Raw genomic sequence first — 72,089 nt, forward strand, 5'->3', positions numbered from 1 at the left:
TCTAATCTCATCAGCCACAAGTGCTTAGCAAAGCTAAAGTACAAACCTGGCAGCATGCACAAGGTACCTCACCCCTTAGCTGGTTTTGGGGGTGGAGTTGTGCATCCGGTAGGCCGGATTGACCTACCCATTTGGCTAAGGGAGAAGGGAGAAGGACGCCACATGGTAGTCTGGTTCTTGGTCGTTGAAGAGCTGATCGCCTATAATTTGATATTGGGTTGTCCCACTCTGAACGAATCCAAGGCTGTTATTATTCCATCCCTTATGCTTCTTAAATTTGAGAAGGATGATGGGTATGTCGGCTCCCTAAGCGGAGATCAAAAGACGGCTAGAGAGTGCTACTCCACAAACGTTAAGCCCACGGTGGCCGCATCCGGCTAGGGTGACGAACCAATAGACCTTGACGAAGTCAAGGATGCTGCGCCCGATCCATTAGCAGCCGGCAAGAAAAGAAAGGTCGACCAGTTGGTGGCCATCAAAAAAGAAAAACAATAGCAATCACTGACTGGGGACGGTCAGATGCACTTCGTCCCTAGCTGGCTGGTGAACACATTGATATTGCTCTGGACGACACACGTCCAGAGCGAACTGTTAAGGTTGGGACGGCTGCTTTTGCAAACTTGGGTGCAGACTTTGCACAATTTGTTGAAAGAATTCAAAGACATCTTTGCCTTTGAAGTGGAAGAGATGTCAGGCATAAATTTGGATCTTGCTGTTCACAAACTTGCTGTGGATCCTAAAAAGAAGCCAGTTAGGCAAAAGAAAAGAAACCATGGCGAGGAGAGAAGTCAGGCGGCAGCCGCCGAAGTAAAAAAGTTGTTAGACGCTGGGTTCATTTGGCAATGTTACTTCCCATATTGGGTTGCCAATGTTGTGCTTGTCAAGAAGCCAAATGGTACCTGGCGAATGTGTGTTGATTACACAGATTTGAACAAGGCATGTCCGAAGGATAGTTATCCTCTTCCAAAGACTGACAGTTTGGTCGACTCTACAGCCGTTCATGCCTTGATGAGCTTCATGGATGCCTATTCAGGCTTCCATCAAATACCCTTGTGGAAGAAAGATCAAGAGAAGACGACATTCGACACTGATCAGGGGTTATTTTGTTATACCGTGATGCCGTTTGGTTTTAAAAATGCGCCTGCTACTTTCCAACGAATGATTAATACAATCTTCATTAGTCAAATTGGAAGGAATGTAGAGGCGTACATTGATGATATGATAGTCAAATCCAATCTAAAGACGGATCACCTTGCTGACCTCCGAGAAACATTTGCCACACTCAGGCGGCACAAGGTCATGCTCAATCCTAAGAAGTGTGTCTTTGGTCTTGAGTCTGGGAAGTTTCTCGGATTTCTGATTAATCGAAGGGGGATAGAGGCCAACCCAGAAAAAATACAGGCGGTCATAGACATGAAGTCACCCCGCACAGTCAATGAAGTTCAAAATTGTCTGGCGGCATTGGGGAGATTCCTCAGCCGGTCAGGAGACAAGTGCCTTTATTTCTTCCAAGCTATAATAAAGGTAGAAGACTATGTTTGAATGAGGGGCGAATGCTGAGGCGACCTTTCAGAAATTGAAAGAACACTTGCACTCTTTGTCAAGGCTTGCTAGCCCTTTGCCAAAGGAAGAGTTGTACATGTACTTAGCCATCTCAGACCATGCTCTCAGTGCTGTTCTCCTTGTTAAAAGAGACAGCACCCAGCTCCAGGTCTATTTCATCAGCCATGTTCTGCGAAATGCTGAACTACGGTACTCCATGGTTGAAAAGTTTGGCTTTGCTCTTTTCATGGCAGTCAAGAAATTAAAACCTTACTTCTTGACACATCCGGTTGTGGTCTACACAGACCAACCTATCAAGCGGCCAATGACAACCATGGAATCATCCGGCCGAATAATCAAATGGGCTATTGAAATTCAAAGCCTTGAAATCTCTTTCGAACCAAGGAAGGCAGTGAAGGGACAGGCGTTTGCCGACTTCATTGTCGAAATGACAAGGTCGGCTGAGCCGGAGAACCTTGATCAGGTTTAGAAAGTATATGTGGACGGGAGCTTTGCTATGAATGGCGGTGGTGTAGGAGTCATATGTTAGTCCCCTGAAGGGGACAAGTATGAATATGCACTACGGTTTAAGTTCCAAGCCTCAAATAACGAGGCAGAGTATGAAGCCCTACTAGCCGGCATCCGCATGTGTAAGGCGGCTGGGGCAAGAAAAATTGACGCCTGCTCTGATTCACAATTGATCGTTAGCCAATACCATGGTAACTATGAGGCTACCCATCCGGCCATGATAAAATACTTGCAGGCGATCAAGGAAGCGACTGGGACACTTGAATAATTTCATCTAAGTCAGGTGCCCAGATCAGAGAACAATCAGGCGGATGCTCTCTCTAAGCTGACATCCTCTGCCTCATGTGATACACCTAGGTCAGTCTTTTGGGAAGTTATGGAAAAAAGAAGTATTGAACAAGATCTCATTGGAATTCTAGACCGAAGCTCAACCTAGATGGATGACATCCGAGCTTATCTAGCAGACGACACTCTGCCGGATGCATACCTAGAAGCGGCTGCAATGAAAAAACGCGCTGCAAACTTTGAGATCCATAATGGAGAACTTTTCAATAAGGGTTATTTGCAACCTTTATTGAAATGCATCACCCCCAGAAAGGGGGGAAGAGGTTCTAGAAGACCTGCACTCCGGCTTTAGTGCCTCTCACATAGGCGGCAGGTCCCTAGCAAAGAGGGCCAGACGGCAAGGCTACTTTTGGCCCACCCTTGAAGCAGACGCCATGGAAATGGTGAAGAAATGTGATAAGTGTCAGAGACTTGGCAAACTCATACACTGTCCGACTACTGATCTGACGGATATCATAGCCCAGTACCATTTACCAAATGGGGCATGGACATTCTGGGTCCGTATACACCTGCTACAAGCGGACGGAGGTATATCTTGGTTGCTGTTGACTACTTCACCAAATGGGTAGAAGCAGAGGCGGTCAAAGGCATCAAGACAAAAGATGTTATCTCCTTCATCCGGAGAAATGTTATCACCCGGTTTGGGGTACCTATGTCTATAGTCTTTGAGAATGGTCCTCAGTTTGAGACGCCTGCTCTCAAGAATTGGTTGGGAGACCAAGAGATCTCTCATTGCTTTGCATCAGTCGATCATCCCCAAGTAAACGGCCAGGTTGAAGCCTTCAACAAGTTAATCTCTGATGGCATTAAAAAGAAAGTTTTAAGAGTTGGCGGTCTATGGGCGGATGAGTTGTCGCATGTCCTATGGGCCATCAAAACAACTGAAAAAGGGCGTCTGGTGAAACCCCATTTCTCACGGTTTATGGTGCTGAAGCTGTCTTACCCATTGAGCACTATGAGCCGACTCTTCGAGTCATGCTTTATGACGAAGAGGCTAACTGGGAAGCAATGCGGCTAGCATTGGACTCACTCCCGGAACGCAAGGGCAATGCTGCCTTGCGTCATGAGATTTACCGTCTGAGAATGACGAGGGCCTACAACAAAAGAGTACACAAACAACCCTTGAAAGTGGGGGACTTTGTGTTATGGAAAATGGAGGCAACCGGTAGGGCCAATGAGCAGGGAAAGATGACTCCCAATTGGGAAGGCCTCTACCGAATCTATGAAGAAGTAAGAGGCGGCACCTACCGCCTGGAAACCCCAGACGGCAGAACGGGTAGACAACTTGAATAAGTACTACTTCTGAGACTTGTAAAAATTTTGTAAATAAAGGCACATCAATAAAAAGTTATTGTTTGTTTTCAATACTATTTATTTACTTGTATACATCCTCCCAATGGGAGTGCCGTCTGTGCAATGTGCAGATGGCCTTATTACACTCTATCGTCTACTCCAACATGAGTAGATATAAGCTTATTTCACCACTTAGCAGCTATAAATGAGGCCAATGGCCGGATGATCTAAATGAGGCCAATGGTCGGATAACATATAAAAAAATAAAAAAATCCGTCTGCTCCAACATGAGTAGGCGTCCAGCGACGCCCATCTGGGTGAATTCGTCGCAGAGAGCATCTCCCATCTAGGTGGCACATTGCTCTATAAACTTAATAACAAACGGCCCTGCCGACTGTCTGGATTAAGATAAGCTCGCAGCCGTTTGACTCGAGCAAATGAGACTAGGATAACTGCCGACTGTTTTAATACAAACGGTAACCAGTTTCTATCTTGGTAAAATACCGCCTACTATTTCTTAGGGGCAATACATATGGCTAAATTTGAAGATATAAGCTAAGCCCAATACTTAGCAACTAATTGAAAAAATAAGCTAAGTCCAAAACTTAGTAGCTAAACTTTTAAAAGCAACTAGATACGGCCATTGGCCGTCTGCTTCTTGAATAAAACTCAAATCCGTCTGCTCCAACATATGTAGGCGTCCGACAACACCCATTCGGGTGAATTCTTCGTAGAGATCGAGCATCTCCCATTTGGGTGGCACAATACTCTATAAACCCAAAAACAAGCGAAAAAGACTGATTAACCTAATAAGGGCTAACTCACAGTCGTTTGACCTGAACAACTTAAAATGGAACCTAAACGGTACGAACAAAACCGCATATCTCATTGACACCAGCCGGTATTCGACCATTATTCCCACTTAGGTTAACGAAACCAAGATGACTAAAAACCACCGCCTGTAATATAACAAGCGGCCGCTATCTTGGTTGTATATCCCGTTTGACGCCTGTTATTGCCCAAGTACAATACAAACGACCAATTTACAAATAACAAAATAATCTAAGTCAAAAAACTTAGCAACTAAGCATGGTTCGTCTTAGAACTATAATGAGGCCAATGGCCGGATAATATTGAACGCTTACTCGCATGTGCAATGGCAATCAATTTACCTTTGAAAACCAGGCGCACAGCCGGCCAAGGGCAAGAACAGCCGGTATAGTGAAAAAATTGAAAAATTTCATAAAAAAAAGCAAGTTATACTTAGCTAAAATCTATGCAAATTAAAAATTCAAAACAAGTGTAAAATGGCAGAGTCGACCTAATGGCCGAATGATTCATAAATAAACTTAGTCGGCCTTATGGCTGACTAAAATGAGTTAATCGGTACTACCGGCAAGAAGTGTCAAATAACCCGACCCCTTAGTCGGTAAAGATACAAAGAAAACACATGGCACGCAAGCCGGAGAAAGTAATACATGGCCATCAGGCCGCAGAAAAACACAAGGCTTAAGCTTCGGGAGGGGGCTTCTCAGTATCGGCAGCCGCATCCTTATCCTCCCCAGTCGGCTCCCGGTCTTTTTCGCCATCCTGCTCCTCCTCCTGATCGGACCCCCCGGATGATCCCTCGGCCGAATCAGACGACTCCTCCTCCTCTTCTTCCTCTTGAGCTTGATTCAAGAGTTTATCATTGTATTCTTTGGAGGAGGCGGCAAACTGATTCTTCCAGCCGTCATAGCTGGCATCCAGGAAAAGAGCCCCTAAGTCATCTCCATGATGAGATCACAGTCCTCCACCATCTGCTTAACCAGGGCCTCCTTCTCCTCTTCATCTTTTGAAGTATACTTCTTGGCAAGTTGGACTTCCTGGTTTTGCAGCCTTGCCTTGAGTTTCTCCACCCGGGTGCGGAGTCTGGCTACTTCGGTGTCCGCCTCTTTGAAGGGCTCGAGCTTAGCCTTGAGGTCCTTAACCTCTTTCTCTAGCTCGGAGATTCGCCTCTTCTCTGCGTCCAGATTGGCCTTGACCTGCATATTGGCGGCCGCTTGAGAATATAGGATGTGGTCAATAATTCATTTTGAGCAATCTGAAACATGGTCGTGTCTAGAGAAGAGGCGGAGCAAGCATTCGCAACTTTACCTCTTTGGTCTTCTCACTGAGCGGTTTTCTAAGACCATGCACTCGCAGCATAGACTGCTTCCGGCAAAGAAAGGAAAACATCAGTACCAAGCAGCTTAAAGAGTTGCGCAAAAAATTAAAAATAACAAATTAAAGTACCTTAGCGAGGAGAGTAAGAATGGCATCAAGATTGAGGGTTCCGACTCCTCTAACAGACTTCCTGTCCTCAAGGGAGATGACCCTCAGCATGGTCTTTGCCAGATGTTGAAGATCCGGCCTTTAAGGGACATCTGCACATTCAACACTTTGTAAATAGTTGGTGTAAATTTGGCCTATAGACCGGCTGCTTTCAGAAGTACAGGTCGACTATTGATTGAACTTGACCTTACAAGGGTATGGCAAGGGATTAAGGGTTATAATACCTTCGGCCGCCTCCTTCTCCCTTGGGGGCCGGCTACTCTCAAGGCCGGCTGGGGACTTTCCCCCAATTGGAGGATGCGTCCTTCCTGGCCTATTGGCCACATGTTTCCTGGACCTGCCAGGAGTTGCCACATCACCGGTCATCCGCTTCTGAAGCTTCGGGTCCAGCTGTGAAGAAAAAGAAGGTTTAGAGGAACCACCCTGCACATAAACCAAAATGAGTAAGAAGCAGGCGAGAAAAATAAATTAAACTTAGCTAAATTAAAGAGTATGGCTCACCTTGGACGCCTTCGCGGCATCCAGCTCCTCGCCTTTCCGCTTGCCCAAAAGCGAGCGGTAGTAGGCAGCAGGCTTCTTTGTGGACGAGAGCTTTTCCATTGCTTTGTCTACATAAGAAGATTTAAATGGTTAAGTTAGCTGATTAAAACAATCAAGTCTTACTAAAAATCTACACATTCAATCGTCTACCTCTCGAACTCTCTACACTCAGACCGCAGGCGGCCAGATAATCCCCATCAAATAGCCAATCATATAGAGGAATATAACTTTGGGGAATGACCTCTTTCACCCCAGTCTCCTCATTTGACCAAATGGTCACTTTGAAAAGGCCCTTGTCCATGATCTGCTCTTTGGCTTTTTTGGGAACAGGCGGCAATTCAGTTCTGCCTGAGAGTAGAGGGGGGTTCTGGTTCCACCGATTGTATTTTTAGTTCTTTATCTTGTCATGGGAAGAAACAATGTAGAACTTGCTTCTCCAGTCCTTCCATTTGTTTTCCTTCCCAATTGTCATCATGTAGCCTTTATGGCTAGATAAAGTGTACCATTCGGACCCACTCGCTTTTAGGGTTTGGCTGAGATAGTGCATATGGGCGAACACCTCAAAGCTTGGCTCCACCTCTAACATTTCGCAGGCGGTAACAAAGCCCAGAATATTTACCCAAGAGTTTGGGGCAAGTTGCTAGATACCCGGCTGGTATCCATCAAGAATTCTCTCCACGACCGGATGGAAGGGGAATTTTAGACCAGCCTGAATGGTCGCCTCATAGAAGCTAAAGCATTCGTCCACGTAGCTTGACCCTTCTGGCCAGACTACGGTGTCTTCAGCATCCGGAACGCACAAAATGAAGCCATGTCCCATGACATGGCCAGCTTTGAAACTCCCCACCTTGTCAGCCATTGTTTTTCGCCTGCCCGCGTGAACGTGATGATAATAAGCAGCAAACTTCTCTCGGCAGGAAGCAGACGGCTAAGCCCAGCTCTCGCCCTTTTTTTACAAAAAGGGACTCTCTCGCTGTCTCCAGCCGAGAGCGCTTTTCGTTAGAGTCATCAGAGACTCTACTAAAAGTACTTGGCTCGGACTCGCTATCTGAGCCGTCGGACCTGGTGTCCGCCTCGGGGGGGCCTGTTGAATAGAGTCAGAGGCATCACTCTCAAACTCCTCCCCTAATTCTTGCAAAATAGAATCATTGGGGGTACTTGGGGTGCTAGGCGGCAGATCAGAGAGATCACTAACAGGCGCCCTAAAGGAGCCGTCCGGGTTCTGCTGCCTGGATGTTTGTTTAATTCTGGCCATGGTGTCCTGCACAGACACAGAGACAGTCAGACTCGGGGATGTTCGCAAATGATGGTCCAACAAGGGGCATTCGGCACTCCTAGTTCAAGATTTAGCCGTCCTCGGTGAAAGGCTGATCACTAACCTAGACCATGACGTGTGCTTTTGGGAAACAATTTTCAAAAAGAAAAGAAACAAAGTTAAAGTACGAGAGAAAAGCAGGCGATCACCTTTGGTTTGAAGGTACTGTTAGCGCTTGGAAAAAGTATTAGACGGCTGTAGAAACAGGCGGTCAGGTGCAGGCGGCACTTGCTTTTCTCAGAAAAAAGACAAGTTCTATCCTAAAGTTAAAAAGTCCTTTGTCCGAAAATTCTTGAGAATGTGCGAGAATGGTGGAGGGTGGGACCCTTATATAGTTGGGTAAGAATTTCAGGGGGCACCCCTGAAAGATGTTCCAGAAGGTAAAACGGTAAAAAACCGTTCACCTATCCGCATGTGACACATGTCACAGGCGCCACGTGGCAAGCCACGTCACCCCTGTGAGGGGCAAATGATTAGGGTATTTTTTACCCCGCCGCGTGGACCAATCAGAATCCGCCACGTGTCACCCTAAGAAAATCCCAAAGTGGACCTACCGGGGCTCGACACGTGGCAGAAAGATATTCAGTGAGGGCTTGGTGGCCTTCAAGGCCCAAATCCCTAGGCAGCCCGTCAGTCCTAGGTTTTTTGTAAAAGGGAGATGTTTCCACTTAGGAAACACACACATTAATTATTCAACAAGAGAAATTAGATTAATTAATTAGATAAAGCATTAATTGCAGAATTAATTACACACGAGAATGAAACACTTAGATACTGAGGCTGTTTGTGATAGCCGGATGATCATTTCTCTCCGTAGAGAAACCTGATCACACTTTACATTCTGCGTCTTTTATCTTCCGGACACGTTCTAACTTGATCGTCGAAGGCGGAACTCCACCCAACAGGAGTCTCCGTTGTTTTGCAGGTACAGGCGCCCAGAATCTAGTCTTGGAATTGTAACTCTCTCAAGGGACACAGAAAACCCCGAAACAATTTCCATCATATTTTTCGTTTTAAAAATTTCTTTAAAATTAGATCCATTTATAATATATTTAATTTATTTAAAAAAAATAGGAAATCAGTAAAAATAAGATTTAATCAAAATATTTAATTTTAGTTTGTTAAAAATATCTCCAATTCAGTATAAATAATTTAAGTTCAATAAAAATAAATTCAATTTAATATTAACCTAGATTTCTATTTACAAACAAAACTACAACATTACACTATTATGTAAATAAGTAATGTGATATCGTATGTCTAAATATTCTACATTATCAAAAGAGATAATATGACCTTATTTAACATTCAACCCAAAAAGTTTATCAACAATCCGTGCATCGCCCGAACACAAAACTAGTAACTAATATATAAAGCTAAACTTTTAGCCAGGTCACGGGACAACGACGCTTGGCGCTCCAATTTTTCGCCAAGTGTTGCGCCACATTGGCAACAATTAAATTTTAATATGATTATATGACACGTAGGATTTATTTGGATATATTTTTTGTAGAAAAAAAAATTTAGATGTCATATTAGGATAAATTTTTTTGGATAGATTTGGTAGGATAAAAAAGTTAGTCTAGAGTTTTATTTTCAATACATTTGGATAATTTTTAAGGATAAATTGTTGGTTTAGTGTTTTATTTTCAATTAAATACCAATATTTCATATGTACTAATTAAATTATAACTCTATTTCAAAAAATATTAAATTATAACTTTCAATAATTATCTAATTAATTATATTATTTTTATATCATAATATTTGTGTTAAATAGTACTCAAAAATAAATACATTTATGATATATTATAATAAGCGACTTAAATATATTTTAGTCATTATTAAATATATAAAGTTGTACGATTAATCAAGTCACGATACAACAAAACTTAAGCCATGCGATTAGCCAGGATACGACACATTAATACATGGCATTCTAACATTTCGTCAAGTGTCATGCCACGTAGGTGGAAACTAATCAAAATATTCTAAATCAAAAAGAAATTCACCTCTTATATAACACTATTTGTATCAATAACATATTTTATAATTTGGCATATATATAGAAAGTTTATCTTGAACTTCAATGGCACAAACCTTGTATAATATATCATAGGAGAAGAGTTGTACGAGGACTTTTCATGTTGTCAGTTAAGTGATTATTATTATCATCTTTATTCCAATGTAATTGACTCTATCAAATTTGAAATACTTGTCAATGCACTAATTATTTGATCATTTCCATGTATACTTAAAAAATCAGTGAAGATCAAATTTGTCACACTTGCAAACATACTATTTTTTTCATTTTCTTTTAATTGGTCAATCAAATTCAATAATAAATACTCATATATATATATATATATAAACGACATTTGAAAAGAAATATGAATTTCACGAACACTACATAATAGTGTAATCATCAAATAATGACATCCCTCATCAAAATTACAATTGCTGAATAGATCTTGCACATTAATAAGACATCTTACACACATATCGCTAAAATTTAAAGTCTTTTCAGAGAGACGCTTTAACGACTTTTTGTAGTTGCGAGGATAATTTCCCACCAATTCATTAGCTTGTGTATTCGAAAAACTAAAAACTCTTACAATAATTACCAATTTACAGTACTACATAATAAATAATGTAAAAATTAAATTGTATCAATTACTTTATTTGTAAAATAGAGGGAATATCAAAACATCACTTATCCAGTTATCAAGTACTTCGTAAATTTTTAGTTGTATCATTTTTTTAAATTGAAAGTATTAAATTAGTTGTGCTCCATATCACTTTTTTTTTTAGTTAATAAACTCTCTCTTATCATATGGGTCCACTTTATATTCTCTCAATTTCTTTCATCTCCAAAAATTACCTAAGTCCACAATTTATAAAGTAATGTAATTGAAAAAACAAAATAAGTATTTACCAAGTTGATCAATTGGGCTAGCTAACTCTTAGGATTCCTTGGTTATATTTTCATTTAACTTTTTGGGAAGCCTTAAATTGTAGGGCTATCATCTTTCCCCGTCTTCGTCAGCATTCAGCAACAATCCACTGTTCCTCTTTCTCAAATAATCTTCCAATTTCACCTGAGTTCAATACAACTAGAGAAGACAAGTTTCCTTACATTTTTTTTTTTTTTTATTTATTATTGTTTCCTTTTCCCAAACAGAGCTCGATAACGACACCGTTCTGTCCCATGTGCCTTCCTTCCACAATCTTTAGCTCTTTCTTCTCTCCCTGCTTCAACTATTACAGTTAAAACCCGCTTCCAAACCACACCGACCCTAACCCAACTCGTCCAATAACCAAGTCTAATATGGTTTAACCGATAAAAGGCCGAAAATCGGCATCTATTTCATCAAAAGCTGCCACCTTCATTAGTTCATTCATTCAGCTACAAAAAATTATGAGTAACCATGCATGCAGAACTCATAAGTGCAGTTACTAATCTATTATGCACGGGATCAAACTCGGGAGTCTAGACTGGATGAGAGAGAAAATAGACAATAAAAAAAAGAAAGTGTGTGTAAATGTGTAATTGTATACTGTATGTACGAGTATTCTCTATTGTTGTTGCAGAAACAAAAGTCACGGGTTTGTCTTGAAAGTCCCTTTATTTTTGCACAGTCCCAGACGACAGACATACTACCAGACACTTATTCTCTCTCTCTTCTAACACCTCATTTACCTAAATTTTGCTCATTTCAAAAATTAAAAACCAAAAAAAAAAAAAAAAAATACAAAAAGGCCTTAATATAATAGGGTATCTCCTTTTTCTAGTCACAAAGTCTTGAACCTCCTTTTTTTTCATTCTTTTACCTTGTCTATCAAGCTAAAGGTTTCATTTTCTCTCTCCCTAAAACAAAAAAAAAAAATGGCAGTTATGGTGGACAATTGTGAAGCATTAATGTTGTCATTAGACAGCAGTAAATCAGTTCCAGCACCGTTCCTTACTAAAACATATCATTTGGTTGATGATCCTTCTACTAATCACATCGTTTCTTGGGGCGAAGACGACACCACCTTCGTCGTCTGGCGTCCTCCGGAGTTCGCCCGCGACCTCCTCCCTAACTACTTCAAGCACAACAACTTTTCCAGCTTCGTCCGCCAACTCAACACCTATGTAAGTCATCTTTTTATAAAAGGACAATGATGTAGACGAGATTTAATTTCATTCATATATATAGTGTTTTTATGTACTAATAATACTGTAAATTCATTTTATTGTTATGAAGGGTTTTAGGAAGATAGTACCGGACAGATGGGAGTTCGCGAACGAGTTCTTCAAGCGAGGCGAGAAGCATTTACTCTGCGAAATCCACCGGAGAAAAACAGGACAACCACACCAACCGACTCATTTGAATTTCGGTCATCCATCAGCCGCCTCGTACTTAGGCGGCTGTTTCCCATCCGTAAGCCTATCACCACCAAACTCGACCGATGATGACCACCGTGACTTCGACTCATCTTCCGGCTCTCCGCCTTCATCTTCACCTTCAGCCGCCTCCAAATCCTACACCGACGCCCTCACTTCCCTCTCCGAAGACAACGACCGTCTTCGGAGGTCCAACACTATGCTCATGTCCGAGCTCGCTCATATGAGGAAACTCTACAATGACGTCATATACTTTGTTCAAAATCATGTTAAACCTGCTGCTGATCCTGTCACTGCTAACTCTTGTTACCCGTCGGCCTCATCGTTGCTGCTGTCATCTTCTGCTGCTAATATCAGTAATACTACTACCACTACGACTACCAACAATTTCGTGGCGCATCAAAACTACCCGTCCAATAACAGCTTTAATCAGTTTATCAAGAAGGGTAATTGTAGCAGTAATTACAACAACAATGTGGGTGATTTTGGTCGATTTTCTTCATCTTCGACGGCTACAAAGAGGAGTAATTTGAGGGTATTGGAAGATAATGAGAGTAGTAGCACTAACTGTAAGACCAAGTTATTTGGTGTTCCGATTCAATCAAAAAAGCGATTACATCCAGATCAGATGATTGAGAACAATTACAAGGCTCGTTTGGTGTTAGATAAGCATGATCTCGGGTTAAATCTCATGCTTCCATCTCCTTCTTCTTAGTTTATTAAAATTAGTTAGTTTTATTATTATTAATCACTTTTTTAGAATATATTGTTAAGAAGAAAATGGAAGATTTTGTGAAAAGTACGTGCTACTATGTAATTTCATGTACATAAATTAGCTAGACCCCGACCTAATTAAGTAGCATTAATCGAACTTGTTTCGTAAATTCTTGTATTAGACGGTTTAAGGAGTTCAAGTATGTACCTCAGAATCCTATTTTCCCACCTCAGAATATTCATTGAAGCAAGTGGGTAAGTTTTGGTTTAAAAATTAATTACGGATAGTTCAATTAATTAAAGTTCCATTTATTATTATTATTACTGTATTATAATAATACTGTATATGTACTAGTTACTGTATAAAATTTCATAGCTTGTCTTTTCGTCTAATTCCTTATGAAATCTGAAATTTATGTCTGAAATGTTTTTCAGTTTCATAAATGCAGAGATGAAAATGACAAGAAATGTTTGTTTTGTTGTGTCTGAAAATTTCCATGTTATGCGTATAAAAAAGCAGAGAAATTAAAGGACTGCTGCTACATTGGCGTTTCCCTCTTTTGCTCTATTTTTCTTCATGGTTGAACACATTAATGGGCGATATTGACAGTAATGTTAGGTTGGACTATTAGGTAACTTGTCTCAAATTCTTTCAATCTTTACCAATGACCACTGTTTAATTGTGCATGTACCAGAGAAGCACTATCAGGATAACTTCATCTATTTTTTTTTCCTTAATTTTTTTTTTTTTTTTGGACAAGAGGATAGCTTCATTAATTAGCCATCTGAAATTAATATTTTGTTTTATAAAGTCATATTTGTATTTTATGAATAATTGTTGATAGAATATGTCTTAAATCAGTTAGCCTATGCTTCAAACCTTACAGCAATTGTTATGTAGGCAACGATTTTCTGTTTTTGAGCCTATTTTCATTTTATGTTTTAAGAGCTAGTACAATATAAACTCTGTTAGGATTAAACTTAGCGATTTACCCTAGGCAGCATTATGTAATCTGTACTATCATCAAAATCAATAAAACTCTCGATCTCGCCTACCCGTGAACATAGTCTAATCTGATCTGATTTGATCAAACTTTGACCTTAAGTGTACGATAATCTATAAGGAAAAAAATATATGAAGTGAGATCTTGTTAGATTCGTAATAATGTGTATTTTATTAATATGTAATTTTCATAATTTTTTTCATTACGAAATTAAAGATATTTAGCGATAAAAAATTGCACATAAAATGATGATCAGATTTGAACTTAATTTTTCTGATCTGAACTTATTTTTTCTGATCTGATCTGATTAGAAATTATTTTTTCTTATATAAGTAAAAATAAGTTGAACTAAATAAGGCCTTAGTATTCTTATTTGTTGATTTCTTTAATCTTTCTTACATCGGTTATAACAATTCTTTTTCGAAAAATATTACTCCATAATCAATATGTAGGTGATAATTATGGAGTACTTGAAAGAAATCACTTATTAAGGATGAACAATCATAAAATATTTGTAATCTGTATGTTAACCCTTGAAATGAAAAATGAGAACTTTTAACTAATATTCATACATCACATTATTGTTTAAGGTTTAAGATAAAAGATGATAATAAATATTAAAAATATATAGTTTTAAAATATTTAGGAAAAATTGTTGGGAATAATCCCACCTTTTGAGCGTCCGCGATAGATGATCCCACCTTTGGGATTCTTTTTAATAATCTCACCTTTACCACCAGATCTTTTTTAACGGTCCCTACAGGTTACCTCACTTGTTGTAGCCGGTTTTAGTCCTAAGTGGCTTCCAGCGGTTATATTCCTTTTAATTTAATTTTTTTTTTGTTTAAAATGCCACGTCCCTTAAATGTTGGGTCTTCTTCTTCTTTCTCTGTTTCCAAAAGAAATTGAACTCCATTGTTGCTCTCAATTTCCACTTTCAAATTCCTCTATTCTCTCTGGAATTAGGGTGCAATGGCTAGTAGGAGGCAAATTGGTTCAAGTGGTTCAACTTCGTCAAGGTCATTTGGTTGGGGTTCCCCAAAATTGAAGTGCACATGCAGGGTGGAAGCTATAATTCGAATGGTGAAGAATGGTGATAACGCAGGTATGAAGTTCTATGGATGCCCAGAATGGCCTATAAGTATCATGGATAGTGTCAATTTTTTGTTTATACTTAAGAATTGGTTGTAAGAAAATTTACTTGGGAAAATCAAATTAGGGTTTTCAAATTCAATTGATTTAGGGGTATTTTCTTTTGTTTACAATAGGGTGATTGTGGATTCTTTCAGTGGGTTAATGCTAACCCTAAGGACGTAGAAGATCTACAATTCCAGGTTTTTGAAAGAGATACTCAAGTCGTTGCTGAAAAAGAGATTGAAATTGATTTCATGAAGGAGCAGTTGAAGAAAGTGGAGAAGAATTTGGGAATTAAGGAGGATGAGTTGAATGATACAAAAATGGAGCTTTGCCACACTAGAATTGAATTGATGAAGGCTTCAAGGAATGAAAAAAATTTCTCTATTGCTCTGTTTGTGTCATGGATTTTCTTTGCTTTTCTTTTAGTGTATTTGAAGGCATGATAGTGATGTTGTGCAGATGATAGTTGGTTAGAGTGAATAAGTTAGTTTAGGTTGGGAAATGATTGTATTTTGGGAATTTGTGACACGTATGGTCAAAAAACCTGGTGGTTATGCAAGATATGTATGCTGCAATGATTTGATGAATAAAAGGAAGTTATTTTGACAAATATTTGCTTAAAACTTCAATTATCATATAGAAATGAACCCATTAAAGGAAGTTGTTATATTGAACATAATAAGTTGACAATGTTTAGTCCAAAAGACACAAAATGAACCCTGCCATGGTTCATGCCATTACATTGTAATATGCAAATTGACTTTTATAAGCCAACATGCCTAAAAGGTTGTTCCCAAAAGCTTACATAAACAAAGTTTTGTCTAAACACTAAAGTAATTAGTTACACCAAAAGTGAGGCACAATTCATGGCACTACTTAGTTGAATATTGAGTTGGTTAATGTCAGGTGGAGCTTTGACTATCTTGACTGCACTGGAAGCAATCCATTGCTGATCTTGCTCTTCTTTGGTTGCCTTGGTTCTGCACAAAAAAAAAACCAGAGATTAACATGTATGACATTGGTTGCAAGCAAATTAACACAGTAACAGTGACAACATAAAGCCACTTACTCTAGTCAATGCAGATCCATCTGGTGCAATGAACACACCTACACGTTCTGGAACCTGAGCAGTTGTAACACATCACCAAATAAGCAATAAAATAAAAGGGATCAACATTAAACTAAGATGTGTTCATGTAGAAAAATATACCTGGTGCCTTCCTTTGCCCCTGCCCCTGGTCCTACCCCTTCCCCTTCCTACAGCATCTGAACCCCTTCCCCTTCCTGCAACATCTGAACCCTTTCCCCTTCCCGCAGAAGCATCTAAACCCCTTCCCCTTCCTGCAGCAACCTCTATCCCTCTTCCTCTCCCAACATTGGCAGCAGCAGGTCCAGTACCCCTTCCACCCCTTGATCCCCTCCCTATTAATATTGTTCTTCCTCCTCTACCAAGTATGGTAGGTTGTGTAGTTAGGGAGTGCTGTGATGTAGCTTGAGTAGCTTGGTCTGATGCTGCTGTAGGTTGAGCTGCAAATGCAGTTGCAGTTTGAGATGATACAGTATGTTCAACATCCTTCCTTGGCCTCCCTCTAGACCTTTTTGCAGCTGGTTCAGATGCTTGTACATTGTCTTTGTTAGGGCACTTCCTTTTATTATGCCCCTTGGTATGGCAGAGGGAACATGTCATTTTGAATCCCTATTCTTGTCAAGGAACTAGATTTTTTGGGGTTCTCAAATGGGTCTTTGATTTGATTCTTCCTTGGCCTCCCTGGACCAATTTAAGGTGGAGGATCAATAGGCATAGACACATCTGGCCAGTGTCTTTCACCTTGAATTGGTGGAATGGATGCCACTGCATGGTAGTATGGGATGCCAAGCATGCCCATTTCCTACAAGTACATGTTCTACTTTCCAAATTCACCACCACCTGATCTAAGTGGTAATAAACATTGAAAAGGGTTTCAATTGAAGGGGATACTTCACATTCTGCAGCCTTTGCCTTCTCAGCCTCCAATTTGGCTTGGATTCTTGGACAAAGCATTGAGGTGCCTTTCATCATAGCTTGCCTTTTAACCACCAATCTCTGCATCAATGTTGTTCTTATGTCTTCTAGCATGTACAACAAGTGTTTGGTCCTTACTTGAATGATATACCCATTGAATGTTTCTGCTATGTTTGAAGTAATTGCATCAATCTTCACTCCAGGACTCAAATAGGCTCTGTAAAATAATTTAGGCTTTTGCAATTTGAAATCACTTGCAGTATCCACATTCAACTCTAAAAGCTACTTAATTCCTTTAATCAGCCGTATTGTTTGACTTAGCAATCCTCCAAAACAATAACTTCATCTCATCCCCCCTGTACTTCTTGTGCCGGTAAGCAAATATGTGTCTAGCACAGTGTCTGTGCTCTGCCTTAAGCAGAACAGTTGAGACCACTATGCACTATACTTTATCAAATTACAAATGAAGCAACAACCAATTGAGCATAAAACACTATTACAAATAGCTGAAGTAAAAGCATTAAGCCAGGACTCATATTTGATGCTCATCAGAAATGATTGTGATCCCTTCTCTTTCTTCCAAATTTAGACAAGCAGCAAGATTACTGTCCCTGCCAACAACAACCAACAGTTGACCCCCCCAAAAAGGTCTTTAGAAAACATGCATCCACTGCCAAGACCTTCCTACAACCTTGCATCCACCCAGTTTTCAAACCTTCAAAACATATGAACAGTCTCTGGAAAATTGGTGGGAAAGCTTGCTTTTCAGTGTCAGTTACAAGCTATAATTCTGTTCCAAGACTGCATTCCTCTATTGCCTTCAAATACCCTCCCAGCTTGTTGCAGTGGTCATGCATTGACCCATGTAACAGTCTATGGGCATTGTATTTAACTTTGTAAGCAAAGTCTCTGGTGACAAGCATCCTGTATGCCTTCCTTACACACTCAATAATCTCTTTGGTTGGCCAATGTGGCCTTGTCTTAAACACATCAAGAAATTGGTTTGAAACCCAAGTTGACTTGAGCTGCCTGTTCCTCTTCATATTTCTCTGACAAGTGTGAGCACCTTTCACTGTCTTCACAACTATTGTAGCTCTCCTAGTGTCCCATGAAGCATACACATAGAATGGACAGCTTTCTATGCATTTGAAACCCAACCTTTTGTGATCTCTGTTTATTACTCACAACAATACTCACATCTCTCTCCCGCAACACTCCATAATTAGCTATAACATTCTTGAAGTCATCTCTATTTGCAAATTTCTGCCCAACTTTCCATTCAAAGCTTTCAAAGTCTGTATACTTAGACACCAACAGACCCAATCTTTGTCTCCGTCCAGCAATCAAATCTTCCTCACCACTATCAGGTGGTGTATGTATTTCCTCATCACTCCCTTCATAATCACTCTAGGGCCTAGAAGCTTCACCACATGCAGTTTTCCCAACCTCTGTCCTATTCACAACCTCCTGTTGTATGCTCACACCCTTAGCTACTTCAATTTGGATTTTCCTTGCAATATCAATAAGCTGGGCAGTTGTATCCCTTACCCTTTTCCTGGCTATGTTGTACTCTTCATCCCCACTATCAGACTAATACTGCACCTCCTCATTCAAAATCTCTTCAGTCTCCTTCTCAAGCTCTTCCTCTACCTCCTCTAAAGCATAAGCCTCGTCATCTAAATCAGCACCACCATCCAACTCTGCATCTGACACATCCTCCTCTTCACTATCATCTGTATAAACATGTCCAAAGAAAGGCTTACTACTCACTCCTTTGCCTTTGTCAACTAGTGGGTTGTAACTAGGGTCTTCATTGTCACTGTCATAACTGTAATCTGGTATCAAGTCATTAATGGGGATAGGGTTGTTAGGCCTTGAATCTTCCTACTCATAGGTTTTAATAGGGTCTGTGTTTGTGTTTGAGGAAGAGAGAGTGGGCTGCCCTATTTCAGATGTGATACTAGGGTTTATAACATATTTTACTTTATATGTACTTTGGTTGGATAAGGAAATGGTTGGTGGAGTGGGAATAACTTTAGTGGGAGCATCTTTTTTTGGCTTTAGTGAGCTGTTAGGGACTTTTTGGGAAGGTTCAACAATAGTAAATGTCTGACTTTTCTTTCTTGGACTAGATCTAACTGGTGGTCCCCTCTTTACTTGAAGTTTTTTAGGTCTCATAGTTTTGGATCTCACAGTTTTGGGTTGGGTCTATTTTGAGGAAGCAGGTTGTAATTCTAAGGGAAAGGGTACTAGGTCATTCTCACCATGCAAAGCATATACCTCCACCCCCTTGTGCTTCTTTGCCACCTATATCATTTCCCTCATACTATCATCATCAGTTACCCTCCTCAAACCATCCACCATACTCAGACCAAGAACTAAGTAAAAAAAAAACCCTGAATTCGACCATTAGGCACACTTCATAACCAACTCCACAAGATAAAAGGAGCACAATTCATTAGGGTCCACATAAAAAGTTTTACTTTGCCCATTTATATAACACAAGGCACCATTGTCAAGGTTCCTAAACACCCCTTCATGCCACATTTTCAAGCTTATTTTACTATTACCCTGTAACACCCCCAAATCTCCCCTCTACTGATATACTAGTATAATACGTATAATTATACCATATAGATAGACTTAGGTGTATTACCGCCGTGTGATTATGCAAGGCTACTCAAACTACTAACCAAAACCAATACTTTGCATCAGAAATTCAAACTCTTTCTTTATTAATAATAACCATAAATAGAAACTAGCGTCATGAGTACTCATAATTAAACAAATACCAACATTCCTAATCTAGGTGAAGAACATTCCCGGAACTCTCATATGCTCAATTCTTGACTCCACCTGAAATTAGTCAACACAGCTTACCATTACGGTAAACAGGGTGAACCAAAACAAATAAGAAAATCGGGTTAGCAAAATATGCTAAGTACGATAAGTGCAAGATAAGTAAATTCAATTTATTTGCAAACATGCTTTTTAAACCAATTCCAATAATTAATCCAATAAACTCCAAAACTCATGATTTCAAACCAATTCTCAATAATTCAATAATTCGATGAAACGATTTATAAAACCAATTCCTCTTTTGAAAACCAATTCTCAAATATTCTCAAAATAATTCCAATAACTCAATAATAATGATTATTAAAATCAATTATTTTCGAAAACTTAATCTCCTCTCTCTAAGTGTGCACACCCCCCAAGCTAGTCTCCTACTATTTCAAGGCTATTCTTGGAGAAAGACTAGGTCATACAAAGTCCATAGCCTTCAATGAATCCGCATAGTGGGATTAATATAATAATTATGCTTGTAAAGCTTTTTAAAATAATTCAATAAACCTCTTTAACCCAATAATTCCGATAAATAACTCAAACTCCATTTTTAATTAAATTCAACCTAGTTTTAAAATCAACCTTTTAATAAATACTTGAGAATTAAATCTCATATTAATAACCTTTCAAAATCAATAATTTTTCCTTTAAAAAAAACCTTTTATTCAATTCATCAACTTTTCAAATTAATTTCTTTATTCAAGCATGATAAGTAATTCAAACCATTCAAACATGATATAACATCAATCCTCCAATTTATTTATCAAACTAATTATTTTATCATGCTTTTATTTCGTAAATCATAATTCAATTCAATTAATTCAATCATCATAAAAATCATATAAAACATGCTTATTCAACCCAATCAATTTCAAAGGTATCTAGCCACCTAAACGTACCTTTGGTCCTTGCTTAGCACACACAAAGAAACTTCAAGAACTTGGATCAAACACACCCTACAAATAAATATAACCTTAATTAATATAAGGTTAACAAATAATCACAACATATAAATTAAAAACCCACCAACTTTATATGTACATGAACCTTTTAAATTATTTTTCATAAACATGAATAGAAATCTGATTTTATTTAATTAAATTACTTATAGTAATTTTTATAAATCCCCCATAATAATAATAATTAATTAAATAAGAGAAGAAGAAGAAGAAGAAGAAGAAGAAGAAGAAGAAGAAGAAGAAGAAGAATAAGAAGAAGAAGAAGAAGAAGAAGAAGAAGAAGAAGAGGTAGAAAACCAAGGAAAAAAGAGAAAAAGGTGGTGGCACGGTGGGGTAGCTGGCGGCTGCCGGAGCTATGGTCGGTGGTGGTGGTCGGCGACAGGTGGCGGCCGGCGGTGGAGGGAGGTGGTCGTGGTGATTGGTGGTGGTGGCGTAAGAAAAGAAAAAAAAAAGCGAAGAGAAAATTAAAGAGAGAGATTAAGAGAGAATTAGAGAATTTGGTGTGATTGTTTAGCCATGAATCAATGGGTATTTATAGGCTAGCTCATGCATGAATTATGGTAAGAGAATGAAGGAAGAATTATGGTAAAAAGAATTAAGGAAATTACTTGGAGAAGAGTGTTAAAGAAATATGGAAAGTTTGAGATTAAAGCGATTAAGAATAATAAAATTAAGAAAAGTATGTTGTCATGAAAAATAATATGGAAAAAGAGGTTTACTTGGGGAATACTCAAGGATGAAATAAGTTAGGGAAATAAGATGATCAAATATTTCGGAGATGGGAAATAAAAATTAAGGAAAATAATAATGAGAAAGATAATTAAAAATACGATTTACCAAAATAATTCACCCAAAATCCAACCTTGGTGGCCGAAAGTTTTGAGCTTCCATACCTCAAAATTTCGGACACCCTATGTAGTATTTAGGAAAATATTTTGCTAGATTTAAGGGATTAAAAATAATTGTGTAAATAATATATATTGTATAAAATAATTAATTAAGAGAATACCAATTATTCACTAAATAAATTAACTAAGAAAATCAGATTTTCCACATTAGGAAAATCTGAAATTAATTGCCATTAAATAGGAATTTTCGAACCTCCTAATTTAAATAATAAAATATAATTTTTGCTTAATTAAAAAATCTGAAATATATATAAATAATCCGGTTTTTAAAATAAAATAAATGGATAATAAATCTTATTCAAAATCCAAAAATAATAATTTATTTTCAAAATACTTTTGACACCAAAATTCAAATATCATTCTGGCTCCAAAATTCAAATAATAGAATAAATTACTAAAATACCCTTTTTAGAAAATAATAATTAATTAATTAGAAAATACGTTTCAAAATACCGGGTATTACATACCCATACCTAATTTAACAGGAACTATAGCACAGTCAACAATCAACAAAACCAAACAAAAATTACATAACAAAAACCTAGCATTTAGGGTTCGAACTCAATTCACATAAACCAACATGAAAATCGCAACGTAATGCAAACAAACTACAATTCGCACTCATAAGTAACATACTAATTGAAATCCAACACGCAAAATCAACAATTTCGAGTTTAATTGTTTAGGGTTCGAGATTAACTTGCAAAATTTTTAAAATTTTAGGCGACATTTAGGGTTTGAATACTTACCTAAATTGGAGTTCTTTGCAGTCCAAATGTCGCCAAAAATGGAAGCTTTAGACTTTAAAGCACCGTACACAAGTGATTGAACCTTCAAGTATGGTTGACGAATTTTTTTTAAATGCTATAGCGAAAGATCAGTTGCAGTGAGTTATGAGGGAGGAGTTCTTTCAGACATTAAAGATGGTGGTTAGGAGGGAGAGATAGCTGACATCTTTTAGGAGGGAAATGAGAGTACCCAAGTCCACATAAGAATAGTTCACCTTGTTAGTCGGTTTCAAGTAAAATTGGACCGTTAAAAAAGATGGGGGGGGTAAAGATGGGATTATTAGAAAGAATCCCAAATGTGGGATGATTAATCGCGGACGCTCAAAAGGTGGGATTATTCCCAGCAATTTTTCCAAATATTTAAACATGTAGCTAGGCCCTATTTTTGGAGCAGGGCCTGTGACTTTTGTGTTATGTTGGTGTTGATATTCCCTCTGTGTTTTAATAAGTGTTGCACTTAGCAAATTCGGCAGTGTTTTAATAAGTTTTACACTTTCTTTTTTAGCAAAAAAACTTCATTTTAATATAATATATTTCTCTTTCATGGTCCCACCCAAACCCACTACTTATTTTTTTAATATTTTTTTCCTCTCACATTCATTACTTTACAATAAATTATTAACCCCACTATCTTTCTCTTACAATTTTTTTATACTCCAACTACCCCCACTAACCTCTTATTTTATTTAACTCAATTAAATTGCCTAAAACTATGTGCCGGTTAAAGTGTAACACTTATTAAAACATGGAGGGAGTATTATTTTAGAGAATCAAATCAACCAAAAAAGTAATCTAGTAGTTGAAGTCCAGGTCATGATTAATTCATATACAGTATCACTTCCATTTCTATTGAAGGCTTGTTTAGTTCACCTTATTTTTGCTTAACTGATCTGAATTGGTCTGATCTGAACTAATCTGATTGTTTAATTTGACCAAACTTTGACCTTATGTGTACGATAATCTATAAGGAAGAAATATATCAAGTGAGGTCTTATTAGATTCGTATTAATGTGTATTTTATTAATATGTAATTTTTATAATTTTTTTCATTGCGTAATTGAAGATATTTAGTAATAAAAACCGCACATAAAACGATGATTTGATCAGAACTTTTTTTTCTGAAATAAGTAAAAATAAGTTGAACTAAACAAGGCCTGAGTTCACTGTTTATGTAAATAAAGTTTTATTTTTTATTTTTTATTTTAACTTTATTGTACGTTTATTAATTAATGAAATGATCCTTTTACAGAATCCAATTACTAGAGTCATAATTAACTGCATTATGATCCCCATTATTGTCAAAAAGAAAAGTTACGCAATGATGTCAAAAAAGAAACTCATCATGTGTTTATTGATAGAAATTATTGTTTAAAGTTTCCATTACTTTGATTTTGTGCATTGGTTTGTCAATCACGTACGCTTAGTAAGGCGAAACACATTTTGGGTTTTCGATAATATTGCCTCTCACTTTTGGTTGTCAGCGATTGTTGTATCCAACTACTAAGATGCTTAATGTTTCTACTTCGTATGTTTTTTATTTAAAGAATGAGAATCCTCCTTCAATAGAGGTATGTCATTGAAGGAAGCAAGCTAAGTGTTAGAAATCATTTGCAAATTTTGTTTACATATAGTCTTACCAAAACAATTCCCTATAAAACTCACCCATACAAGCTACTCGTAAATGGCTCCTAGAACATAGTTAACCCTTTTGAGGCTTTTGTGGGATCGCACGTGATTGGCAAAAGTTGCACGTGTATGTATATTCAACTTCTAGTGTCATTGCTATAATGAATAATGCCCTGTTTTTTAGAGTTGTTCTGCTGAAATTGGTTTTATTTTGCTGATTCAATCTGCTCTGCTGACACCTGTTTTGCTGAATTCTGCTCTGCTATGCCATAAGCTCAAAAAACAAGGCTCAAATACATAACAATAATCTTACATGACTATTGCTGTAAAAAAAAATTTAAAAAAAAAAAAAAAAACTAAAATCCATCATGACTATCAATTAGCTAGTGTGATAAGTAAAACAGGTCAAGTAAGAAAGAGCAGAGAAAATATTAAATTGATACGATTTGGAAGAAGGTGTGCCAAGAAGATATGTTATATTTACCAAAAAAAAAAAAAAAAAGTTAGGAAATATATTTTATTGTTTATATACAAAAAGTAAATTTATGAAAAAATCTATTGTTTTGACTGATAAATCTATGAAGAAAAGTTGGGGGAGTCGTCTTAATTGAGCAATACCTTAGGGACTTGGGGTACTTGCATGGCTGCCAAACAAGAGATTTAGGCCCGGTTTGGTGATTGGTTGTTGGTTGTTGACCGTTTAACTTGACTTGTTTGACTAGCTGTTTGTATTGGCTGTTTATAGTGATTGTTGACCATTTGTTATATGTAAATATATTTGGTAAAATCAGTTGTTAGCTGTTGGATATAACTATGCAAATGACCTTAAAGGACATTATTATATGTTTATTATTAATTATTGATTATTTATATATCACTAATTACTGATTGTTAACTACTAACTATTAATTAATAAGTACTAATAAATTATTATTAAGTAATAATCACAAATTACCAATAATTATTAATTATTAATTATTAATTATTAATTATTAATTATTAATTATTAATTATTAATTATTAATTATTAATTATTAATTATTAATTATTAATTATTAATTATTAATTATTAATTATTAATTATTAATTATTAATTATTAATTATTAATTATTAATTATTAATTATTAATTATTAATTATTAATTATTAATTATTAATTATTAATTATTAATTATTAATTATTAATTATTAATTATTAATTATTAATTATTAATTATTGATTATTGATTATTGATTATTGATTATTGATTATTAATTATTAATTATTAATTATTAATTATTAATTATTAATTATTAATTATTGATTATTGATTATTGATTATTAATTATTAATTATTAATTATTAATTATTAATTATTAATTATTAATTATTGATTATTGATTATTGATTATTAATTATTAATTATTAATTATTAATTATTAATTATTAATTATTAATTATTGATTATTGATTATTGATTATTGATTATTAATTATTAATTATAAATTATTAATTATTAATTATTGATTATTGATTATTGATTATTAATTATTAATTATTAATTATTAATTATTAATTATTAATTATTAATTATTAATTATTAATTATTAATTATTAATTATTAATTATTAATTATTAATTATTAATTATTAATTATTAATTATTAATTATTAATTATTAATTATTAATTATTAATTATTAATTATTAATTATTAATTATTAATTATTAATTATTAATTATTAATTATTAATTATTAATTATTAATTATTAATTATTAATTATTAATTATTAATTATTAATTATTAATTATTAATTATTAATTATTAATTATTAATTATTAATTATTAATTATTAATTATTAATTAATTATTAATTATTAATTATTAATTATTAATTATTAATTATTAATTATTAATTATTAATTATTAATTATTAATTATTAATTATTAATTATTAATTATTAATTATTAATTATTAATTATTAATTATTAATTATTAATTATTAATTATTAATTATTAATTATTAATTATTAATTATTAATTATTAATTATTAATTATTAATTATTAATTATTAATTATTAATTATTAATTATTATTATTATTATTAAATATTAATTAATTAATAATTAATTATTATTTATTTATTATTAATTATTAAGTATTAACTAATTATTAATTATTAACTAATTATTAATTATTAAGTAAGGATAAAGAAGTAATTTGTTTAATGAAAAGCCAAAAGTCAAAACCAAAAAGCTAGTAAGGGCCTGTTCTGTCCAGCTTAATTTCAGTTCAGTTTAGTTCAATTCAATTCAATTCAGCTCAACTCCAATCAGTTCAATTCAATTTAGTTTAGTTTAGTTCAGCTCTAATCAGTTTAGTTTAGTTCAGTTCTTTTGCTAATTTATTTGTTTTATATGATTTAGCTAATGATATTTGTTTCGGGGTTTTCTGATGTCCTGCGGGAGAGTTACAATTCCGAGACTGGAACCGGACGCCTATACCTGCAAAACAACGGAGACTCCTGGTGGTGGGAGCTCCGCCTCCAACGGTCAAGTTAGTACTTGATTAAGGAGTAATTAATGCGGAAATTAAAGTGATTGGGTCTCTCTAGGTGAGATTGTTTAATGTAGGTAATCTGCCTTGTTAGCGTGATCAGCCTGTTATCTCTGTGTAATCTCTGTAATTAATGTGTCCTCCTCCTTAATGAGGATTAAGGGAGGTATTTATAACGTTGGAAAACGTGTCAATCCTAGGTTTAGGTTAACCTAGGGCTGATTGGGCTTCCCTCGGAAGTTGGGCCTGGGTGGCCGGTTATCCCAAGTGTCATGGGAAGGACACATGTCGTGTCGTAATTGGTCCAAGGTGGACGGATCATTGCTTGACACGTGGCAGGCTCCTATTGGCCCATGTGACGGACACATGGCGGAACCTGATTGATCCACTTGTCAGATGGTGATTGGTGGGAGCAAAATCCCCTAATCAATATTGTTAGTGACAATTTAGTTTAGGTATGCCTTTGGGCCGATCTTTTTAAATTCATCTTTATGTCTAATGATATTGCTAATGATAATCAAAGTCAAATTTCATCATATTTTTTAGTATATATTACAACAACAAAGACAATAATAATATGGAAGTGCGTAGTTTTGGGTCTTTATTTCCTTTTTTTTTCATTTTTTTATTTTTGGATATTTTCTTCGGTTTTTTTTTTTGGGTTTGTTTTTGTTTCATTTTTTAACAGCCTAACTATTACATTAGATTAATTTCACAGGCATTAATTAACATGAAAATAAATAAAAAATTAAAAAAAATTAAAAAAAAATTAAAAAAAAAAAACACAAAGCTATTAGGGATTAATTTTGAACATTTTATTTTTCATAATTATTAGTGGATTAATATCATTACATCCATAGTTAAAAATCATTAATACATAGTCAAATATTTCAGTTTAGTAAGTTCAGTTCAGCTCCAATCAGTTCAGTTAAGTTGTTGGCCTAAGACTAGCTTTTTGTTTCTGGAGAAAAGCCGACTTTTCAACCGTTGTTTACCAAACATGTTTTTTTGGCTGTTTGACCAAAAAAAAAAGCCAAAAGGCAATAAAAAAGCAAGCCAAAAGTCATTTACCAAACATGGCCTTAGACTAGCAGATTTGAACACCTTACTTTTGGTAGATAAAAGAGTTTTATAGTAAGGAGAATTTAATAAGCAAATGAGCAAAAACAGAGTAATAGTTGACATTTATTTTATTTATTTTCTATGAGGAGAAGAACTATAATGCACTGACACTTCTTATCTATTTGCAAATCATAATCAGGCCTCATCCTCAGAGTTTTTTGGTTCAATATAGAAAGAAGGGTAACAAAGGCAAGATTTGATTCTCAAACCTCTAATAATTAAGGTAAAAGCCTTATCAAATGAGCCAATATTTTGTTGGTATCTAGCTGACAATCAACCTATGATACCTTGATTCAATCGATTGTCTCTATATGGAATACTGAATACAACCTAATATAAAAGGAGGTTGCCTTAGTTGATCTTTTTATTATAGAAATTTGTCAATCTAATGATAGAGTTGTAATAAAGACCAACATTTTATATGTGCCAGCGTAGCAATTAACTTTAATAAGTGACCGTTTTATCTATATTAGGTTTTATTTTCCTCCTTCTTCCCCTATCGAGCCTCCTCATTGCACACAGAAGTCGTTGAATTAAAAGAAAATCTATTGAAATGGAGATATTAAAGGCATGATTAACACTAAGGGGAGGGGTATGTCGTCCTCCTTCTTTGAAGGTTCTTGTGAGCGTGCTCATAAGTTTCGGTTCCATTGAAACTCTTTCAATTACAACTGCTTATGGGCCGTACAACGTATGGGCCATTTTTATTTTTTTTATTTTTAGTCTTATGTTTATTTGGAAAGGAAAAATGGGGTAAGACATTTTTCCATTTTGGTGCCTGTACTGTTATCCATTTTATTGCATTGAGAAATGAATAGGGACATGTGTCATTCTTGATTTAAGTTATTAAATACTTAATATAGATAGATTATGAAGAAGTGAGAATGGAGTGGTAACTCATTTAAATCCTAACTTAGGCCTTTAGTTAAGCTTATTTTTACTTATTTAAGAAAATATAAGTTCAGACCATATCAGATCAAAAGAAATAAGTTTAGATCAGATCAGATAAAAAAAAAATTTAGATCAAATCATCATCGTCTTGGTGGTGCAGTTTTTTTTATCGCAAAATATCTTTAATTTCGTAATTACACAAACTTTCATATGTGGCTGACCACACCATATGGTCAACCATTATGGGGTTACTTTGTTAGTGTTATAAGGGTTACTTACTCGATATGGGGTTACTAAGTCGGTTAGGGGTTACTCGGTCGGTCAGGGGTTACTCAATCAGGGTTACTAAGTCAGTCAGGGGTTATTTGGTCGGTCAGGGATTACTCGGTCGGTTAGGGGTTACTTGGTGTGTGTCAGCTGGCCACACGGTGTGGCCAGCCGCACACAAAAATTGCTAAAAAAATTATGAAAATTACATATTAATAAAATAATACATATTATTACGAATCTAGCAAGATCCACTTGATATATTTTTTCTTTATAGATTATTGTACACTTAAGGTCAAAATTTGATGAAATTTAACAATTAAATCAGATCAGATAAGTGAAAATAAAGTGAATTAAACAATGACTTATAACATTAAAAGATAAATATAACTTCCTACGAAATAATTGACAAAATAAATCTTTGTATTTTCTCATATAAAAGGTGAAAGGTCCATAAAGGTGGATACGAATCATCCGGTAATTAAAGATGCTCCAAGATAATCGAATTGCAAAACAGCCATATAGGGCCCATAGACGCACTCAAAGAGTTTGAAGACTTTGATATAAGCAAAAATAAAGCAACAAATAAAATGCACTTGCTTGGTCTGAGCAATCTATCAGAAATCAGAATGCACTTTATTGACATTACTCTTCTTTTGGTATGCCACTATCTGTGACAATTTTAAACAGCATTTTGTACGTGGAAATAGAGGTGAACTTCCGGGCTCTATCATTGACATATTTTGATCTTCAAATATTTTATAGATTCACTTTACTCATTCCTTTATTCTTCTCCTCTTTCATCTTGTCTTCTAAAAAGTAGCTACACCCTTCTATTGCCGATATTGCCCCCCATGAATAATCATTATGAAGTACTCGTTTCGGTTTTCAAGTGAAATAGTAGCTTCCACGCGGAATTTTAGGAAAATTATACTTCGTGTTTCAGGTACAAACAATAGGTCCTTCGGTCGGATCTGAACAGTGGGTTGAGGACTGGACTCGGCCCAAGGGATGACTGGGACGGGGATTTCCTGCACAGCGAACACACGTAAACTGGTCTTGGGGGTTGTGTCGAGGAAGGTCCTTCCGATGCTGAAATTAGTACAGTGTGTTTCTAGAGAAAGAGTATTAATTGCTTGAGACTTAATGTGGATAGATGGAAAGAGAGAGAAGTCAAGGCTTTTGTACCTTATTCTAATGACTTTAATGGGCTCTTGACTCATATGGGCTTACCATGTTGACAGGCCCGCTTTTGACTGACTTGGCATGCTTGTTGAAGAGTTGAACCTTTGAAGCTTGATTAAATCATTTGTGGGCCGGCCCAAATGGATTAAATTGGACCCAAACAACTTGCCTCCCCAGACCCGGTTCGGAAATCTGACGAAGTGGTTTTTGACTTGCAAATTGGAGGGAAGCAAATGATTTAATTAAAATTTGAATATTTGGAGTTATTGAGGCAATAACGGCTGTTAGCAGTTAATGGGGAATATGGAGAGTTTAGTGAGTAGTTATTTTGAGAAACAATTAAAGAGTGGAGCATTGAAGTGGAGTTAATGGGGGTTTTGTGGTGCATATTTCCAAAATTCCTGAGTTGGTAGGTATAAACACCACACATCCCACTATCTCTCCTCATTTCTTATTCTGCTAATCCTTCCTTAATTATCTCTCGCTAATTGCCACCGTTAAACTCTTTTCCCTTTTTCGCTTGTGCTTAGTTATCCGAAGCTAGAAACTGAAATTCATTGCTCCAAGGTTGTAGATCGACGAATTTCGGTTCAGAACAAGGTAATTTTTGTTGATTTTTTCTTCGTTTTTCCTTGCTTTTTCAAGTACCCCCCTTTTTTGCTCCATCACGTGACAGACAACGATAATGGCCGGTGGTCGGGGAAAAAGAAAGGTTGAGGCTGAGCCGGATGAGGAAGAGGAGGTGTCGTAATTGATTCGGCGGCGAAACCGTCCTCTAGCGATAATGCCGGCCCTAAGCAACCGGAACCCTAGGCAGGATAGGGTCGCCGCCACTTCTAGTGGCTCTGCGTGTCGTCCCGCTCAATGTCCTTCCTCCTAGGGCTTCCAATAGTAGTATGCTCTCGACCCTTAAGGTTTTTGCTGGGGAATGATTATCCAGAGCACAATGCCAGTGGTTGGCTATGCTTCGGATATGACCCTCTGAAGCACGATGCCGGTGGTTAGCTATGCTTCATATTCGTCCACGGCCCCTTTGCCCCAAGGAATTGATTTATTCGAAGTACCGTGCCTTTAGTTGGCTATACTTCGGCTGTGAAATCATTGTTCCTTATTGGGCGGGGTTTTAAGACAATCCAAGGTACAGTGCCACTGTAGGGCTATACTTGGGACAGTGTTGGATAACACCCCTTGGAAAAATAAAGAATGAAAAATAAAACTTGCAAAATTAATCAGAAGGTTGGCTCAAAGGCCTTTTCATTGATTTGCAAAAGATTCACTTACATAGACTGCTCTTACCCGAAGGGATTATACATGGAATTTTTTCAGTACATCGGCGTTCCAGTGGTTCTTCAGCTCGATCCCATCCAACTAGTGGAGTCGGTAGGTTTGAGGCTGAAGTTCATCGTAGATTTCATAGGGACCCTCCCAAGTGGCTGAGATTTTCCCATGAATTCGGCCTTTTTAAACTGCTGCAGCATTTTGAAGAACCAAGTCCCCAATTTTAAGTGGTCTTGCATTGACCCTTCGGTTGTAGAACTTGGTGATTCTCTACTTGTAGGCTGTCATTCTATCTCGAGACGAATCTCTGACTTTATCCTGAAAATCCAGGGTTTCTTTCAGAAGTTGCTTATTTTCTTCCGCTGAGAAATTGTGCACTTGCAGACTTTCAGTGCCTATTTCCACTAGAAGTACAACTTCAGATCCATACACCACCTCGAAGGGTGAATGTCCCATAGCCTGTTTTTTCAGTTTTCCGAAGAGACCATAGGGTACCGGGAAGTTCCTCGATCCACTTGGATTTTTTATCCTCTACCCTCTTCTTGAGTGCATTGAGGATCTGCTTGTTTGCAACTTCAGCTTGACCATTACTTTGCGGTCTGACCATTACTTTGCGAATGGCAGACCGCAAAGTAAGTTAACTTGATGCCGAACTGATTAGTGTACCACTCAAAGGCAGATTGTCAAATTTCCTCCCATGATCAAAGACAAACACATTCGGGATTTTGAAGCGAGTGATGATATTTTGCCAGATGAACTTCCTGACAGTTTGCTCGGTGATGTTCGAGGCTGCCTCGGCCTCGATCCATTTGCTGAAGTAGTCGATGTCAACCATCATCCACCTTTTTTGTACGGAACGTCAGGGAATGGCCCCATAATATACAGTCCCCATTGAGCAAAAGGAAGGGGATTCGGGATTGGCTAAAGGTCCCTTGTTGGCTGATGGATGACTGGTGCAAATTTTTTGCATTTTTCGCATTTTTCACCAACTCTTTTGCGTCTAGGATCATGGTTGGCCAGTAATACCCTGCCCTTAGTGCCTTATGGGCAAGGGTTCTTCCCCAATATGGTTTCCATAGATGCCGAGGTGAATCTCTCGAAGGATATAGTCAACATCTGTTGGTCCCACACATTTTACCAGTGGGGCTGAGAATGACTTTTTCAATAGCTCTCCCCTAAAGATGATGAATTTGGAGCTGATTCTCTTCAGTTTGGAGGCTAAGTTTCTGTATTCGGGAATTTCTCCCCAAAGCTTGTAAGCTAGGATGGGGTCCATCTAGCTCGGCTCATGTGAGATGGTGCAGATTTCAGGTGCCTCATCAACACTTATTTCTCGCCGCACCTCCACATAAACAAATTGGTTTAGATCGGTTAGAGTTGAACTTGCAAGTTCGGAGAGTGCATCGGCTTGGGCATTTTAACCCCTTGGGATCAGCTCGACTTCAAAAGTTCTCAGCTTCGCAATTATTGTTTTGATTTTTGCGAGGTAAACAATCATTGAGGGCTCTTTCGCCTCATACTCGCCTCGGATCTGATTTGCGACAAGCTGAGAGTCTATTTTCAGGCAGACATGTTCGGCTTCCAATGATATGCACAATTCTAGGCTAGTAATTGTTGCCTCATACTCTGCTTCGTTGTTTGAAGCTCGGAATGCAAATTTGAGTGCATATTCGAAGGACTTGTCCTCAAGTGAGGTAAGTACTACCCCAACCCTGAATCATTTACGGTGGAGGATCCATCCATAAACACGGTCCAGATTTTCTTTTCTTCATCTAGCGTTTCCTAATATGAGCATTCGGCCAGGAAGTCCACTAGAGCTTGTGCTTCGATGGCTGTCCTCGGCTGGTAACTTATGCTGAACTTGGTGAGCGCAAAGGCCCACTTTGTCAACTTGCCAGATTTTTCCATTTTGCCGAGGACTTTTTCTAGGGGCTGATCAGTTAAGACCATTATCTGATGACAATCGAAGTAGGGTCTCAACTTCCGAGTGGCTACTACTACCGCATATGCAAATTTTTCGAGTATGGGGTAGCGAGTCTCAACATCCGCCAGAGTGTGGCTGACGAAGTAGATCAACTTCTAGATTTTATCTTCTTCCTTTAGCAGAACCGCACTTAAAGTGGCTGGGCTGATTGCCACGCATAAGTATAGCGTTTCTCATTCGGTTGGACGTGCCAGCGTCGGGATTTGAGCCAGATGCTCGCGGAGTTGCTTAAAGGCTTCTTTTTGTTCGTCCTCCCAAAGGAGCTCCTTAGTTTCGGGCAGCTATAGAGCCTTAAAGAAGGGAAGCCCCTTATCCGAAGCTCTAACGATGAATCTGGACAAGGCTGCCATTCTCCCGGTCAGTCGCTCAACATCCCTTTTTGTCTTCGACTCGAGAAGATCAAGCGCTGCTTGAACTTTAGCAGGATTGGCACCCCCTTTTTGCTGACCATGAAACCAAGGAACTTGCCCGACTTCACACCAAAGACACACTTCTTCGGATTCAACTTCATAAAGTGTTTCCTTAAGGTGGCGAACGTCTTGCCCAGGTTTGCCACATGGTCTGTTCCTTTTTTTCTTTTGACGATTGAATCGTCAACATAGACTTCCATGTTGTGGCCTTTTGCTCGCAAAAGACTTGATCAACCAACCTTTGATATGTTGCCCCGACATTTTTCAATCCGAAGGTCATCATTTTGTAATCGAACACCCCGGCGTTCGTAACGAATGTCATTTTTGCTCAATCATCGAGGTGCATGAAGATCGGATGAAACCCCTAGAATGTGTCCATGAAACTAAGCAGAGCATGGCCACTTGTCGAGTCAACTAGCTGGTCGATCCTCGGCGAGGGATAGAAGTCCTTCGGACAGGCTCTATTTAGATCCGTGAGGTCAACAAACCATTCTGGGTATGCACGGTTTGATGAAGCCTGCATCTAGAAGTTTTTTAACTTCAGCGGCGATGTAACAATTTTTAGTGGCGGAGTAATTTCGCTTCTTTTTCTAAATAGGCCGACAACTTGGGTCAACGTTCAGCTTGTGGGAGATGAGGTTCGGATCGATCCCAAGCATGTTAGCGGCTAAGAAAGCGAACACATCTCAGTTGTCCCGGAGGAGTTGGATAAGCTCGACTCAGATACTCGGATCAAGTCCGAGCCCGATGCTTACAAGTTTTTCTGGATCTCCTTCGGTCAACCCAATTGACTCGGTCTGGTGGTCTAGCTCCATTGCTTTGGAATCGAACTCTTCATTGTCCGGCTTGCTGTCAATTTCAGCAGCTTTTCCGGACTTCGACTGGCTTTCTGAATCTGCTGCTTCCGAAGATGATCCGACCTTTCCCCCTACTGCTTTTTCATTAGGTGGGGTCCCTTGGCCGAAGCACTTAAGGCTTTTCCTGCTTCTTAGTGCTTCGGTCCTTTTCTTTTTCTTTTTCATCTCCGTCTTCGTCCTCATGGTAATCCTTTGAGGGCTAGACGGAGTTGTAGTTGCATTTGTGGGAAGCCTCTTGGCTCCCCTGGATCCTTTCAGCGGAGCCTTCATCCGAAACGTATATCATTAGCTGATGATACGTGGAGACGACTCCTTAAGACCTGATGACCAAAAATTCGGACATTAATGACCAAAAATTCGGCCATGATGTAAACTGATGGGACATTAATGACCGAAAATTCGGCCATAATGTTTCTTGCTGCTCGGTCTTTGCCGATGGTGATGGGAAGAGTAATTTTCCCGTCCGAGTAGGTCGAGGACCCGTTGAATCCACTGACTGGACAGGGCATTGGACTCACGTCCTTGGTCTGAAGCTTGAGGCGGTCATAGGCATCCCGAAATAGGTTGTTTGCCGCACTGCCGCCATCAACGAGGGTTTGCCAGACGTTGTGGTTATCAATTCTCGTGATGATGACCAGCGAGTCATCATGGAGGTACGCTACTCCCTGACAGTCTTCGGCTATGAACGTGTTGTTTGGAACCGAGGATTTGGGACCTCGTACTGAGGCATAGTTGACCTGGTGAGTTAGACCCTTCAGGTGGCGTTTACGAGCCTTGCGGGAGTGCATCCCCACGGAGATGACAAGAATGTCAGGATTTTCTCTGTCCTATGGCTTATCCTTCTTCTAGTTATAATCAAGCTGTAGCCGAGTGTCTTGCTCGGCTTTCTTTTCCTCGCGACGATCTTCAATCTTATCCTTCAGCTGGATACACTCCTCGGTGTTGTGTCCATAAGCGTCATGGAATTCACACCACTTGTCCTTGTTTTTTCTTTGGTGCCACGATGGTGGCGCCCTCGGCTTTTCCTACTTCTCATCGTTCTTCGTCATGCTATAAAGTTTAGCACGTGGAAGAGCGAGCGATGTGTAGGATTCATACTTTCCTAAGAATGGGGTTTTCTCTTTCTTCGACTTAGGTGCCAAAGTTCTGAGGCTTTCATCTTCTCTTTCCTTTGGCCCTGGCCTTCAGACTGCTGTCCTTTGGTCTTACCAGTCCCAGGTTAGGACTTGGCCTTATTCCATTCCTCGGCTCGGATGTATTTATCCGAGGCATCAAGGGCTTCCTCCAAGGTCTGCGGGGTATGCATGACCATGATGTCGAGAAATGCGAAGACGACCAGCCCTTGATCCAGATTTGTAATTCTGGAGGACTCGTTGCTGAACCAGGTCAAGTAATCCCGGAGACTTTCTTCGTCTCCCTGCTGCAGGCTCATAAGGTCAACAATGGTTTTCTCTCGACGGTTTGCCGTAGAGAATTTGCTTTTGAATTTGTGGGAGAAGTCTTCCCATCCGGTGATTGACCCCTCCTCTACCCTCATGGTGATCCAAGCTTATGCGACTCCCTTTAGAGTTGTTGGAAAGTATTTGCACCAGGTTGCTTCGGATAGGGGGTTCAGGTACATGTGCCCTTCGTAAAAGGCTATATGTTCCTTTGGATCAGAAGTTCCATCATAGGTAATGTGTGTTGGGATCTTCACGGTTGGCACTTTCTCCTCTAGGATCCATGAGACAAACGGACTTGGAGGGTGTCATTACTGCTTTCCCTTTAGTCCTAGTCGTTTGGACCTCGTTTCCCCTTCTCTGGGAGGTGCAAGTGGTTTTTGTCCTCGGCTGGGACTATGAAGGATAGGGTTGACCTTCGTGAGGGTATGTTAGGCAGCTGTGAATGCTCACCACCCTCGAGTCGATACGTTCGTGGACGTTTCGGCGAACAGCTTCAGGTCGCGCGGACGCGGTGTTACTGCTCTTGAAGCTTCGGGTTTCGGATTCCTAAAAGAACTAGGGGTTCCTTTTTCTTTCCTGCTCAGTCCTCCAAGTGCCCTCTTCCCAATGCTTCCCTAGTTCTTTATGAGATGGAGCTCGTCCTCCATCCTCTTGACCTATCCTCCTTCTCATATTTCTCGGCTGCTTAATCGTGTCAGCATGCACCGAGGAGATGGGAGGTGGGACTTACTGGTTTGCTTGGGCCTTCATGAAGTTCATGAAGACCGCGAGGGCTTTTGCCACCTCTTCCAATGTGGGACCCGTCTGGGGTGTCACCTTCGGATGAGACTGAGAGTGGCGGCTAGGAGTTGGACTCTAGCATTAGAGTGGCTTGGCCGGCGAGAGCTCGACGACTGGCCTGTGTTGTAAGATGGTCTTTTAGGTGAGGCTCTCTCGGATGAGGCAGCCTCTGAAGGCGAAGAAGTAGAACGACCCTTCTTCGCGGTGGAAGAAGAAGGATTAGTCTTTTTTGCACTCTTAGTCATGTTGCTAAGCGATTGGATTTTTGGCTTGTTTTTTATTGCCTTCCCCATATACGGCGCCAAATTGTTTTGAGTACAAACGATAGGTCCTTCGGCCGGACCTGAACAGTGGGCTGAAGACTAGACTCGGCCCCCCAAGGGATGACTGGGACGAGGATTTCCTGCACAGCGAACACACGTAAATTGGCCTCGAGGGTTGTGCCGAGGAAGGCCCCTCCGATGCCGAAGTTAGTACAGTGTGTTTCTAAAGAGAGAAAGCTGTCAAGAGTATTAATTGTTTGAGACTTAATATGAATAGATGGAAAGAGAGAGAAGTCAAGGCTTTTGTACCTTGTTCTAATCGCTTTAATGGGCTCTTGAGTCATATGGGCTTACCATGTTGACTGACTGCTTTTGACTGACTTGGCATGCTTGTTGGAGAGTTGAACCTTTTTGAGACTTGATTAAATCATTTGTGGACTGGCCCAATTGGAGTAAATTGGACCCAAACACTTCGTATAGTATATATGTAATGTGACTTGCTAGAAAATTAAGTATTAAAGTGTGAGATGAGAGCAATGACAAAAAAAAAATTAAAATAATAATAATAATAATAATAATAATAATAATAATAATAATAGAGTGAGATCCATGATAAGAGATAAATAGTTTAATATGTAATCCTTTTGTCCTTTTTTTTTCTCCATTGCCAATATTTGAATCAAACTTTAAAAACTTTGACAATTAATTCCCATTATTGTACAAAAAGTAATATAGTCATGAGGATCTTATTTGATTCGTTTCATTGTATATTTTAATTAATATTAATTTTTTATTATTGTTACGTGTATGAAAATGGAGATATAAACGTCCAAATACGTGTCAATTATTGTGAGACAGGGAATAATATTTTTAGGTGAAGAGAACATAACCTTAGAAAGAAAGAAAAAAAAATTATTAATAATAATAATAAATAAAAAATACTTGTAAAGTTCAACAATAAAATTGACTACGTCTAATTACAATACCCTACCCACCCTGTTCTAAATTATGTATACATTAGCCTTTGCACTAGGCGCTAAGTGGTTTTATGGTTAAAGAGATGGGAGTAAGTGGGACAAGTTTTTAATTGAATAAGAAATAGTATAGACCAAGCCTTTTTACTCCCATCATCCCTTTTTTTGTTTTCGTTGTATTATTCTTTGGGGTGCCCTTTAAGACTAATCTATTATCCATTTATCAACATAACTTACCCCCTGCGCATAATTTTATTTTCTTGTTTCTTACAAAATAATAAATTGATCTATGGGGCAACAAAAAGGACTGAGGGAGCAACCCCGTTTATGAGAGCTTCTTGATGTTTCGAGACTTGTTAGAGAGCTAGCTCAATTAAAAACTTATGCTAATAGTTGAGGCTAAAATATTGGTTTAATACTTCTATTATATTCCTTCACATTAGAGCATGTTGGGCTTGAAATATGGATGTCACATTAGCTGAATAGAAGAAATTTGAACTCATGGCCTTCTTATACTAGCTTTTGAAACTATGTTAGAGGATTAGCTCAACAAAAAACTTAAGCTAATAATTAAGACCTAAAATATTGGTTTTATACTCTATCAAGAACTATTGTAGCGTATATCAGTCGTGTCTCTAGTTTTGGTGTTACAACGCACAGTTTTGATGCCATGCACACATATGTTATTTAGAAACCCCTCTTCGCCTAAATATCCTTCATTTTCACTCATACTGGGGTGGAAAATTTTGATAATCTTTGGATAAGATATACTTATTTATTCTCATTTTCAGTCAAAATTGATCTTCTTTTTTCGAGATTATTAGGCATACAAATATACGGTTGGTTGATTTATTAAGTAATCTCTCCCAAAGCTTAATCAAAGATCTTCACCAAAGTAGTCACGAAGGAATGCAAATTCTTAAATAGACCGGGATCACATTAATTTATAGCAAATTCTTGTGTATAATGGGTGTACATTAATTTTATTATAAAACGGTCAGTTTGAGCGTAACTTTAACTATTTTTATGGTAACTTTAACCACTTAAAGGGTAACTTTTAATTTATCATTGGTTTAAATTTTATTTTAATGTATAATTTCTTATAGATACGTGATTACATACTATAAAGACTAATATGATTAATCTAATACATTATAAGTTTTTTGTAAGATAAAATTTATTAATAGAAAAATAATAACTTTTGCAGTATAAATGGTAACTTTAAGTACTTTTAACATAACTTTAACCCATTTTACAATAAATTAACGTACACCCATTATACACAAGGCTTTGCCATAATTTATAGTTAACCACTATAATTAAGGACACTACGGTCGCTATATTAATTTTTTTTTTTTTTTTAAAAAAAGTCACTATATTAAAATAAAGATTATTATTATATTAAAATAAAAGCCATTGTGTTAGTATAAAGGTCATAAGAAGTTAAATATTTTTTTTTTTTTTTTTTTTTTTTTTTTTTTTTATGTCTCGAACAATTTGTTTACTATGATACATATATTTCATAAATAAATTTGTTTAAAGTAAAATTTACTTAAAAGTGTATTGATTTTGCATGGAACGGTTCCTAAATTACTATACCCTCTTTTTCATATTATTTTTCCTACTGATCAGTTTTGTTTTGTAAAGATTTCAAGTGGGAAGAAAAAGAATGGAATGGAGGGAGTACCATTTACTACCACACATAAAAACGCATTTGCGAAATTGAGATTGATTTTTTTATTTTTTTAATAAATTTTAATGGCATGCTAATTAAAAAGGACTCAAAATAAATAGTCATATTAAAAACATGTATTCATAATGTCGTTTGTTGATCAATGTATAGAGTTTAACTACTACCTCCGTTTTTTTTTTATTATTTGCAATTTTGAAAGGGTAACGCCGACTCCTGCAAAATTTGTTTGCGAAAGTTAAATAGACAAAAAGACAGATATGCATGTGATTAGGAGAGAAATAGAGAAAAATGACACTTTAAAAGAAAAGAAAACATTTGTGGTTAAATAATATGAAACATCCTTTTTTTTTGGCAAATGATACAAATAATGAAATAGAGGTAGTAGTAGTTGAAGATGTTAAACAAAGTTCAAAACCTCAAACGTTCGTCTGTCTACATTAGTATACTTTTGAGCTCACTAACTCAAGACCTACACTAGTGACACCGTAACAATTGCCAATATGAAATATTCTAAGAAACTGCCTTTCATCTATGAGAAGTTGCAAAAACTACTACGTAATTTGGCAATTGCACTTACCCTAATGCTTCTTCTGTACATTTTTCTCAACAGTGATAAGAATCACAAGAAATTACTTACTGTTACATGCAATTATGCAAACTCAAGACACAAGGCTTCCGGTTCCCAGAGTCTCAACAAATTCTTTCGGTGACGAAAGCTACCCAAGCTCACATGTATATACCTGCGTCTACAACAAAGTGTAGTTAAGAGAGCGATCATTATGTTAAGATTTACTTCCAGAAAGAAATGGTGCAATTACCAAATTAAAGTTTTGCAAAGGCCTCTTCAGAAAGTCCACCGGCTGATAATGTTGACAACTCAACAATTGTGTTGCATCATCATGATTTACTATAGGTAGCAATATTCATAAATGTTAAAACAACAGGTGCAATTTCTGCATGGAAAATGGAAGGTGAAGCAAAGGAATAACAGAAAAACAAAAGAGGACTAAATTAGGCATAACAGAACAAATAAATGAGAATTAACATCAGACTAACTCCTGAGTTTCCACTTTCCACCATCCAAACCAAAAAAGTAAAAGAATGGGGCAGCTAGATGAGTCGCTATTAGATTATCTAGCATGTTAAACAATTAAAAAAAGCTTAACTACGAGCTTAATCTTTATTCTTCAAGTACTTGTAGGGCAAAATAGCATTGATAAAAGCTTGGACTTTCAAAGATAATCACAAATTAATTTAACAGAACAGCCATATAATCATACACAATTAACACAAAGCAGGACAAGAAAATATTTAGGTTGGCCAAGATGTATATCAAAAGTCGTTAAGCATGATGATAAAATCAATTTCTCAGTGAGCACCACAATTAACATTTTTTTGATTAAATATACTTAACCACTATAAACTAATATAGGACATGTGTCTTAGGTAATTACTAGGTTACATAGTTGAGTGACGGGGAAAGCAAAATAAACAAGATGAAATCAAGATTAGCCAACTTGTTACTAAGATATAATCACCGAGACTTCTAATGCTAATGTATTGCGGGCAATTACTTGATCCACAGGTGAGTCAGAAACAAGTTTCTCCAAGAGAGAGAAAATCTCACTTTCATTTGACATGCTCAAATCATTGCTTGAATATAAAGAGCAAAATTGAGTTCATAAGCACCTAATTACAAGCATATTGGATTCTTACTCGCCTTCATGTCTTATCAAACACTTATTCTTCATCAGCAGCACCAGCCAACTCCTCTAATTCATCCACATCATCAATAGGAATATCTTCATCATCAATAGAATAAGCGCCTATATAAAAACAACAAAATTGCAATTAGAAGAAAAAAAAAAAACTGCAATAACAGCAGTAGGAAGCACAAAACTAGTTGTCCTCAAGCAAAAGCAACTGTAAAAGAGGTGCCAAACTGACAATCACATTGGAATAAAAAACCTGTAAAACCAGGCAACCTAAGGGCTAAGAATCACAATTCCGTCCCAAAGGACCAAAGGTATAGGCCCAAAAAAATTATTCATTTACAAAAAAAAAAAAAAAAAAAAACCAACCATATAATCCAAGCGTCCCATATGGAAGCTAATGTGCACATTTCAAAACTACATCATCGAAAGGTAAAATCCACAATGCAAACTAATAATGCACATATGATTACCAATCTCCACAATATCAAGACAAAAAAAAAAAAAAAAAAAAAAAAAAAAAAAAAAAAAAGACATCAAGTATAATTATGTATTTTCTCCAAATATGCAAATTATCAACGAGCATTCCCAAGTTTATCACAATCAATTAGCAAGGAGGATGTGCCTTCTTTAGATAATTGATCTCCAAACGAGATTTGCAGGAGGGAAAGAGCATGGATGGAAAGATTTTTGCATTTTTATAGAAAGAACTACAAAAGAAAATACAACAGCATTCCAACTATAGACTTGAAAAATCCTTAAAGAACAAGTTTCTTCAAATCACAAAACATATTTGAGAGTTCCTAATCCAACGGGAAACCACGTATAGAAGAAGGTAGCAAAGAAAAGGATAGAAAATAGTTTCCCTTTGTGAAGGATTCTTAGCAAATGTTCTTTAGCCTTATTGCCATTCATATACTTGATGACAAAAGAGAATAAAAATGATAAACAATTACCCATCAACAAATGGATATGGAGAGTGGAAGAGTGAAGAGGTTAAACGAAGTTGAGTGGAAGAGTGGGATCATGGAGAAAATGACTTGGTTAAAGGGAGTTAGGAAGGATATGAAGCATAAGGATTTGCATGAGAGTGAGGTATTTGATCGTAAGGGATGGAGGAGAAAGATTTTTGTGGATGACTATATGGAATAATCACTTTGGTTCATGTAGCCAACCCCACTTATGGGATTAAGGCTTTCATTGATGATTAAAATGGATATTAAATACTTTACAAGTTTAAGTGATGTGAAAAAATCAAGCAACCATACATGAATGTGGGTTAGGAAAGCTAGTGAAAATAAAGAACTAAAAGAAACCCAAATTTCTTACAGGTTGTAATGAGAGGGAAGTCAAGGAGCAACACTTGGTACTTCTATAGTGGTTGTTCCAAAATCTAGATTGTTTTCACTAAACAATGACTTTTGGAGATAAAGAGAAAGGCGAGATCATTGCAATTACGTAAATTTAAACAAGGAAGGAAGAGCAAAGGTAGGTAGTTTTTGGCAATAAGGGAAATGCAAAGGATGGTAATCTAAAGTTACCGATTTGGAGATTTGCGGCATCATGATGTAATAAATATATTCTCCCCAAACACATCTAACTCGTAAATGCAATGTAAACGAATTATTAACAATCATTAACATTTTCGGTCTAACTTCTCTAGAGTTTTATCTCGGTATCATTATTTGTCAGGTACAAGAAACCAAGCATCGTACAAGAAACCAGGTTAAGCTCACTCCTAAACAACCCTTCCACAAGACCACAGCAATAAAATACAATTCTCGATAAAACTTAAGTTCAACGTCCAATCATACAATCTTGCTATTCACAAAAAATGTTCACAATTTCACATATAACCAAATCACAATAAAATATTTAAACATACTTTTAATAATTCACTTCATCAAAACTAATCACTTCAACACCACCAAAATATTATGCACATAGGAGAAATATATTTTAACTTATATGTCCCTTTCTTACGACATGTTAATAAAAGCAATAAAGCGTAGAGTACTTACCTGAATATACCAAACAATTATTTATTATTCACTAAATAATTCAAGATTAATTACTACAATCTAACGTTTAACCACAAATAAATATTAAAAATCACTAAAAACCAAATGCACATTAAAAACATAGTCCAAACAAATGAAATCAACATAAATAACTTGGAAAAAGAAACATAAATCAAATAAACCTCATCACTCTGCCCCAGCTGGATGCAAAAATCACGTGTAAAGAATCTCCACATAACGTTAATTATGAGGAAGTTTGGAGATGAGTGATGAGGACTATTTGAATTATGTATCTCAAAAAATCTTATTTATGTTGATTTTGTGTTTAGGTAATGGTTTTAATGTATGTTTGGTTTTATGAAATTTAGAATGTTGAATTGATTTAATTAGGGCCATGGACTCTAACTTGTAATAAAATTATTTAAATTAGTTTTGGATTTTAATTTGGTTTTTGAAAGTTAGTTTATAGCTGCGTAACTTTTGTAAAATCTTCAGCGTTATCAAGAACTCAAATATAATAGGAATTATATGCTATGTAGTATGTATAGTCACACGAGAGTCACCTTTGGATATTGAAGGAGAGTAACTACTCATCTCACGGGAAGCAATGGAGTTGTCAAGAAGATATGGTAGCTCAAGTAACTTCAAGAGTGCCTCTGTCTGAGGATTTCGATGATGTTCTGTAATCAAAATTTCAATGACCATCAAAGACCAAATTACAGCATTTAACCCCCATCTTGGGTAATAAAGCATAAAAGAACAAGTAGCTATTGTTCAAGTATGGGGAGAAAAAGGGCACCAACATTTCATATGAACAAAAGTGCACTGAAGAAGAACAATATAGAATACGATCCCGTAACCATCATGATACACATAAAATTAGAGTTAAAAAAGAAATAAAATTTACAGAGCTTCTAACAAACACCAATTATTGCCATATTCATGGATTTACCACAAAAGTCCACAATGAGGAGCAATTTGACTATTTGAGCATCTAGGATATTCAAACAAAAAACATTAACATCATGTGTATGATGCAACTAATGACAGATTCAACTTTCAACAAGAGAAGCAGGATGTATTTCTAGCATATGAAAGTTGCCTGTTGTAGACTCTTTAAATTGGAAAATACCCTGAATACCAAAAATTGCTAAGCTCTATACACAATAGATTAAATGTTAACCTGCTGAGGAACCATTAAATACAGATTGAGAGGGATCATGGCATGGAGCTGTTCGTGTGAACTCAAAAGGTTTAACCCCTCTTGTGTTTAGCTTACTCCTGACACACTGACGGGAACCTTCTATGTCAACTTGCACACTCCTTTTTCAGGGAAAAAACAAAAAATATACGTTTGTCAAGGCTTAATCAAAGAGAAACAAGAACATCAACAAATAGAATAAGTAACACACTGGAAATCAGCAGGCCTTGCTGTTATGGGGAAGGCTGCATTGAATGTCCTTGTAATTGCAAGCCACTCTTCATCATAACATATTTCGAACGGTCCAGGGTCTGATTCAATTTCAATAATCTGATGCAAAACTTAAATTTAGCATCACCAATTCCAGACTGTAGATAAATTGGACGACAGGTGGGATGAAATATTCATACCTGTAAAAATTTGCGATTAGGCAAGCACTTGTCAAGTGCAAGAAATTTTGTCATAGAACCCCCTTCACCATGCTGGACAAGGGCAGAAAATTTGCAGTGCAGGTGAGCCGAAAACCAATAGGAAGGTTTTAACTTCTCCAACAGCTTAGCTGCAGGCTTACTACCAAGAGTTCGCTCCTGAATCTGAGATGATGATTGCTTACAAAGTTAAGTCACAGTGAAAATATTGCCATTAACAATGGCCCAATAACTTGCAAGCATTGCTGATAGAAACATACAACATCAAAGATTTCAGCCATCATGCAACTAAATTAAAGAATCATTAAAATTGAATTTAAACTTCTAATTTGTACTATTGTACTCATAATGCAATGAAATTTCAACTTAAATCAGATATTTAATTCAACAGGTTGTTATAACAGTGAGTTTCATATCCTTGCAGGGGAAAATATTTAGCTTAAAGTTGTATTAAAATTGAATTAATTGTGTGACAAGCGTATAAGCTAGACTCCTACAATGCACTAATTCAAAAGTAAAAGACGCTGGTGGACAGGTGCTCAACTCCTACGAGTCATGAGAGAGATAAACCCCTATATGTTCTTTAGGAGTTTAGGCACTGAATAAAAGCAGAATACAAAGTTCCATCCTCGCATAAAATATATTCAGTAACATAGTCAAGATTACCTCTTTTTCAAAAAAAGGCTTCTTCCGGACAAGTTCCCTCCAATTTCCACAATCAGTAATACCAACTGGCCAATCATGTGAAAGGAATATATCAATTGGCTCCTGAACTTGCATAAGCTTGTGAACGTCATATTCACGAACATGGTAGATAGATCGGATATCACTCTCACTGTATGGAGGTCTTTCATAATGCCCTGGTGATTTTTTATTAAAAAAAAAAAAAAAAAAAAAAAAAAAAAAAAAAATCCCAGGTATGAGTGTTAAAGAATGCAGAGAGGTTTAGATAGTGAATTTGTCATACCAATATTTAACTATGAACGTGTTTGTAATTAGAAGAAATAGAAAGTCGTATTTTATAAATACCACTCAAACTAATGTATGCCAATGGACCAACCTAATTTATAATGGCGAAAATTATATATTCCTGACAATCCACCAATTCGAATGTTGCCAAACTTGACAACTCCAGCAAAACCCAAGAAGAATATGTTAGGTGCAGCCCATCCACCATAGTACCTAAAACACAATACACATCACTCTTCTAAATTACAGAGTATATATAGCAGGATAGCATATGAAATCTTATATTAAACTGACTTATGTTGGTTGGTAATACAACTAACATATTTTCCCCTATTCAGTAAATTTCACTAACTATATCAGCAATATGATACTTACAGAACTTGATATAAACATGTGACTAGACATTAGAAATAGCTCTAGCAAGAGGTGCAAGATTATGTATAAAAATGTTCTATATATAAAGCACCATAGAAAAGTTTAATATTTGACTAGACATCAGAAATTATGATCACCATAGATTAGATTGACCATCCCAAGAATGTGCTCAAATTAGCTGAGCTCAAAGCAGATATGGTATCCGTGAGAAAAGAGGACTCCAACCTAGAAGATATTCTAAAGGAGGAGGCTAAAATGACAACATACAACAGGGAAAAAAATCAGGTAGAAACATTGCCAAACAAAATAATAACACACTGAAATCCCTTACAAAAATACCATTCATACAAACTATCCAACTTAGAAGAGAACTGCTGCTGTTTATCTCCTTTCTTTACCTCAGAAACAGATTTTTATTTCCAGGTCTAAGAAGATTACTTTATCTCATGTTATCCTCAATCAAACACAAAGATAAGAACCAAGTTAAGCAAAGAATAAGGCATAACCCTTCTTTCCAGACACCGATGATCCCAGACCAAAAATAGAATAATTTCATTTTGTAGAAAAAGATAGCATTACAATTCACCATAGATTAATCATTAATAAAACTAAAAAGACTTTACAATATCAAAATCAAGGGCACCAAACCCACACTAATGTTTCCTCCATTTCATAAATTAATTCACCACTTTGACTAGCATGCTTCCCAACAGAACTTTACCATAGATACCTTTAGTTATCTACAAGTAAAATATACTCCCTCCATTCCCAAAAGCTCAACTCACTTTCCATTTTAGGGTATTTCAAAAAGTTTAACTCACTTATTTTAATCCAATTTTGGCAAACCATTATCAATATTTTAGCCCTCATACCCCACACTATCTACACATTTCCACTCACACTCTCTTACTCATCTTATTGTTCTTAAATCCACCCATCTTTTGCTTAATCTCTTCGACTTTGTCCACCTCACTTTTTCCAAACTTTCCAAGAAACACAAATCTATAGAAAGTGAGTCGAACTTTAGGAAATGGATGCGGTATAAAAGGTTGATATCATGAATTTGTACAATGGAACTAACTCAACAAGATTTTAATCAATAGCATTTGTTTTTAATAAATTAGTAACAACATGTGATCAAAATATGTACAGTATATGAAATTATGTGCAAAAATAAAAGTGTAGCAACTATTTTGAAACAGAAGATATTAAAAAAAAAAAAAAAATGCAAGTAGAAACATGCATATTCCACGATCCACACTGTAAAAACATGCATAATCCACATCCAAGCTTGTGGGGGATAAGAGCTGGATCATGAAATTACTTACAGTTCCCAGAGGTAATTGGAAGCTTCGTGATTTCCACCAATAAAAATAGTTGGCACAGGAGCTAATTCTTCTCCAGAGTAGTATTTCCAGAAAGTGTTCATTTGCCTATATTTAGGTTTAACATTTAAACTCTCAAGATCCTTTTTATTTCTAACAGCCTGTCATAAAGATAAGATCAAGCCAATTATCAGTCTAACATGAATTTCAAAGATTTTCACACAGTCAGCACTCAGCACTATACATATTCTACAGTTTCTTTACAATGAAAACACATTCGTGAAAAACTACAATGAGTAGAGTCTGCCAAATTTACTAGACACTTGTAGCAAATGCTTCTGATGCAAATCAAATATAATCTAAAGTAAAACAGGTCTGCACAATCCTTAACATATTGAATACACTTTTTAAAACATCCCAATTGCCACCAAATGTAGCCGCAAAAGGTTTCAATATTTGTGATATAAGTGTGTGCAAGAGCTGAATAAGTGATCCTCCAATGGTGAGTAAAAAATCTGCATCTTACAAGATAATCCCTAAGGCACTTTCAAAAATCAATTTAACCGGCTCACAGTCACCACTTTTCCATTACAAAATTCATTATTTATCATATATCAACATTTTGTGTCCCTAATTGCTCGAAACATATATCGACACCAAACTCATAATTAAAATAGCCCGGGCATTAAAGTGAAATTTGATGCAATAATCCAACGTTCACCCATAAATTCTATACATCAGAAATCAACACTTAATCCCACAATAATATCAGTCATTCTACCCTATGTACTACCTTAGAGAATCAGATTCATATTCGTGTAAATTCTGCAGCTATGAATATACAATGAAATCAACAACTACTACTATTGAATCAACATAACCCTAATAGTTCACAAACTACGAAATTAATCAGAAATATACTAAAGTTAAACTAATAACGAGGAAAATTTGTAGAAATTATCATAGAGAGAAAAAAGAAAACCTGAAAGTCGCCGCAGCAAATGAGAAGGTCGATTTTAGTGTTTTCTTCTCTCTCTAAATCGGCAATGGTTTTGTAGACATTGTCGAGGTCACCATGCATGCATCCTTCCACTGCTATCTTCATCCTTCTCAATTAATTGTCTTTCTGAAGAAGCTTAGGGTTTTTTCTAAACCCAACAATTATGTCTGTAAACCGATCACTAATATATGAGTTTGTCAATCTGAATTTTAGTGGAGCTGCAAATTTTATGGGTGCTGTGTCGTCACCCATCAACCGCATACCATAATGACCATCAGTAAAACATGACCAAAATCAAACTACCATCACACATTCACATCATTTCGAGGGGATCCACGAGACAATCTTTCTAGTCTATTTTGGAGTAGGGCCAAGTCAAGATAACCTTTAAAGAACGGAGAGAGTAACACTTAAAATCTTAATCAAAACCCAAAATTCCTAAGCTTCTTCAGAAAGACAATTAACTTAGTAAGCTTTTAAATATTATATTTTGGGTAATATTTTTTTATTACCCAAAATATTTTTAAAAATAACTTTAAATTAAAATATAATAAAATAACTTTGAAATATTTTTTGGGTAACAAGAATAGGATATAATATTCCGTGCTTTAAAGCACGAATAATATTGTATCCTATTTTTTGGGTAACAAACACACAAAAATCTATAATAACCATCTTTAACTTTAAAATATAATATTACCCAAAATATTTTGGGTAAGAAACAGAAAATCAAAAATATCACCCAAAATTTGTTGCTACTCTCATCTTCCTTATCAAGACCCGTAATAAAGATTACCCTCTGATCACATCCACGAACAGGGTCATCAATTCTGACCTTAGCACCAGTTTCGTGGCGTATTTGTGATAAGATATTGCTCTTCTTTTCAATTATGCTTTCAATTCTAAAAGATGGACAAAGAACACAAAGAATGGCACCTCCAGATAAGGTCTTCCTAGGCTGTTTTGGTGAGTTAAGACTTGCCGACTTTTGGAACTTTTTCCCATTTGAGTTCTCATGGTTTCGACTATGTTGTCTCTTTGCAGGTGTTAAAGAAAGAGACATGTTGAGATTATTGGCCCAAAGTCAGCACTAATTTGCATGGAATGCAGAAAATATAAAAATTCCTACAAAGGTGAGTTCAACTTACAAGAATGAGCTTTGGTAGCAACTTAAACCATTAGGTAGCAATTTAAGCCTTGTTATGCACTCAGTAGTTAGATAGAGATAAAAGAAACTTAATAGCTTTAGCCTATAGCAGGCTAGCAGCTAGCAAATAGCTTGTCTGTTAACAAGGTCAATTTGACTAACAACTTAAAAGGTGTTTGGTAAGTCAAATATAGGCATGGTTTGTGTGGATAATTCATTGCATTCTATACTAGCATATTTGACCATGAGGTGTATGCCTATAAAAATACAAATGGGATCGAACTATTTCATAATAATTCTTGAAAGGAGGAATTTATTGAATATTAGTATTAGAATTTTAACAATGCATGTTTTCAATTGTGAGTGCAAAATTGAAAAAGAAGTCCACAACAAAGAGAATGAGAAATTACAAAGGGGGACAAGAATTCAAGAAGTCTAATACTCCACATGACCAGAAAAAAAAAATTTAAAATAAAAAATCCAATCTCGAATTTCAATAGAGAAAAAGACGTGCGCCTAAATAGAAGCTAAAAATACCGCTTGATCCCATGAAGAAACCAAAGAAGCCTTTGAACCAAAGTACCCCTAACCACCCAAAAAGAAGACCTTTTTTCCCCCCATATTTCACATGTAAATTACCAATAACCAATAGTGGGACAAACCACTATAAGTAGTTAATGCAACAGAATTGTTGCTGTAGGACAATACAATAACAAATGATTCTTTAACTCTTCATTGGAAGACATAAAAAGCACAAAATATGAGAAAAGGCCTTGATTGCTATTTGAATAAATGCAAATCAATGAATTACCGGCTATAGAACAAGTCCTTCCAAATTTCAAGTAGAATGAGGAAAGTTTGAGAATAATGATTTTTTCTTTTTTTTTTTCATAGGTGATGATTAAAGAAAGGCCAACTAAAGGACCCCAATCCAGCCACACTCTCCTATCATGATTCCTCAAAATCCCTTTGATTTTATGCATGAAACTGTTATATTTAAATTAAGAATAATTGGATCGGCTAAATGAGAAAATAAGAAAACAAAAAGCGTACTAACCCACCATCTTTTCCTAGGACTTGTGACACAATTAAAATTCTTCATAGAATTAACTTCCATATGCCTCCTTCTCCACCCCCCCCCCACCCCCCCACCCCCTCCAGTCTTCCCCGCCTCAAATTACACGCATACATATACACCTTGATAAGCAATAATTTACAACTCATTCAATATTCTTGTGGTTTAAACCAAAGACATAAGCGTGCTTTACCATTATGAGTTCAAAAAGACGCTTAAGAGTTCAACTGTTCATAACTTCATGTATCTCAATATTTTATCTAACACTCATCTTACTTTTGCCTCCCTTTTCCTTTCTTCCCCCATTTACTCCCAATTTACCTTATATAGCATTCCTACTTTAACACATCAACATTACTCCAATGCCTCGAAAAAGCACCCGCCGGGGCAGCAGTTGGTTAAGAGGGGTCTAATGTACCAAGATTCAACCTTGAAATATCAAACACGTTGTTTTCAATTGACCCTTGATTCAAAACACAAAGTCTGCTACTTGATCTCCCAATTTCTATTTTAGACTACAACATTACACTAATTTCAACTGAATTCAAAAACCCATGAAAGATAACACCCATAAATTCAATGTTAAAATGCTATAAACTTGTACATAAACATATTCAAGCATATGAAAATGCATAAGCCCAAAAATGTTTGTCCTTTATCAACCGTATGGTGAAATATTAATGAAATTTCAGAGAAAGAACCCTAAAAAAACCAAATTCATAAAGATTTAATTAAATTTACAAAACCCTAATAAAAGAGAAGCAAAGAGATCATGTTACCTCGTAGAAGAGCAGCAAATTTTATTGTGAATTACCTTGTTGTTCTTCTATAATAGTGTTTATTTTCTGTTTCTAATTTATTAAAGCTCAGTATTTTGAGAAAATTAAAGAAAATGGGCAGGTTCACAATTGGATCGCACAGCGCGCTCTGTTTTGCCTGTTCATCTAAATTATTTTCGGCCGTTTATATTAATTACAACACTATCATATTTGGAAAGAATCCACCATTATTTTATAATTTCTCTCTCCCACTTTCACAAATATTTTATTACTAAATGGAATCGCACGGTTTTTTCATCTAAGATTTTTAATTAATTGATTTATTGTATTTAATAATTTCAGACAAAATTACAAAAGTTTAATTTTTTTTACTGTAATTTATAATGAATTTATTAAATATAAATAAATTATAAATATGATATTTTTTCCGTTATATAAAATCTTTAATGTGAAATGATAAATATTTAATAATTTAAATCCTAAATCATTATTCATTGTTTTACCATATCTTTTATTTCAATAGAATCACCAACCTCGTCCACAACCAACCTACTACATCAATGGATAAATTGAACCGTTATATGTTAGCCAAACTGAAATTGATATAAATTAAATCTTTACATTTATATAAAATAAATCAATATATTTACCAATAAATGAAAAATTTTTGCGATATAAAATCAAATCTATGCATTGGAATTTTTTCATTATCTCCAAAAATTACCAAAGGCATCGATATATTAAGTATACAACATCTAATCGTATGTCATTAGATAAACAAATAATTGTTAAGTATCCTAAATAAATACAATGTAACTAATAATTACAAATATATATTTAAACATAAGATTTTAAAAATTACCTGGACATTGATGACCTAAAACTAGCACAAAATTACTAACACAAAATTCTCTTGATGGGGTTTTGTTTTAATACAAAATTTTATTTGTGTCGTATGATGTGTTAGATCTGCATGTAAAAAAACATTTAGTAAATAAAACATAAACATATAATCGCTGAGTATCCTAAATTAATACAATGTAAGTAATAATTAGAAATACTAATTTAAACATAGGATTTTAAAAATTAAGCTAAATTACCCGGCCATTGATGACCAAAAATTAACACAAAATTAATAACACAAAATTCACTTGATGGAGTTTTTTATTGATATGAAATTTTGTTTGTGTCGTATGATGTGTCAGTTTATAATAGTAGGTATCACAAATTTTAATTTAATTATAATTAACGAACAATTTGTATTTCTTATCATAAATACTATCAAAATTTACCTTATAATGATAGGTATCAAACTTTATTATAAGCGTTTATCATTTAAATTTTTTTTAGTATATTATTTTTGGATTTCTTATACTCGTAGTATTGAATTAATAAATTTATCTTTTCCTATATTTTTACTTTATTTTTTTCATTAAAATAATTTAATTCGTGGATTATAATCTACGTGGCATTAAAATTTTAGTTATATCAAATCTAATTCGTTACTTTTATCTAGGTGGCGACATAATTTTTTAATTCAAAAATAAAATACAAATCTTTCTTCTTCTTGGTCGAAATAAGTATATTTCATACAATGTAGGTTAGAACCCGTGCGATGCACGATTTATATAAAATCTATTTTTATAATTTGTACATTTAAAAAATTGGATAAATAGAAATAAAAATTATGCAGCTTGTACAAAAATATTTGTAATTTTATAGTTTTAGATTTTCATCAAAATTATGATATAATACCTGTTCAACGTCGCCAAATACATATTTCAAGGTAGGAGCCCATTTATTAGTGTGCTATTTACAATTGTTTCATTTTTTAAAGATAAATTGATAGAATGTAGTTGTAATGTAGAAGCTTCTAATATTCAAATTTCAAAATTGCTAAATGTGGTAGCTCCAAAAAAAATAAAAATAAACAAATAAGACATTATCCTTGCATTTAGGCGAAATTTTTATTATTATTTGAGTGACATGTGAACAGTAATGATGTCAGAAATGTTTTATTTTAGTAATAATTAATAGATTATTAAACTCTTATAGTCTCATTTTGGCCCTCAGACTATAAGTTTCCTATAATTATGCGTCATACCTAATATTGCGAGTATAAGATTTGTACTTCCTGCTATTCATTTTAGTTGATACTTTTTAGCTTTCGCCGCTTTTGAAAAACCGTTAGTTAAAATATATATTGCAATATTACTTTTATAGGGTTAAATTAAGAAAATAATCTTTTCATGAGATTTCATGGTTTTTTCATCTAAGATTTTTAATTATTTGATTTATTGTATTTAATAATTTCAGACAAAATTACAAAAGTTTAATATTTATTTTCTTTACTGTAATTTATAATGAATTTATTAAATATAAATAAACTATAAATATGATATTTTTTTCCGTTATATAAAATCTTTAATGTGAAATGATAAATTTTTAATAATTTAAATCCTAAATCATTATTCATTGTTTTACCATATCTTTTATTTCGATTGAATCACCAAACTCGTCCACAACCAACCTACTATATCAATGGATAAATTGAACTGTGAAATGTTAGCCAAATTGAAATTGATATAAATTAAATCTTAACATTTATATAAAATAAATTAATATATTTACCAATAAATGAAAAATTGTTGCGATATAAAATCAAATCTATGCATTGGAATTTTTTCATCATCTCCAAAAATAACCAAAGGCATCCATATAATAAGTAAACAACATCTAATCGTATGCCATTACATAAACAAATAATCGTTAAGTATCCTAAATAAATAAAATGTAACTAATAATTACAATTATCAATTTCAACATAAGATTTTAAAAATTACCCGGACATTGATGACCTAAAACTAACACAAAATTACTAACACAAAATTCGCTTGATGGGGTTTTGTATTGATACAAAATTTTATTTGTGTCGCATGATATGTTAGACCTGCATGTAAAAAAAACATTTAGTAAATAAAACATAAACATATAATCGTTGAGTATCCTAAATTAATACAATAGTAATAATTAGAAATACTAATTTAAACATAGGATTTTAAAAATTAAGCTAAATTACCCGGCCATTGATGACTAAAAATTAACACAAAATTACTAACACAAAATTCGCTTGATGAAGTTTTTTATTGATACGAAATTTTGTTTGTGTCGTATGATGTGTCAATTTATAATGGTAGGTATCACAAATTTTAATTTAATTATAATTAACGAACAATTTGTATTTCTTATCATAAATACTATCAAAATTTATCTTATAATGATAGGTATCAAATTTTATTATAAGCGTTTATCATTTAAATATTTTTTAGTATATTATTTTTGGATTTCTTATATACGTAGTATTGAATTAATAAATTTATCTTTTCCTATATTTTTACTTTATTTTTTTTCATTGAAATAATTTAATTCGTGGATTATTATCTACGTGACGTTAAAATTTCAAATATATCAAATCTAATTCGGTACTTTTATCTAGGTGGCGACATAATTTTTTAATTAAAAAATAAAATACAAATCTTTCTTCTTATTAATTCGTTACTTTTATCTAGGTGGCGACATAATTTTTTAATTAAAAAATAAAATAAAAATCTTTCTTTTTATTAATTCGTTACTTTTATCTAGATGGCGACATAATTTTTTAATTCAAAAATAAAATACAAATATTTCTTCTTATTGGTCGAAATAAGTATATTTCTTACGTGGCATTCCGAATTCTCTCCAAAAATGCCTACTTTATTTATATAATATATTAGATTAGATTAAATTTCTCTTTCCTACCAACCCCACCCACACTACTTTTTTTATTATTATTATTTCTATCTCTTACTAACAATATTTTATATTATAAGCGTATAAGCCTAGTCTATAATTTTCTTAAACTATGAGCCAATTACTGTTGCAACTAATGCGAAACGGAGGGAGTAGTATAAGTCACGTGCAATGCACGGTTTTTACAAAATTTTATTACGAATTAAAACGTTTAGTTATTACTACAATAATTAATTTTAAGAATGAATTACATTACTAAACATAAAATAACTTCATTATATACAATACATTATAACAATAAAATCAAGGTCAATACCAATGTGATACACTTTTAGTTTTAGTCCCACACTTTGATAGGCACATGGGTAATTTAATTGATTATTTGTTTCATTTTTAATTTATTTTTTTGTTTTATTAATACTATTGTTATGATAATAGTCAATGGGTATTTTAATCTAATATTCCTATAATATTAAACAAAAAAAATACATAGTTATGAATAAATATATTATTTGATTAAGTATTTAGGGTTATATTTATAAAATAAGGTGCAATATAAAAGTTTAGATTCTTACAACTTCATTTATTTTTACTTTGAAGATTGTTGATGGGTTTATTCTTGAAAATAAATACAAAGTACAACATATGCATATAATTAGATAAAAAGAATAATTTAAAGTCTTATAGAAAATTACTACATTAATACCCAATAAAAATTGTAAGAAAGATATGAAAATATATATTAGTAGAACATATATGGAAGAAATTTGATGTCAAATATAGAAGTTAATATTTGGCAAAAAAATAAATAAATAAAACACATTTAGGCGGGAAATTTTTTAATTAGAAGATGACACGTGTCATCCCAATGTTCGCCTTAGTATAAAGTTATAGATAGATAGATGTTAATTATTAAAGGGAACACCCTTTTTTGGTTGGGAATTTTCCCATTCCAAAAATACCCTTCATACAAAACCATTTTAAAAAAACATTGTCATCATAAAAATAAGCTTTATGTTTTACAACAAAGGATTTCAAAGAGATCAAAAGAAAGCTTATAGATACTCCGATAATTGTTGTGTATAATTTCCTCAGATTATGCGGGGATTTATAATACCCCTGCATGAATAGTGTTTGCTCGATATATTAAACATGTAGTGAAATGTCTAATCGAGCATGAGGTTCTGAGCGACAATATTTACTCTTGCATGGAAAGCTAAGCGGTGATATATGGCGATATTCTTAATCCGTTCATATTACGCATACAATGCGTATTACAACACTTTATTATTATTATTATTATTATTATTATTATTATTATTATTATTTATTATTATTATTATTATTATTATTATTATTTATTATTATTATTATTATTATTATTATTATTATTATTATTATTATTATTATTATTATAACAAAAACCTACAAAGACAATTGATTTACAAGAAATTAGTGGGGAGCCGAGATACAATCTGGGCCCCCACCCCTCTAGCTATAGCGAACCCGATCCTGTTGAAGATATGAGCAGCTGCACGAGTACCAATATCCTGAGTCCTAGCAAACGCCTGAATCCGCTTCAGCAACGCAACAACATCCTTCTCTAATTCCCCCAATGAAGAAAAGGAGAAAGGAAGAAAACCATAGCCAATTTCCCTGCAACACGCCCCATACTTGTCCCGCTTCCGCTGAGCCGCAGCCGATACAACACGACCAGGAACAAAGTCATACTCATTGAGTCAAAGGAGAAGACCCCGTCAAGTCAACACATACATCAAGACCTCTTTCCCAAGAATAAAGCAACACATCTGCCGGTCGAAGGGCCCCGTCATTCCCTCCAGTCAACCCAACGTTAACCTCCTTCCTTGCAGAAATCCCAGAGCGGAAACAAATATCAACAAGGGTATCACGAACAACGTTGTGTCGATGTTTAATACCTACCATCCCAGCACAAGACACCGCATGATCCCCATAAATATCCCCATCAAAAACCCTAGAGCAAGCAGAACACGGAGTCAAAACGGAGAACAAGGGAACACCCAACCGGTAGCAAAGAACACAACGGTAAGTCTTACCATTCATAGTCTGACCCAAACCTGATATCGGGACCGCTCGCAACCAGGCAGATGTGTGATCCCCCTGCTGGGACTTCCATAAGGCGACCTGACGCGGAGATAAGGAGAAAGTGGATTCTACAGATGCAGTGACCTTCGCGAAATATATATCTGCCAATTTTTTCATGAGGTTAGGGGCAGCGATCTCACTAGGGTTACGCAAAAGGTCAGTATTATTATTATAATTATTATTATTATTATTATTATTATTATTATTATTATTATTTAACAAATTTTCTCCCTATTTTTTCTCCCTCTAAAATCTTAAACTGATTATTTTTTTTTTTTAAAAAAAAACCAACCCTCCAACCAATAAAACAAAAAAACTAAAAATTGACTAAAAAGGATAAATCACCTCATATTTACGATTATCAATTGAAAAGTAGTAGCCTAATCCCTTGTTTGTGTATATTTCGATAAGTTCCTATAATTTTTTTCAATAATCTATGTAGAAGAACAATTATTCATCATGGGCTATGATTGTATCTAAATATCTAATGTACTGTATCAAATTCCAGTAAATCAGATAAATGTTCATTCATTTATTTTTTAATATTAAAAACAAATTAGCAATTAAATTTTGAACTTAATGGAAGTGCATAAAGATGATTTATTCTATTCAAACTCATAATTTATAATTTTTGTTTCTTTATGGAGTTACCCCAAAAGTGAAGATTTATTGAATTTTTTTTTATGCTTATTCTAAATATTTAAACTCCTTAGTTTTGATTGAATTTTTAAGTAGGATTAATATTTATCTTCATTTAAACTTATATGGACTTACCAATTGCATCTATCGTTATCTCATCGTTACGGTGTTTTGGGTTTATTTTTCGAATGAGAATAAATAAAACTGTGAGTTGTTCTCTCCGTGTGTTATCAACTTATAAATTCAATCTCTTCTATATTTTAAACTTTTGCTTATAATTTTACCATTGCTTTTAATAATTGTTCACATTCACATATAATTTAAAATAGTATAAATGTAAAAATCAAGCACTCTTGGGGACTAATGGGCTTATTACTAATCTTTGAACCTAAATTTAAAACCGGAGAATTTAAAAATGACTCCTTTTAAATGTTGTTTGCTACAAAAAATAATAATTAATTATTTTAGTTTTAGACAATTTAATTAATATTGTAATTATTGTATGAAAGGAGAAGGTGAGTATCTTTCTTAGGTAATTTTTTTCCATACATATAGCGTGGCCATGTTAGTAGTGACATTTTTTTTCCTGCTATATAGTGAGTTATGGGTCGAAGAGATATAATTAATGTATGAGTGAAAAAAAGTAGAACAATTTCATTTATGCATATCAAATAATAAATAAACATTATCTCCAAAAAAAAAATTCAGACATTTTTATAAGAAAATGTATTAAGTAAATAGAAGGCAAATTGTGCGCGCATTGCGTGCGCCTCTAAACATATCTTTATAAGTAGAACTGTAGAAATAATTCTAATATCACACATTATGATCAAATAAAAAATCCCCATCAAATATTAACACAATGTGCAATTAATTAAACTGATAACTTTAAAACAGAGCATTACACTGATAATTTTTAAGAAAAAGATTCAAAACCTGAAGAATAGTAGAATTATTAGGATCCCATTTCTCAAACTTTTACCCAACCAAGTATTCAACAAATTAACAAGTCAAACACAACCATTATTATACAAATTCGGGCTGATCTGATCAAACATTTCAACATCTCCATTTTTAGTTATATTCAACAATTCTCAATTTGGTAAACAATTACAATGCCCATATAATATCAACTTCTAAATAATAAATCAGATATGCCAAATTAAACAACTTTCCATGATTTCAAACCCTCATTGTGTAGAATATATGACAAGTCATCAATTTCAAGCAACACCTACACTAATTTGATAAATTAAATAACAAAAACAACTAATTTAAGCACAAAATCAACCAAACAACTCATAGAGGATAAGAAATTGAAAACTTTAAAATCCAAAATTTAAAATATAAGTAATGTGTTACTTGAATTTGAAGGTGGACGACTGGACTGACGGAGGCTGAAGGTTCTGGACTGCGGTGCGCGGTTGGGTGGGGGTAAGGCGATAATTTTAGAAGAGAAAAAGAAAGGAAAAATGGAACTGAGCTTTTTTTTTTTTTTTTTTTTTTAAACAAAGGAACTTGAATAATAAGCTTATTTTACTATGCATTGAAGGGCCATATTTGCGCGGCTGCAAAGTACTCATAACAGTACTCATAAACTTGAATAATAAGCTGATTTTATTAATTTAAAATACCTATAATAATTTTTATAAAACCCTCGTAATAATAGAATTAATTAGGAGAAGAGAAGAAGGAGTAGAAAACTGAGAAGAAGGAGAAAGAAGATGAGGTCAGCAAGGAGCAGCAGCACGCCGGCAGGTGGTTGCTGCTGGTGGTCGGTGTTGGGTTTTGTGGTGTCCGACACCGCGCGGATACAAAACTCGTAAAATGGATCGCATGAATAATAATTACCACATAAAAAAGTAGCATGCAATTAAGGAAAACATAAACACTTAAAGAGAAAAAAGAGAAAGTAAGGACAAGATTAACTCACCCTTAACGCATGCTTCGCTCGTATCTCGAGCTCGGACTTGGAAAACGACGAGACTCGCAAATGCAAGACCTCCAACGTCTCACACCCTCGATCATCAAACCGGCCCCTACCACTAGGGGTGTACATAAATAGGACCGGACCTGAAAACCGACCTGAACCGGACCTGTTGCGATCGGACCTGATCCGGACCTGTAGATTCAGGTCTGGTCCCGATCCTTGAAATTCAAGTTTTTCAGTTCCGGTCCGGATCAGGTCTAAAACCGGGGTTTTCAGGTCCGTACCTGAAACCTTTATATATATATATATATATATATATATATATATATATATATATATATATATATATATATGTATATATATACATACCCTAACCTAATACTTTCAAAGTCTCAGTAGCCTCTCATTTTCCCCTTCTCTTCTTCTTCCTCTCATCTCCTCTCAGTCTCTCTCTTCCATCTCTTCCAGTGTTCGTGTCTCCATGTCCTCTCTTCCGTTTTTCCGGCACCACACCGGTTCCCTCACTGGTTTTCTACATCGAAACGCGCGACCTCTATTGCTCCAGATCTCCATTTACTTTTTTTCGATTTAATATTATTTGACATCGAGCAAAGGAGGATGAATTTCCGGCAACCACCACCGACATCGCAAAAGTCGACGTTCACCGCCACCAATGTAGCTTCTGGGGTGTTAATTTACCCATTTTCGATTTAATTTCATTTATTAAATTATAAACCCTAGGTACTTGGTTTATGTTTGATTTATTGTTATTGTTACCAAATCTTGTAGATCTTTGTCTTCATTGCAATCCTTGTTTATTACTGGTTATTGCTCCAAACTAAGGATGTTTTTGGAGGAGTTAGAGCGTCGCACTGCTTTGGAGATGTTAAACATCTACTACACCCATAATTGAGTCTTTTAGAAGTCTATTGTTTTTCAACATTTCTGATTATAATTAGTTTTTTATATAATTGTAATTTTAATTTATATTTTGTAGATAATTTCGAATTTTTTGTATAATTTTAATTTATGCTATGATTGCTATCTTCTGCCTTCTGGTTTCCCTTTCAATTTTCTTGTTCTTTTTTTTAATCCCTTGATTTAGAAGGTTAAGTTTTAGGATATGTAAAATTGGTTCGTTGATATGATGCTTTTTGTAGAAACTTTGGCTTGAATAAAGAAAAAAAATACATAAAAATTATAAAACAGGTCTGTTCAAGTCTAAATCTGGACCGGACCTGATTTTTCAAGTCTGACCCGGAACCGGACCTGTTGAATCAGGTCCGTTCTCCGGTCCTCAAAATTCACTAATTCAAGTCCCGGTCCAAACAGGTCCGGTTCAGGTCCGGTCCGGTTTTGGACCGGTGTACACCCCTACCTACCACGTAGCTTAGACGGGGCAAGACCAAAATTACTAGAGTTTTACGAACTTAAGGCTTTCTCACTCTTTGGGAGATTCCTTTTGAGTTCTACTCAAGTGAGTAATCCCATTACCCAAGGTGGGTATTTATAGGAAAATGCTCCCAAGAGTTTCCATCAACTTTCCATGTGGGAGAGTTGGTGAAATAAGAAAATGAATGAATTAATTTAATTCTAAATTAAATTAAATTACAATTCAATTAGCAAACAACAAGGGTCAAAGGAAAGAAAGGGGTTAGGTGAGGACCATAAGGAAGACCACATGGCCTCCTTGTTCCCCAAGCAAACACCCTCCACAAAACCGGCCCAATAAGAACCGGCCAGCTGGCCGCCCTTCCTGGCCTTGAGCAACAAGGCACGCCACGCTTGGTTGCCTTTGTGCTCGAATGGGTCGGCCAATTAGGCCCAAGTCACAGCGAGCATGTAGCAAGCCTCGCATGCTGCAAGCTGTTGGGCGCGGTATGCGTAGTGGCGCTAGTGGCAGCTAGCTAGGCCCAACAAACTTGCTAGTTGCTGGCCTTGCTAGTGCTGCTCGCTTGCTCGCACGCCAGTGCTACTAGCGAGCTAACGATACTAGCTAGCACGACATGGCGTAAATACCCAACTAGCACGCGCTAGCTGCTGCTGGGCTTGCGGCCATTGCCTTGCGCACTAGTAGCCCTTGCTAGCCATATTGCCCTAGCCTTTGCATGGTTAGGCCATTCGGGGCTAGGGCTACGAGCGATGGCTTGACATTGTTGTTTGACTAATTTATACGTCTCGTAAATTCCTAGAATTTGACTCGACGCATGACGCACGGGTTCGACGCTCTAAGCTCGGAATCCGACGTCTTAGTTCGTAGAAACTCTATAGACTTATTTAATCCTCTGGATTAATTCGTTGTCTTGGTTCGGTTACACGATTGGGTGTGACCCGAAGGGTTCAGTCAAGAGCAAGATGTAATATTAATTATACATTAATATTACTGATCGGAAGCGGCCTCTAGCTAGGCATTTCGATCACTTGACCTTACTGAATATATAATTAGCTTTCCTAATTAATTCCGAACCCTATATCGCAATAATACACTTGTTCGAAGGACACCATTCCTTTCAATCTCCCACTTGTCCTTCCGAACGAGTGTGCTGTATGTGTATTAGCTGTTTCCTATGTCACTTAATGCCTCTTAGTGAACTATAAGGTAAGATTCTTCGTCATCCTTATTACGTCCAGAAGTGTTTCTCGATTTCCGAGTTCAACTGTTAATAAACAGATGATTTCTAAATCCATCTGAGCACGGCCATGCATTTTCACAGTCTCGCTCTTCGAGAGGGCTTGTAAACAACAAAGACATGTTCCCTATTGTTAATAGGGGGACATTCCCAGTCTTGCATTGTTAGCTTCCCTTACTAAGAGTCCATAGCCGCCCGAGTGTTGCCTTTATAATCCCCTTGTACGGCAGACGTTTGACAACATCAAAACGGACTAGTACTCAAATAAGAGAACTAACAATACTCATGGTTGAGGAAAGAGGTTCCGATAGTCATAATGAGTAATATACTTATGAATATTGTTAAATCTATTAAAGCATTCTCATAGGTCGATCCGGTATAGTTCCAAACTAATACATGTGCAAATGATTTATGACAATCTTGTCCTTGTAGCACAAGAAACGGTGCTATAAATCATACTACACACTAATATCGTGCGGTCATTAGTCGTCCAACTTTCAAATGACCTCGATCAGGGATAGTTTCGATATGATATTCAACGTTCACTTAATAGGTGTTTTTTTATCCAAGACATTGTCTTGATACCCTATTTTGAATATTTCTTAAATTGAATGGACTCATTATTTAATTCTAAACCACAATTAAATATAAATGGAATAATAAATTGCATAAATTAAAATTACTCCATAAATGAATTGTTCAACTTAGTGTTTTACATTAAGATCTCAAAACTTAATTAAAACACATAAACAGGGAAATTAAAGCCAATCTCCGATATGCCTAATTCCCATTGCCTCAACGTCGTTGTTGTGTTTCACTTGAGGCAAAGGTTTAGTGAGTGGATCGGCTACATTGTCGTCCGTTCCAATCTTACAAATTCTGATTTCACCCTCGGTCTTCCATTCCCTTATCATGTGAAATCACCTCATGACATGTTTGACTTTCTGATGTTCCCTTGGCTCCTTGGCATGAGCAATAGCCCCACTATTGTCACAATAGAGGTCTATCGGTCCCTTTATTGAGGGCACAACACCAAGTTCACCAACGAACTTACGAATCCAAACTGCCTCCTTAGTTGCTTCACAAGCTGCCAAGTATTCGGCTTCAGTTGTAGAATTTGCAATCGTGCTTTGCTTCGCACTCTTCCAACTGAACGCTCCTCCATTTAGACAGAACACATATCTTGATTACGACTTGAAGTCTTCTCTGTCAGTCTGGAAGCTTGCATCGATATAACCTTCAACAACCAAATCCTTACTTCCACCATATACTAGAAATTTATCCTTGTTCCTTTTCAGATACTTTAGGATATTCTTGGCCGCAGTCCAATGTGCCTCTCTTGGGTCGGATTGGTATCGGCTCGTAGCACTCGAGGCGTACAATACATCTGGCCTTGTACATATCATGGCATACACGAACAATCCAATAAGCGAAGCATATGGAATATGCTCATTCTCTCTCTCTCATCATGTGTCTTCGGATACTGTTTCTTGCTGAGAGTTATGCATGAGACATGGGTAGGTGGCCTCTTTTGGCTTCCACCATATTGAATCGTGCCAAACCTTATCAATATAAGTACTTTGGCTCAATTCCATCATCCTCTTAGATTTATCCCTATAGATCTTGATGCCTAATATGTATTGTGCCTCTCCCAAGTCCTTCATTGAAAAACACTTTCCAAGCCAAGTCTTTACAAACTCCAACATTGGAATGTTGTTCCCAATGAGCAATTTGTCATCGACATATAAGACAAGGAATGCGATGTTTGGATCTACAAAACCTTCGGGCTGTGTCATGTACACAGTTTCTTCTAAAATCCCATTGATTAGAAAATCAAGCTCTTTCCTCTCACTAGTGGTCAAAGACCGACACCACTCACGGGTGATCTCATAGAAACTTCTAGACATGACTACTAAATTATGAAAACTGGAAGAATTTAGAAAGCTAATGACTCGAATTATGCAGTATATGGCGTAATCGGGGGCTTTTTATAAGAAAAATTGAAGCAGAAATTGAATTTTATTCGGACTGGAATTTCCCAGATTTATTGCACCGCGACAGAGCTGTCGTGTCGCAACAAAGTCATTACGTCGCGACAAGCCTTTCGCGCCGCGATAAATCCCGACGTTTGCGACAATCAACGCACCTTGATTACTCCATTAATTTGATTTTGACTCGGATTTGTACTCTGATTTTTTCGGATTTTGCCCAATTCTTTTTACCTTTTCTCACCTTATCCACATCAAATTCACCTATTCCTATGATAACCCAATTTTTTGATTTAATCCTAATTGATTTGGGAATTTCTTTTTAAGATATCTCAAGTTAATTAATTATAAACTTTACTTTTGCCTCATTTTCTTCTTTTTCATTTTTCTTTTGGGAGGAGAAAGTCGGATAGCCTCCAATAATTATAAAAATGACGAAATTTTTGCGTAAAATTTATCACAAATTCACACACGCACATGCACATAAATAGTTGTAAAAAAAATGAAAAAAGACTAAATAAGTAAAGTCTAGTATATACATAAGTCTAACATACGTACATAAAAGTCAATAAAATGTACAATACGTAAGCAAAGTCCAAAATAGTCCAAAGACAAGGAAATGCAAGAACAACTATGGCGCTGGAGGACGCAGATCTCGAGAGATGCCCATCACGTCATAAAAAACGGTAGACCGTGGGGTCAACCCCTGACCAGAATCAGCACCACCGGTCGTGGGGATCACGAACGCAGGACCTGTCCACTGAGTACCCCCATGAGGACCATAATGCTAGGGATGTCAGTGGGGCGGGGATGAGTCCCGATTTGGTGGGTGGTGGGGCGGGGATGGGGATGAAAACCATACCCGCCATGGGTGATGGGGCGAAGGTGGATTTTAGGTTGTACCCGCCCCATCCCCACCCGCCCCACTTTGTACCCACCCCATCCCCACCCCATACCAACATCTATATGTTTAAATTTTTTTTTTTATACTTTTATCTTAATTTATATTAAAAAAAATTTATGTAAAATAAAGTAGTAAATAATTAAATATAATATGTTGTAATAAACTTAATATTAACAATGTTTTTTTTTATTGTAATCTATATTAGTATTTTATTACGTAATATTGTTGTATTTAGGAGGCGGGGATAAGGTGGGTCATGGGTGGGGATTAGGTGGGGGTGGATATCCAAGTGGGGGGTGGGGCGGGGATGGTTTTGGAATTGTACCCATTGGGGCGGGATGAGGATGAATTTTGGACCCGCCACTGGTATGGGGATGAGAATGTTAGGCGAGGATGGGGATGGGAAATCCAACATCCGCCCCGCCCCGCCTCGTTGACATCTCTATGTACTGCTGAAAACTCCAACCAGCAAAGGGAGTAGACACGGGCTGCTGTGACGACGAGCCAATCTCGTATGTCCCGCCACTGAACTGAGATGACGGACCAGCTGCAAACATGTCTGGGACCACGTGAGGTCGTACCACCGGAGTACCAAAATCAGGTGGAATCATATCTGATGACGAAGAATTGTCACCATCATCAGCCGCCGCTTGGCCAGGCACTTCCCGCCTACCTGAGATCTCTAACGAGGTACGCCAACGCCTCGCTCCCGCCTCTCTCAAGCAAAAAGAAAGAGATACAAGTCAGTCATCGACAGAATGAAAAAAAAATAAAAAGCAAAGTGTATAACGATATACCGGTGCAACATCCCCCGCACGTAGACACGACGCCCGGTGACTCCTCCTTGCCAGCTAATAACAACAAGCATCGAGGGCAGCTGCCATCCGCGTCATCACCTCGCGAGAGAACTGCAAAAATCAGACAAGATTAGAAAACAAGATGATATATGCGGACAAAAGAAGAAACAAAAACTCACCCAAGTCGGAGAACGAGGGATAGACCTCTCCACAAATCGCCATTGCTCGGGTCCATGAATCCTATGGTACTGAATAGACATGCACGGGGGCTCGAACTCCTCAGGATCCTCCGGCTTCTATAAAATAATCCAACGGTTAAACACTGTTGGGGGCTACAAAAAGATGAAATGATTGGTAAAAAATTCACAAAGCTCCTCCTCACGGTAAGGTGGGCGAGCTAGACAAGGAAGTAGCGCCTCTGCATAAGAACGGTCAGAGTAGATATATCTCCACTAGTCCTCGCCTATAACTCCATCGGCGGCGTGCACCTAAAGCCTCTCCTGACTCATCATCTGAGCAGGAGGATCAGCAGGAACCACAAGAACGGCCGAGGAGTGTTGGATGGCCACTCTCTCGCCTAGGTACCATACCACGTCGTAAGTACCCAGAAGAAACACCTCTCAGCTGTGTACTGAAAGGCTAGCCTGAAAACGCCCAAGTCAGCCCATGGACGATACTTGAAATCATTACATTAGAGGAGGATATATCTCTACGACCTTCCAAAGGCTAGAAGCAGCAATCTCTGTCCTGTAATGCCACTGGCGACATGCCGATCGTAGTCCCATAAGTAGATCAGCATAGCCAATGCTTCCAGTCATACGTTCTAACCCGCTGAAGGTCGCGTAACGTAGGAAGGTAACTCAACAAAGCACGGCTCCCCTTGTCAAGAGAAAAAGTCCCCGACAGGAGAAGAACAAAAATACGAACCCACTGCTCCAGGGTCGTCGCATCATCATCAAAAGCCTCAGCCAACAGTCGAGTATGGATCATCCTTATGCTCGAGGCCTTATTCCTAGCCTCAGTAGCAGCCCTATGAGCAACAGGACCCAACAACTTTGCGGTCTCGGGAGAGGCCAGATTGTACAGTTGATCCGCAGGAAGTAGAGTCGACCAAAACTCGAGACCACTAATAACAGAGAAGTCGAGAGGGGTGATTAGTCATCTAACCCCATGGAAAATGGAATGTGTTCGTAGTGTCCCAGAAGAACTTCAAGACACTCGGAACGATGAAACGGTTCTCCTTAAAAGACTGGAAGGCCGCAGCAAATCGAAGAAGGGGAGTCAACCCGCAAGACTCCCGAAGAACCCTCACCACCTCATTCCTGGCGATGTGCTGACGATAGATGGACAAAATGGTATCATTGCCTGAACCATGGCAACGTACATGCTCCTTAGTGGAAAAGCCAGGGTGTGCTTATCCCACTGAGGGAGAGACCACGTCCGGCTAGTGGAAGCGTCGTCACCATCCCCTATAGGCTCGTACTCTCGGTGAGACGAGCAGGAGTGCGAGCTAGAGCCTCGACGTCGAGCCATACTATTTATTGTTGACATAAAAAAAGTAAATTAAAGGTTCTATAGTATCTAAGTTCGCCTAGCCGCATGATACTATGTTCGTCAAAACAGAGTACAAAAATGCAAAAACAGAGCATGATTTTGATTCGCACAACAACAAAAATTTTGAGCACCAAAACAATTTCTTGCAAGTTTATAGAAAATATTGCAACAAATTAAGCACAAAGAGCAAGCAAAATCACAAAGAACAAGCCACATTGTACTCACGAACCTAGAGTGTTCAACAATGGCAAAATGCTCGTTTATTCACCAAATTTGAGTTGATTTGGTTGAGAAATGGCCAAGAACGAATGCTTTGAAATTCCGCGGCGAAATGAGCAAAAAACAAGCAATCGGAAAAATGAAGATGAAGAGTTTAAATCCGGAAAAATGCGAATTCATCGCGGCACGACAGATCCGTCACGGCACGATAAACCCATTATGGGGCGATAGACATGTCACCGCACGATGGTTCTGATTCCTCTTGCGTCATCATTTGAAGGTCCCACAAATTGGTTTTGTGGTCCATATTTATCCATTGAGCTTTTTTTAACCCCTTTGAGCCTCATGATGAGCAATTGATTAGCATTTGATTGAGTAATCGACCTGATTAGGATTCTGATTGATGATCAGCCTGATGACAATCACTTTATTGATAGAGCATGCCTAAACATTGGCAAAGCACATTTGATAGGCGCCTAAGATTGGCTAAGCATGTACACCTAAGCATTGGGGGAAAACATTGATCAAACAATAGTTGAGCATAATTACAAAGAATTCCTAAGATTGGGAGATTTCTACGGAAATCAATTTAAAGCTCGTAAAAATCTTGAGATGAGGTTTTTACAGTAGATTTTGCAAAGCTGGAGAGGCTATCACTTCCAAGGCGTGAAGACGAGAAGAGTTTAGAGGACGGTTCTTAATGAAGCAGTCTTTGATAGCTTTCGCTACGATTGTGGAGGTTATCACTTGATTTGAGAAGACGGTTCATGATGAAGCGGTCTTCGATAGCTTTCACTATGATTGTGGAGGTTATCATTTGATTTGAATAGACGGTTCATGATGTAGCGGTCTTCGATAGCTTTCGCTATGATTGTGGAGGTTGTCACCTGATTTGAGAAGACGGTTCGTGATGAAGCGGTTTTCGATAGCTTTCGCTATGATTGTGGAGGTTATCATTTGATTTGAGAAGACGGTTCATGATGTAGCGGTCTTCGATAACTTTCACTATGATTGTGGAGGTTGTCACCTGATTTGAGAAGCCGGTTCGTGATGAAGCGGTCTTCGACAGCTTTCGCTAAGATTGCGTAGGTTGTCACCTAATTTGAGAAGATGACTCGAGATGTAGCAGTCTTCGATGGATTTCGCTAAGATTGTGGAGGTTGTCACTTGATTTGAGAAGATGGCTCGTGATGTACCAATCTTCGACGGCTTTCACTATGATTGTGGAGGTGGTCACCTGATTTGAGAAGATGGCTCGTGATGTAGCGGTCTTCGATGGATTTCGCTATGATTGTGGAGGTTGTCACCCGGTTTGAGAAGATAACTCGCGATGTAGTGGTCTTCGACAGCATTCTCTAAGATTGAGAAAGTTGTCACTTGATTTGAGAAGAAGGTGCGAGATGTGCCGATCTTCGACGGCGTTCACTAAGATTGTGGAGGTTGTCAAATAGAATAGATTTGATCTGACGAGATGTCCTCCACAGACGTGTACCTGATGGTGCAAGATACACGTTTCTTTCCCCTTAACTCCTTTACTTATAGAACTAACGCTTTCTGCAGATATTGGCGTTAAAAAGGATGATTTGGGATCGCAGAACGTTTTGAATCATTCTCTGTCCTTACCGATTCACTTTGACTTTTGTTTTCGAAACTTGCGTTTCTCCAAACTTAGTCAAAGTGGGGGCTTCTGTAGACACCTGATTGTGTCTCCCCAAAAACCAAACCTAGTGATGAGTACCTTTCACGTCTTTGATTTATCGAGTTAAGTGAAGAGTTGAAGATTCTCGTGAATTTCTTCTAAGCCTTGACCATTTCTAACTTTTCCTTACATGTTTTAAGCTCAAAATCATTTATTTCGTGCCTTTAAACCTAAAATTATTCATTTCGTCTCTTTAAAATCATTCATTTCGTGTCCTCTTTATAAAAATGTCCAAACCAGGCTAATTTGGACCATAATCTTGGTCCAATTATTTTATATTTGGATAGGGGCTTGAAAAGATCTTTCCAACGATATATTATAAGCCCAAATTCGACTTATAACCAAGAAGTTATTGCCAAAATACTAAATTGAGCCCAAACCAAGCCTGACCTGCGACCTAATGACCATGCGGAGGGTCCATTAACCTAAAACCTCATTCCTAATCCAATTAGGATTTATTGTTATCTTCTAGAAGGTTCTAATTTATCCTATTTTCGAAAAGATAAGGATTTTTAGAGTTTTACTTTGAGTAAAACATTTATTTTTTTTAATGAATTTAATCCCAGTCAAACTAGAATACGTACGGGAATTTAATTAACCCAATTCCATCGGAAGTTGGATTCCGTACAAATTCAATCTTTTCAAAAACCATCGCTGAGCGACAGCGCCATCGCGCTGCGACAGGGCTGTCGCTCCGCAATGAAGTCTGTTTTACTTTGATTTGATTTCTGACTCTTTTCTGATCCCTTCGACCCTCTTATTTCCCTATAAACAGAGGTCGTTTCACCCTGTTTTCATTCACCAACAATCATCATTTAATCCCCTCTCTAAGCTAAAAGCTTATTCTCTCTTTCTTTCTTTCTAGCCTTAGCCTAAATACATCCCAACACCTTCTCGACATCATACACCATACCTCCTTCACGAGTTTTGAATACTCCAAGTCAATCTCTAAGTTGCCTTCGACCTCGACGTGAAAGGTTGATAGGTCTTAGGGTTTGGTCCCAAATCTGTATTTCAATTCTTATTTGCTTCATTTTATTTAATCTTTCTTGAAGTTACTAACGTGTGTATTATTTTGATAGATAGAGATACAAGGCATCAAAGTAAGTAATTCGATTACTTAATTATTCTTTTGATATAGAAATCATATTTAAGATATTATTTTAATTCCTAGTATCATGTTAAGATGTTTATTTTGATTCTAGTATCATGTTTAGGGTGTTAATTAGTATTTCTAATATCATGTTGATTTCTAGTATCCTGTTTAGGTTAATGCTTTGATAATTATTTAGTGACATGCTAGGGTTTGTTATTAATCTATTTAGTATCATGCCTAAGATCTTGCTAATAATGTTTTGATGAGATTATGATGATGATTGTTGTGTCAATTATTACATTGCTTGATTATTCTTGATTATTGTTATTGCTTGATCACGCCCTTTCTTGCAAGTTTAAAGGGAATTTGTACTTGAAATCATACCTAATAAGCTAATTAATAATTTGATTTAGGCTATCATGATTTTAATTCAAGTGATCGCCAATAATAGGTTTATTTGTGCATTAAAAATCAACTAACGTAAATTAAACAGGTTTAGGGCTAACTTGATGTATGTATGTTGATCGAAAAGCGCACATGAATATCATAAAGATTAAGTAGAGGCCGATTTAGGGCGGGTTCAATCTCTTTTAGGTTGGATTCGTATAGTACCATCATCCCCGAATATCTAGTCATGGTTCCGAACCACTATGGAGTTAGTGATCTCCGTGATCGTGAATGGGGTGTAACCTTCACACCTATGAATGGTTTACAAGTTCCTAAAACTTATTGGGGACTCTTTTATCTCTAGCTTCC

General features: G+C 36.2%; 2 protein-coding genes across 8 annotated transcripts; one reads left to right on the top strand and one right to left on the bottom strand.

Annotated features, from left to right (window-relative positions):
- Window positions 1-10,576: 10,576 nt before the first annotated feature.
- On the top strand, window positions 10,577-13,327 carry LOC110686357 (heat stress transcription factor B-4-like). The gene is made up of 2 exons (XM_021862950.1): window positions 10,577-12,011; window positions 12,124-13,327. Exons 1-2 carry the CDS (start codon window positions 11,763-11,765, stop codon window positions 12,976-12,978), a joined length of 1,104 nt encoding a protein of 367 aa, XP_021718642.1. The 5' UTR covers window positions 10,577-11,762; the 3' UTR covers window positions 12,979-13,327.
- Window positions 13,328-39,689: 26,362 nt separating this feature from the next.
- LOC110686358 (lariat debranching enzyme-like) lies at window positions 39,690-49,288 on the bottom strand. 7 transcript variants are annotated; one of them, XM_021862956.1, is made up of 11 exons: window positions 48,946-49,288; window positions 47,967-48,124; window positions 46,355-46,476; window positions 45,961-46,154; window positions 45,277-45,459; window positions 45,078-45,196; window positions 44,849-44,988; window positions 44,229-44,345; window positions 41,653-41,758; window positions 40,751-40,839; window positions 39,690-40,678 (listed from the first exon to the last, which is right to left on the bottom strand). In XM_021862956.1, the coding sequence occupies exons 1-9, from the start codon at window positions 49,066-49,068 to the stop codon at window positions 41,673-41,675; spliced, it is 1,242 nt and encodes a 413-aa protein (XP_021718648.1). In that variant the 5' UTR covers window positions 49,069-49,288; the 3' UTR covers window positions 39,690-40,678; window positions 40,751-40,839; window positions 41,653-41,672. The 7 variants fall into 7 exon arrangements, with proteins under 7 accessions (XP_021718648.1, XP_021718644.1, XP_021718649.1 ...); XM_021862952.1 differs by having other exon boundaries at window positions 40,751-40,885; XM_021862957.1 differs by having other exon boundaries at window positions 41,649-41,758.
- Window positions 49,289-72,089: the final 22,801 nt, after the last annotated feature.

Source organism: Chenopodium quinoa, unplaced genomic scaffold (assembly GCF_001683475.1).
Source record: "Chenopodium quinoa cultivar QQ74 unplaced genomic scaffold, ASM168347v1, whole genome shotgun sequence".
NCBI classification, from domain to species: Eukaryota; Viridiplantae; Streptophyta; class Magnoliopsida; order Caryophyllales; family Amaranthaceae; genus Chenopodium; species Chenopodium quinoa.

Excerpts from the sequence above, each read along its gene's own strand:
- LOC110686357 (XM_021862950.1), top strand. The coding sequence starts at position 11,763 with ATGGCAGTTATGGTGGACAATTGTGAAGCATTAATGTTGTCATTAGAC. Across the intron at positions 12,012-12,123 it reads TCCGCCAACTCAACACCTAT|GGTTTTAGGAAGATAGTACC; the intron begins GTAAGTCATCTT and ends ATTGTTATGAAG.
- LOC110686358 (XM_021862956.1), bottom strand. The coding sequence starts at position 49,068 with ATGAAGATAGCAGTGGAAGGATGCATGCATGGTGACCTCGACAATGTC. Across the intron at positions 45,460-45,960 it reads AGCCTTTTTTTGAAAAAGAG|ATTCAGGAGCGAACTCTTGG; the intron begins GTAATCTTGACT and ends TCATCATCTCAG. Across the intron at positions 44,989-45,077 it reads GCAAGGCCTGCTGATTTCCA|GAGTGTGCAAGTTGACATAG; the intron begins GTGTGTTACTTA and ends TCCCTGAAAAAG.